Source organism: Vombatus ursinus, unplaced genomic scaffold, assembly GCF_900497805.2.
Source record: "Vombatus ursinus unplaced genomic scaffold, bare-nosed wombat genome assembly UNPS02009573.1, whole genome shotgun sequence".
Classification (NCBI taxonomy): Eukaryota; Metazoa; Chordata; class Mammalia; order Diprotodontia; family Vombatidae; genus Vombatus; species Vombatus ursinus.
In genome coordinates this window covers 18,913,280-18,983,899 of record NW_020949351.1, presented here as the reverse complement: position 1 = coordinate 18,983,899, position 70,620 = coordinate 18,913,280, and the positions used below count along the sequence as shown (strand labels likewise).

General features: G+C 39.8%; 1 protein-coding gene and 1 pseudogene across 1 annotated transcript; both read left to right on the top strand.

Moving 5' to 3' along the window:
* Positions 1-22,392: 22,392 nt before the first annotated feature.
* On the top strand, positions 22,393-27,411 carry LOC114036007 (annotated as a pseudogene).
* A 1,036-nt stretch (positions 27,412-28,447) lies between these two features.
* DIPK1C (divergent protein kinase domain 1C) lies at positions 28,448-55,318 on the top strand. The gene is made up of 4 exons (XM_027852319.1): positions 28,448-28,630; positions 42,076-42,759; positions 50,111-50,275; positions 55,097-55,318. Exons 1-4 carry the CDS (start codon positions 28,448-28,450, stop codon positions 55,316-55,318), a joined length of 1,254 nt encoding a protein of 417 aa, XP_027708120.1.
* Positions 55,319-70,620: the final 15,302 nt, after the last annotated feature.

Here is a 70,620-nt window from a genome sequence, read left to right as displayed (position 1 = left end):
TTTCTTTCTTTCTTTCTTTCTTTCTTTCTTTCTTTCTTTCTTTCTCTTTCTTTCTTTCTCTTTCTTTCTTTCTTTCTTTCTTTCTTTCTTTCTTTCTTTCTTTCTTTCTTTCTTTCTTTCTTTTTCTTCCTTCCTTCCTTCCTTCCTTCCTTCCTTCCTTCCTCTCTCTCTCTCTCTGTTTCTCTCTTCTCTTGAGTGGGACACCAGCAATAACTTTTAGGTTGATTCTCGGCCCTAGGTGAAAAAGATCTTTAGAATACAGGTCAGTATCCTCCCCCTTAATGCCTTCTAATTATTTGTCTTCCTTCAGAAATTAGTCTTTTCTTTGGATTACTAGTTTTGTTCCTGTGCTTGAGGTCCTCTGCCACAGACCACTTCCTGCCTTATGGTGAATCCAAATTCGATATCTTAAGGCTAGACTATAAGTCAGGTGCTGGTTACTTACCCAATAAATACCAAACAGCTCTGGAGTTCAGGATATCCCAGTTTGCAGACACTAAATTCTTTTGTCCTATATAGATAGATAGAAAGAAGGCCTGGAGACAATGGAAAGACTGAAGACAAAGTCATTTCTCCTCTTCCTGCTCAGCTACCTTGCTCACTCTTTCATATGCAGATGCAGTCAGCTCCAAAAGCTCAAAAGAAGCACTTAGAAATGTAGGCAAAAAAACAGATGATACAGACTGTTAATTATTTAAGCCCACGTAATGTGTGAAAGACAGCCCTGGGATATAGCTGTAAACTGAAGTTTCCTCTGAGAGGAACGTGTGGATTTCATCCTAAAAGCCTTCGCTATCTATCCCCTTTGTGGTGTAAACTGTCATTCCTTTCTTATCTGACTTTTCATGGTAGTCAGTTTTTTCAAAAATCAAACTTAGGAGCAGCTGTTTTTAACTTGTGAACTCCAATTTATTTATTCTAAGAAAGAAACAAACAAAATTGGGTGTGTGTGTCCACGGTTTAATTTCTCTCAAGCTGGTTTGACATGAATTGCATGGGAGTTCAGTACAAAACTGGGATCCTCTAAGGGGACCAGTTCAGAACTGCCTTGAAAGGGATTTTGGGGTACAGCGTTATATATCCTTTCAACAAGAGCTCATCTCAACCTGCCCTCATTCCACCAGACCACTCCCAGCCTCCATCTATCTGGGCAGTAGTATCAGTCTCCACTCAAGACTGAGTAGGATAGGGGCAGCTAGGTGGTGCACCAGCCCTGAAGTCAGGAGGACCTGAGTTCAAATCCTACCCCAGACCAAACACTTGACACTTACTAGCTGTGTGACCCTGGGCAAGTCACTTAACCCCAATTGCCTCACAAAAAAAAAAAAAAAAGACTGGGTAGGACAAAATCAATTCCAGTTTTGGTTGGGTTTGACCAGGATAAGAAGATTCAATGCAATCTCATTATCAGTGATGTCCTTCTGAAGAGCTTTGAAGCAGAAAACTGGGGGGGAGGGGGGAGGGGGGGGGGGGGGGGTGAAGCTCTGAGTCTCCAAGACACAGATTACCAAGAGAAATCATTTTTCACAGCCTACAGTATGATTTTTAGCTCTTTCATTTGAGTTTTTTAGTTAATGTTCGAGGACATTAGCTGGGTCTGGTTTAAGTTTTTGATTTACTAGGTGTGGTGGAGAAATTAAGAATGCATGTTGGGAAGAAGAGAAAAGGGTTTTTTATCTCTTCAGGTAGAGGTGAATGACCAAGGACCTAGCTAAAGTGAAACAATAAACCAATCAAACATTTAATATGCACCTATTATGTGCCAGGCACTGGGCTAGGCCCTAATGAGATGAAGACAAAAATAAAACAGTCTCTGCCCTCAAGAAGCTTACATTTTTGGGGGGAGACAACATGAATAAATATATTAGAATATACAAAATAAATACAAGGCAAATTTCTAGGCAACTAGATGGTGCTGTGGATAGAGTGCCAGGCCTGGAGTCAGGAAGATCTGAACTTAAATCCTGCCTCAGACACTGTGTGACCCTGGGCAAGTCACTTAACCCTATTTGCCTCAGTTTCCTCATCTGTAAAATGAGCTGGAAAAGGAAATGACAAACCATTCTAGTATCTTTGCCAAGAAAACCCCGAAAGAGGTCAGGAAGAGTGGGATATGACTGAACAATAAAAGTTTTTTTGGTGGGGAAGTGGGACAGGGACTACCATCAGCTAAAAGGTTCAGGAAAAGCCTTATGGGAAATTGAGTCTTGAAGGAAACCAGGGATTCCATGAGGCATCTGTGAGGAAGGAGTCCATATGTCCTAGGCACTGGGGTGATTTGTACACAAGCATGGATATGAAGATTGAATGTCACGTGTGAGAAGCTGCAAGAAGACCCATTTAATTGTACCGCAGACTGAATAATTAAAGAGAATAAAATATTGTGAGCCTGGAATTGTTTGGAACCAGTTTGTAAAATGCTTCAAATGTCAAATAGAGGAATTTTAATTTAATCTTAGAGGTAATAGAGATTTAAAATTTGCTCTTATAGGTAATAGGGAGCTATTCGAGATGGTTGAGCAGAAAAAGCAGCTAGCCACCAATAGGCTATCAGTGGTAGAGAGCAGTAGCAACACTTGTTCACTGGAGTTTTTGTATTGTTTGTCTGTATAGCTTACATTTCCATGAGAGCGGTAAGACGATTTGGTCCTCTAAATAACCAGAATTGATGAACTTCAGTGGTGAGATTGCTAAATTGAATCGCTGAATTGAGTGGTGAGATTGGTGAGGTGCTGAATCATTCTGCTGCTCCCCTCAAAAAAAACAATAAATAAGTATAATTCGTTAAATCTTTAGCACCTTTTTTTTCCATTTATTTTTGGGGTTGACAAACAGAAATTAGAGGCCTGAGAAAAATGGCCAGGTAAACTTGGGGAAACAAGGAAGGGGGAATTTTCAGAACTTTGGGCTCTGCCTATAGAAGAAAAAGCACTGATTGGGGCCTATCAGTTCTGGGGGCCTTTGGTGGCAAGTGGGCATCATGTGGGCATTGGAGAACTAGATACTTGGGGAGTGGCTATCAAAAAAGGGAAAAAGGACCGATTATAGCAAAAGTTGTTAACTGGGGGTTCAGTGACCCCCAAGGGGTCTGTGGATAAAGTTTCAGGAGATCTGTGAAGTTGGATGGGGAATGTGTGTGTGTGTGTGTGTGTGTGTCAGTGTGTGTGTGTGTATACGTATATATTTACTTTCACTAACCCCTAACTAAAATTTAGTATTTCCTTCAATTATGAATGTAGGCAGCAAACCGGTATTCTGAGAAGGGTCCATAGGTTTTGTCAGATGGCCGAAGAGTTCATAATTGGCTTAAAGGATCATGGAAAATACTTAAAAAAAGAAAAAAAAAGGTCTACTTCACAGTAGTGTCTGGAATTATTTCTATTGGCAGGAAATAGCATAAAGATGCTGGAGTTAGATTCTTGTCCTAAGGGATATAGAAATATAGTGAGTGGAGGCGAGACACCACATGGGAAGACCCTTTCAGCTTTCTAGACGAGCATTTACCTTTTAGTCTGGATATTGAAGAAAAGTCTCGTCACGACAATGGAAGACAACTGTTTCCACAATATGGTGGAATCAAAGATTTTGTCAGGCAGATGTGGTTAAGTTACTAAGAATGATCCTGGAAACCATACACAGTTTTATTTTTCTACTAGACATTTGTTTCCCATCGTGTTAGGCCGGATGAATTCAGAGTTGAAATCTGTTCCTGGATTACTGGGCTGTGTTTCATACTCCACGTACAGTTGCGGCTTTAGTTTGTTTCCTTATTTGTTGCTGTTCCAAGAAAAGTCATTGGAACTTGGTTTTATGGATGTAAGGAACTCATCTTTAAATTGGTCCACATTGAGATTTCAGCATAATGCTGAAAGTGTTCCAGTTTTCCCTTTGAGTCTGCATGATATTTATTGGGATGACAAAATCCTATTTGCATTTTGCACCTGCATATACAGAATGTCATAGCTGCATATTATGTTCTGTGAAAACAGAGTGTCAGGAGAATACAAATTCCTTCAGTCAAATAAGCAATGTGTTATTTCAGACCTACTCATGCGAATGAATAAAATCAGAGAAGGTCTTGGAAAGAAAGACACAGAAGTTCACAGAAAATCTGTTTTGCAATTTCCAAAAGAACCACGTGGAGGTCTCTTGTTCCTATGCTGGCAAGGTTTTGCTCCAAGAACAAATCATTTGTTTCTTTTTTGCATGGCTCATATTAACACAAAATATTTGAGCTTCAAAAGAAACAAATTTTCTCTGGAAAGTTTCCTACAGAGCAATTATCACAGCAAGATAAGGCTTTTCCTTCTCCTTATATTATTCCATTACTCTTTATGTTATTCCAAGCTAGTCACACGATATCTGTGTCTACACATGCCAAGTGAGGTGGAAAATTCAAGCAGTTTTCCAGATAAAGAGTAAATTTAAGTGGATGCTCTCTGTGGCCTCTGGAATTTTTCAACAAAAGATGGACAACAGAGTTTCCTGAACAGACATTTAAAGCAAATAGATAACGAAACAAATGGAGCAATTAAAATACTTGTATTATGCAAATGCATAGGGGTTAGTCCATTTGATAGGGATAGCCGATGAAAATAGAAGCATATACATTACATGATAGAATGGAAGGAGTTGAAACTGGATTGAGAGAGTATCCCATAGAAAGGAAGTGGTTCAAAAGAAAAAAAAGGTTACAGCAAGATGATGAGATGGAATTGAATAAATATGCTTGGGATTTACCTTAGGCTAAAGCTCAGCTTATTGTTTGGGCCAAATAATTGCCAAGCTGAAGGCTTGCTCTAGTTGGTGTTTATGAGATTTCCTTCTTGAATAATCCCCTCTCTTGGCAACCAAATAAAATAGGACGTTCACAGCATTCCTGGGATCTCACAAGTTCTTAATACTCAGTAGTTGCAAACCAAAACAGCTTCTAGAAGCGATATATCACTAATCGGAGAGAGTCCCCATCAATATGTATTTTTTGTATCCAATCTCAAGGCAGAGCCCCAAACAGAGAATCTTTGACAGATCTTAGATGTACATACTAATCAAAGGACAAATATCACCCATAAACAAGTTCCATCTTCACATTATTTGTCATTGTTGATAGTAATAGCTCCCCAAAATAAGGACAACTTTGTGACACTGAGTCTAATTCTTTATAGCTCACACAAGGAAGAGATGTCATCTTCATTCCCCTTAGTTTCTGCTTTCTAGACAAAATCACTGCCTCCAATAGGGAAGATACTGGAGGGAAGGATCACTAGGCTGGCAATCAGGAAACCCAAGTTCCAGCCCAGCTTTGATGTTAACTGTGCCCTTTAAGGTAAGTCACTAAACCAGCCTATTTGCTTTAAATGTGTTGTCTCTAAAGGGCTGGATGACTAAGACAATCCTCAAAGTGATTTCCATCTCCAAAATTCTGTGATTCTAAGTCAATGATGTAGGATCAAACCTCCAAAATGGAGGTTGGAAACTTCCAATCTATGGAAAAGATCCTTTCATATGACCATCAAAGTAACGGGTGATATCCCTGCCTTTTTGCTCATGGTTGGAAAAATACCGTGCCTTCTAAAAATCTTTAGCCACAATATCTTTAAGGCTGGAAGATAAGGATGTTACTTCACTAAAGTAGCTGGTCTGTGTTTGTCAGTTTTGTGCCTTAATGTGCCTTGGTCTCTGAGGTGGTGTAGTGGATAGAGTGCCGTACTTGGAGTCAGAAATAATAATAATAATGATAATAGTTAGCACTTACTACAGGCCAGGCACTGTATTAAGTGCCATACAATTATTATCTCACCTGATCCTTACAACAACCCTACAATATAGGTGCTGTTATAATTTCCATTTTATAGATGAGGAAACTGAGGCAACCAGGTTAAATGACTTGCCCAAGGTCACATAGCAGATAAGTGTCTGAGGCTGGATTTGAAGTTAGGTCTTTCAGACTCTAGGTCCCATAATCTATGCCACCTAGCTGCCCAAAGAAAGAAGACTTAAGTTCAAATCCTTCCTAATTAGCTGTGTGACCCAGGTCAAGTCACTTAATCTCTCTTAGCTTCAGTGGGAATAATACTAGCACCTACCTCCTAGGTAGGTGAGAGTGAGATAATAGCAAAGCACTTTTCAAACCATAAAGCACTAAATAATGCTAGTATGACAAAAGGAAACCCTGGAAAGTCGGAGTTTCTGGGTAATTAGTAATCAAGTAATTATTAATTAGACCAGATGGTAATCAACAAATTAGTGATTTCTCTCTTGGTAACCAAAAATGCCGAGGGAGACCCTGGAACACGTTAAATCTCTTCTGAAAGAGAACTCCCCTGACAAGTGAAAATAAATCCTGATTGGTGGACATTTAATGAAAAGGTGGACTAAAAGTCTTTGGCTTGATCGTGACACTCAGCAACCTCAAGGTATCTGCTTAGGCCAGGAAGACATTTCCATCCTGACCTCTCTGGCTAGTTTTCTCTCTCATGAGCTGAGTTGCTCTAAACTCTAATGGAGGGCATCAGGGACTTGGGCTTCTTTTCCCGGGCAAAGGCTTTCCCAGACTGGATTCTATTTAAACTTTAAAGAGAAATTAGGTCCCCCATTTGGGTGGCGTTCTGCCCAACCTAGTTAACGGCAAGTGCCTGGAGGGCTAGGAGCAATGACTCAGCCATGCCCTTCAGAGATTGACTGACCTTTTCAGGAGTTGGTTTTTAACAGAAATAGGATGACAAGGGTAGATCACAAATTAATAATTAGTTATTAATATAATAGGATAATATTAATTTCTCTAACTAGCTATCACTGTTATTCTCTTAACTTTCCCTTCTTTAAAAAAAAGTTTTTTATTATGAATTTGTTAAATGATGGGGCACTAATGATGGACCCTCTGAAATTTCCCACAAATTTCCGGAACCCAGCCCCTGAACCCATATCCCTGGCCTTCACCCTCACCATCTCCATCAATAATCCTTTTAACTCCTCTTCTATTGTGTCTCTCTGGCCACTTAACTCCCTCCTTTGTCTGCACCTGGTCCACCCCAGGCTACTTGCCACTTCTTAATCCCAGCCAGATCTTCCCACAGTCTTTCTGTATAAAATATCAATCTTGCCCCCATTAAATTGTGCAGATTCTTAAAATCTGGCCTGCTTGTATTGGTGTCACAAATAGCTTAGACTCACTGGGAGTCTGGCCCACTTCTACTGGTGTCATTACTTGGACTGAAAGAAGTCTTGAGTGGTCCAATTCTTTTGAGGCAGACTCTCACCCTGTACCCTTGTTTTTCAGAGTTTCCAGCACCCCAAACCACATTGTAAACAGCAACAAATAAAATAAATAACAAAGAATAGAAAAGGAAAATTGTAAATGAAACTATGAATCTGTTAGAGACAGCTTGTTGTTGTTTTTTAATATTCTTAAATTTAACACAATAGTATCAGAAATGTCCTGCTGGTCTTTGCCCTCTTCTGAATTTTCTTTGCCTGTCTCCTGTGTATTTTTATAGTGTTTCACTGACACAAATTTTTTCTTACTATCTTGTATCACTATCACTATTTCCCTACTCCTCCACTCTCCTCTCCACAAGTAAAATTCCTTCCTTATAATAAATAAATATAAAGTAAAAAAAAAAATGTCACACATCGTCCTGTAAAAATTTGTGTCTCATGCTACATCTTTTGTCAATCTTCCAAGATGTAGAAGGCAAGCTTCATTATCAGTTTTCAGGGGTCATGGTAGGTCATTCCATTGATCAGAGTTCTTAAGTCTTTCAAAGTTGCTTTTCTTTACATTACTGGCATAATTGTATAAACTGGTGTTCTGGTTCTGTTCACTGCCCTGGTAAATCAGTTCCTACAAGTGTTCCCAGGTTTCTTGAATTTATTCCCAAGAAATCTGAATATAATACTATAGGGAAAAACTAGTCATTTAATGAAATAACTTAACAAGCATTCCTGATAAAGGACCAGAACTACATAGAAACTCCGAAGCATGAACGAAGAAGTTAAGAGAAATATAAAAAGGTAAACATGAATGAACGATAATAAGGAAGGCAGAGGCAGGTAGATGTAACAGCGGATAGAGCACTGGGCCTGGAGTCAGGAGTTCAAATCTGACCTCAGACCCTTACTAGCTGTGTGACCCTGGGCAAGTCACTTAACCCTGTTAGCCTAACTTTCCTCATCTGTAAAATGAGCTGGAGAAGGAAATGGCAAACCACTCCATTATCTTTGCCTAGAAAATCCCAAATGGGGTCACAGAGAGTTGGACATGACTGAAATGACTTAGCAACAACAAAGAAGTAAACAAAGATAAACTCTTTAAATCCTAATACGGAATGATGATATATCTGTCACCTTTGAACCCAATTATCATTAGAGGTTATAGGAGAAGTATAATTAGACAGAAAGCCTGGGGGTGGTTCTGATGAGCCTTTGATCTTAAAAAAAGAAGGGAAAAGTAGGGGAAGAACAATATACTAGGTGGAAGAAAGGGAGAGGAAGGTTAGGGAAAATTATCTCAGGTAACCAAGTTGTACAAATAAAAATGTATACAATGTGGAAGGGGTAGGGCAAAGTGACTGACACTTGAACCTCATTCTCATCTGAACTGGTCAAAGGAGAAAAGAATAAACACTCACACATATGCAGGTGGGTACAGAAATCCATTTCACTCAATGGATAAATAGGAGGGAAAGGGGAGAAAGAAGGATATTAGAGGGAGATTAGATTCCCAAGGAAAAGAGGATCTGGCAGCTTCCACTAAAAATCAGGAGACATCTTGGAATAAAATGATCTAAAAGACAAAAGATAAAGATTTACATCCATAACTTACTCTGCAAAGTTGAGTATAAAAATACAAAAGAATAATGTATCTTAAATCAAACACAGTATTTTCAAACATTCCTGATGAAAAGGCCAGAGCAATGTCAGAACTTTGGGATAGAAACACAAGCTAAAAGAACCTAGAAAGGTAAATTCATTTGAGCCTATGGAAAGATCTGTAGGATAACCCAATTTTTAAGAAGGGAGAACAAATAAAATGTCCCTTCAGAATTTTAAAGTCTTCAAAGGGCATTGAGGTCTCTTCCAGATTGGTGATAGATGTAAAATGTTGAATGAGATATACATTTTTTTAACATGGCCAATGTGTGATTTTATTTTGCCGGCCTAGGCATATTTATCTATCTGTCCATTCATCCGATTTATTTGTTTGTTTTTTTTCCGAGGAGGAGCAGGAGAGAGGGATAAATACTTATAAAATGAATGAATAATAATTTTTTAAAAAACCATAGTGTGTTTCTCAGTACAAAGTACAACACTCTATAAATAGTAGCTAATTAATAAATAGTGGTTTAATTTGGGAGAATTGAATTAAATGTCTCATTACCCCTATACTAGAATGTAGAGTTCTATGAGACAAGGACAAAGTCTTATTGTTCCTTACATAGTAGGTGCTCATAGATGAGGAATGCATAACACTTGCCCTTTTCCCCAAATGAAATTGGGTGTCTGCTTCTTGAGGGGGGAGACAGTGAGATTCAAATAGGCTGGTCACTGAGAACCCCATCATCTCTCTAAGTACCACTTAAAGCCACTTTAGTAGATAATGAGATTCAAGTAGGCTAGTCAATACGGTAACTAACTGGGACCCCTCCACAAATGGGCTGAACAGTGGAATAATGATGTGCCTAGATATGTGCAGAACTCTGAACTAACTCTGCCCCCTTGCCTATGTGTCCCTGGTTACCTCACCTTTCTGTCTCTGATTACCTCATTTCCCAGACCACAGCAGATTTTCCTCTATAAGAATCCCTAGCTTCTCCTGGATAGTGGGCATCTCCCTTAAGGAGCTGTCCCCCCCTTAAGCTGGGGGTCTCTCTTAAACTGCAGCATCCCTTAAGGGGCAGCAACCTCCCTTAAGGAGGAGCCAGCTTGGTGTGGTATTTGGAATAAATGTCTTTACTTGATTTGGAGACAACCGGAGCGAATTCTTTCCAGATGACCACACCACCACACTTTCACCTCATTATTTTGGGGTAACCCTGAACCTCAACACTCACTAAATAAATTTGTTGTTTAAAAATAAAAACAACAAAGGATATTGAGGGAGTTAAATAATAAAATAAGTGGTCCTAGGGATGTATTGGTTCTGTTCTAAGCATTTCAAGAAGGGCAAGAGAAGGGAGGGTGAAAGAGGGATATACTGGTGTAGAAAGGAAGAAGAAGGGGATAGAGCATGTTATTTCTCGTAATTGGGATACAGAGAAAAAATATAGAAAGATGGAGGAAGAGATGGAGGAGGTGACATCAGATGAACCTCATTTTTAATGTGAAACAAACAAGAGGATTGAACACACACACAGTTTGGTTTTGAAATACATCAAACTTTACAAGGAAATAATGGGGATTTGGGTTTTGTTAAGAGTGAAGATTTTAGCAGGGAAGGCATAATCATAAGAAAAACAAAAGGGGAGGAAAAAGAAAAAAAGAAAAGCACTATAATCTAAGGGAGTGTCTTAAATTGCCTCTGAGACAACAACTGGGGTTTGTTTGAACACATTTGAGTATACTGAATTCAGTAGAATGTTATTGCACTGTAGGGTATGAAGAAATAGATGGTTTCAAGGGTAGTAAGAATTGATGCAGAGTGAAATGAGCAGAACCAAGAAAACAATTTATGCAAAGACAACAAACATTGTAAAGAAAGACAGCTTTGAATAGCTTTGAAAGACTTAAGAACTCTGACCAACCATGTCTTTAGAGGACCCATGTTTAGACATGTTACTATCTCCTGACAGAGAGGTGATGGACACAAGGTACAGAGAAATAGATTTTTAGATATGGTCCCTGTGTGGACTTGCTCTGCCTGACTGTGCTTATATTTGTTACAAGTTTTGTTTTGTTTTTTCTTTGTTATAAGCTTTTTCTTTTCTTTTCTCTTGGTTAATGGGGGAAGGTGTGGTCAGAGAAAGAGGAATTAACAATAGTAATGTCAAAAAAGTAAAAAAAAAAGGTCACTGAAACATTTTGAAAAATGGAAGAGAACAGAAGGACAAAAGAAACGTCAGAGAAGGATAGTTTTGAAAGTAATGTGCAGAATTTATTTTGTGTTTTTTGTTTTAAGTAAACAGTATGAAATGTAGATTCATGCTTTAATATAGCATTCTCATTTTAAGTTCTGCTATTTATATGGAAATGCTTGGGTTTTTTTTTTTTTACCTTTGGTATTTAAGATAAGAATTTTTAAAAAATGAAAAACCCTCCAATTAATAGAGAAAGAATAACATTTATATGGTGCCTACCAGTGCCAGGTATTACACTAAGTAATTTTACAAATATTATCTCATTGGATCCTTATGACAACCCTGCCAAGTAGATGCTATTATTATTCTCCTTTTACATTTGAAGAAACTGAGGCAAACAGAAGGTGACCTGCCCAGGGTCACACAACTAGTAGTGTCTGAAACCACATTTGAACTCAGGTCTTCCTGACTCCAGGCTCAGTGTTCCATCCACTTCACTACCAACTTTCTCTTGCCTTTAGGCTCAAAGAAAAGCTTCTCTGTTTTTAGCCTGTAAAGTCCTTTACAACCTGGCTCCAACTTACCTTTCCAATGTTATTACATTATTTTCCTTTCTTTCCATCCTCTATAGTTCAGTCAAACTGGCCTTGATGTTCCTCATACATGATAACCCATCTCCTGGCCTTATTGGGTTTTCTCCCATACCTAGAACACATTTCCTTCTCAGTTCTATCTCTTAGAATCCCTTGTTTTCTTCAAAAGTCCATTCAGAGGAAGCCTTCTACATGGAGTTTCCTTTCCTGAGCCCTTTTTGCAGCTGCTAGTTTTCTCCCCCTAAATGATTTACCTAGTATTTATTTTATGTGAGCCATAGCCTCATTTTCTTTCCTCAAAGTTCAAGGTTACCCTGAGGGGGCTGGGGTTGCTTTTCTCTACTGCATCTCAAACTTGTAAAGTTTGAACTTCTCCATTTGTCAGGTAGCAAGTGACTAGCATTTCCAGCTCCATTTAACTGCATAACATTAGGTTAACTTTTACAAGAGAATATTTACTTCAAAGATATAAGAACAATCACATGAACATTTACCACAACACTTCTGAGTCATAATCCTCAGAGAGGGGGAGGAATTGGAAATTCAGCTTGAACTTTAGCTCACTTCCTACATAGCATTGGTCCTACCAAGTTGATGTCCAAATGTGGTACTACTGCTAGATAAGACTATCTTAGCCACTTGGGACTCATAGGCTGGAGCCCTGCAAGTCACCCCATAGGTCTCTTATTGCTTCTTGGAGCACTGATGCTTTAACAGCTGAGAAACATGACCTGAACCCTAACTCCCAGATTTCTGTGGCTTGCTTATCCTATTTTTTGAAATTTTTAAAGTCAACATAGTCTCTCACCAAATTACCCTAAACTAAGTAGTCACTAAAATCTCTCAGAAATGAATGAGACAAAGGGACCATAGTTTAAGCCAATGTCTTTTTGAAAGCCACTGGAGTCAATCAAAAAGTCTCCTCTTCAACTCATGGTAAGCTGACTAGGGCCAGTAATGAAATGTCTATACTTGCTCCACAGTCTTCCTCTCCAAGGCCTATCCTAACATTTTGTCACACCCTCCTCCATGGTAGAGGAGCTACTTCTAGCATGTTGGCAAGCAATAGGTTCTGCACATATACCAGATCTCCATTTTATGTTTCTGTGTGTATATATGTATCTATACTTATTATTGAAGCATATAAAAACCTTTTTTTTAAGTTCAACTGAAAATATTTAGAAATATATATATATATATATCTTTCTCCTGTCTAAAGTCCTTTCCTTTGCAGACTAACCAGAAGGAAGGAAACTTTGTCAGTACTTAATCAAGCTTCTCAGAAAACAATGCCCTCCATTAAAATCCTTTTCCTGCTTTCTGCTCTAAAAGGTCAAGAATGAAAGCTAAATCCCCGACTCTTCCCTCTTCCCTTTACCTCCCCAACTCACTACTAGTTAAGATCATTGCCTTTCTTTTCCCCTGAAGGGATTAGAATAATGATCCAGCTAAGAGCAATACCTTCTTTCCCCATTTCCTGAAGTTATTAGGGCATTGATCAGAGGGAGGAGGTCCCTTTAATTACTTCAGGTCTCCCAAGACCAGCTTGGGGAAAAGCCTTGTTCTTTCTATTAAGTAAAATGTTAATCCTGAGCTGTGCAACTATATTTGATGTTTGTGAATAATTTCCTATATTCAAGAATCCTATACATGTTCAAAATGTCTTGTGTTAGAGAGATGCCCGAGTGTATGAGGGGACTATGCAAGTCCGTAATTTTTCTTTCTCTTAAGATAGAAATGCTTGGATTTAAATTAATGTTACCTTAAAATTGTTTCTAACAATTCTGCCTAAAATGCAGAGTTCAGCATTAATATTTTTTCTTTGATATTATGTAATGGGTGAGGGAGGAGGAATCCTTCCTAGATCAGGAAACCTAGAATATAATCACAGAAAGTAAAAGACAAATAAGGAAAGGTTAAGCTAACTGTAAAATGCATCTCTCTCTATGTCTCCTTACAAAAGATGTGAAAAAGTTTCTCCTTGATTGAACTGGAAAAGGGAACACCACTGGCTAGACCATGACTGGCCATGCCCCTGATGCCTTGTAAAAGGCTGAACTCACCAGCCTCTCAGCTAGTCTAAATAGGAGTTGGTAATTGAACAAGAATCCAGTCCTTAGAAAATCAGTTTTCTCCTCTTATATAAGTAAGAAGGGATTTCTCTCTTCTCCTCTTCCCTTTCCTTCACAGTGCTTTCAAGTGGTGATGCTCTACTGATAGAAAACTTCAACCACATTCATCAGGGAGCAATGAAGCACACTCCCTGGACAGATACAGGCACAGAGAGGCAGTGACCAAAATCAAGAAGTCTTCCTTACGTGGGTGCCTCCCTGCCATTTCCCACAGACACTTCTGGGTATTTGTGGGAGAGTTCATTGGGAGGTTGATGGACAGAATATTTTGACTTTGAACTTAATTTGACCATTACACGTGTTTCCTACAACACCAGATGAACTGGAGTACGGGAGAAGCTGCCAAACTCTCCGTTGTTCTCAGAGAGCCACTACCCCATTCCCTACACTTGTGTGTATATTAACTGTTCTTCTGGTTCATTTTGAGTATGATTGTTGTTGTTGTTCAGTTGTTTTTAGTTGTGTCTGATTCTTCATGACCCCATTTGGAGTTTTCTTGGCAAAGATATTGAGTGGTTTTGATGTGGTTTGGGATACTAGGAACCCTGACATGTAAGGGAACAGTAGAGCCTGCCTGGAAAGAATTCAAGCAGTCAAGCCTTTTTTCAGTCAAATTAGCAAGGTTTATTTGTAAAGCCAATGGAGCTGGAGCCAAGATTCCTGGTGAATCTGAACCTTGATGGGGATGAGATTGATACTTATACACCAAAAGACAGTGAGAAGATTTGGATGGGATTAAGGAGTGGTAAATAGCCTGGGGTGGCCCAAGTGTCCAGTGAAAAGAGTTAAAGTAGTTTGGGGTGGGTTGAGAGCCATAGTGGAAGGACTATCAAGTAGTCTGGGGTGGGTCCAGTGGACTGTGAAAGGAATATTAAGTGGTCTGTGGGTGGATGAAGAGCCACTGTGAAAGGACTGTTGAATATCTAGGTGGGCTGGGCTGGGCCAGATGCCTCCTTTGCCAGTGATCTGGGCTGCTGAAATATGTAGGAAAATTCAGGGTCCAGGTCCCATTACCCCATCAGTTTGACATTTCCTTCTCCAGCTCATTTTACAGATGAGGAAACTGAGGCAAAGAGGGTTAAATGACTTGCCTGGGGTCATAGCTAGTAAGTGTCTGAGGCCAGATTTGAACTCAGGAAAATGAGTCTTCCTGACTCCAGGCTCAGCACTCTATTTACTATGCTACCTAGTTGCCCCTGAGTATGATTACTACTGATCTATTCAACTAGAGTCTTAGCCCTAGCTTCCACCCACCAGGATATTGCCTTTTTTTCTTAGTCCTATGTCTCAACACATCATAATCACATTATAGCATTCCCCTCCAAGGCTATTTCCTCAATTTGCATTTGCATTACACTCAGAAGGCAGAGGATACTAACTAGTTATCATTAGTTATCAAAATAACTAACCCTGAGGGACTGGAGTTTCTAGTACTGTTACTTATGAGCTCCTGCTGGTGCTCCCTGTTAACCAATAGACAGTAGACATTAATTAGCTTTTTTTTTTTTTCAGTGAGGCAATTGGGGTTAAGTGACTTGCCCAGGGTCACACAGCTAGTACCTGTCAAGTGTCTGGCTGAGACTAGATTTGAACTCCGTCCTCCTGACTCCAGTGCTCTAGCCACTGCACCACCTAGCTGCTCCATCAATTACCTTTTAGGACAGGGATTTGCTGAAAAGATATGGTGAGAACATTTGATAAAAAAAATTCCCTCCAGACTTAGACTGCATACTCCCCTGGCACACGTAAGGTCCTTGGGACAGTGACCTCAGATTTAAAGAACTATAGGGTATTAAGGTACACATGTAAAGAACATGTAAGGCAAAAGGGTGGTACTTCCTGACTGCTAGTCTTTGAGGTTCTTTTATCCCTTTGTGGAATCTTTATGAAGTTTGCTGTGTATCTTGGCAGCAGTGATAAATGAGAGCTAGCTTCTCACAGGGTATGGGATCCCTGCTGGACAGGTAGATCTGCTGCTGGATTGTTCCAGTCTGCATGGCTGCCACCCTGACATCTTCCTTGACCTTGCAATGCCTTTGCTACTAAGGCACATTCATCTCAAAGTTGCTGCTCAGTCACCTCCTGATTCCTGTGGTTACTTCTATCAGCTCCAGTGAATTCTGGTTGTTGATGTGACGTCTGATGGAAGGTCCAGATATCCTAAATTCACAGGGTTGCCTGGTAGGAGAAGGAGAAAAAAAGAAACTCTCTTCTCCCTCCCAAAGCAATTTCCTTTCAGGGGCTTAACTGCAGCTTCTCTACCACTTGATTAGGGGTTAGCAACCTACAATGAAAATTTATTTTAAAATGTAAAAAACAATTTTTACATAATAACTAAAATTTATGTGGTACTATTCACTAGGCACTATGCTAAGTGCTTTACAATTATCATCTCATTTAATCCTCAAACAACCCTGGGAGATAGATGTTATTATTATCCTCATTTTACAGATCAGGAAATTGAGGCAAATGGAGATTAAGTCACTTGTCCAGGTTTGTTCAGTAGTTTTTGAACTCAGGTCTTCCTGACTCTGGGCAGCTAGGTGTCACAATGGCTGGAATGCTGGGCCTGGAGTCAAGAAGTCTCATCTTCCTGAGTTCAAATTTGACCTCAGACACTTACTAGCTGTGTGACCCTGGGCAAGTCACTTAACCCTGTTTGCCTCAGTTTCCTCATCTGTCAAAATGAACTGGAGAAGGAAATGTCAAACTACTTTAGTATCTTTGCCAAGAAAACCCATAAAAAGGGGTCATGAAGAGTCAGATATAATTGAAAAATAACCGAACAACAAAACTTCCTGACTTGAGGCCTTCTGTTCTATCCACTGCACAACTTAGCTGTAAAAAAAATCTTGGCCAAATTTTCATATATTGAATGCTGACAGTAGACTGGTCTGCATGACTTCAAACTGGCTTGCTGTTTTATATCTAGATCCAGAGGTCTGTGATTTTTTTTCAGCCAATCACAAGATATTTCCTGTGTGAACACATATCTTTATCTAATGATCCAAGTACCTTAATGATTTATTCAGGCATGCTGTCTGGACCTTCTAGGATTACATTAATTAGGGTGGGTAGGTAAATCCTCATGTGAGGGACTGTCTGATGTTGGCAGCTACCAGGTTGCGTGCTGTGGCAAGAGTAGGGTAAGATCTGGGTATTTTGGAAGTTGAGGCAGGGGCTGTGGTAGGCAGAGTCCTGTGTACTGGGATGGGCTGGATACGGAGAAGCCCTGAGGCAATTGGGCAGTGCTATGAGATAAGCTGGGTGCAAGGAAGTAGCCGAGCTTGAGCTCCTGAGGCAAGGGGCGGTGCCACGTGGGAGTGGGATGGCAGAGGACTGAGTTCCCTCTGCTTAGTCCCCTCCCTATATGCAATGTCATCCCCAGATGCCTCTTGTGACCTTCCTGATTTCCTGGGTCCCTTTGTGCAGCACTGACCCAGACCCCTCCTCCCAGTGTCTGAGCCTGACTTCCTAGGTCACGTACTCTTGTCTATGCATCAATCCCAGATGCCTCCTTCCTGTATCCAATCCTAGCCTCCTACGTCACTCCCTCCCCCTTGGTGTGCTAAACTCAGACAGCCCCTTCCGGTATCTGACCCTACAATCATTGGCTAGTAGCGGGCTGGGGAGGAGGGGCTAGGTAGGTACTTAGGAACAAGCGTGGTCAGATCACACGTGCGCTCTCCCCTGGCTCCTGCCCTGTTGCTCTGGCCTTGCTGCTTGGGCTTGCTATGATGGTTTGCTGTGTTGGCCTCTGAATAAAGCTCTGGTGTTGGTGCCTCCCGATGGCTCGTCTCTGTGTGGTGATCCGGCTCAGAACCGAAGACCCAGGTGTGGGTAAGACTCTGGTAACGTACTTCTTTTAAGAGAAGTAGGTACTGGCGCACGACTGGCAGAAGGTTGGCGTGCGGCCAGTATATCCTCACTTTTACAACATGAATATAACAAAATGTGTATCCCCGTGACCTGTATGCTGTGCTGTATGTGGTTGATATGATTCTTGATTGGGAGAGTAACAACACTGTGTATCATGTGTTAGGAGAATGGCCTTCTTTAAGTTGTGGGAAGACTTCAAGAGAGGTAGTCAAGAGAGATAAGCTCAGACAAGGTTACAAGGAGCCCTCAGGGATGAAGACATATGGAGAATTGGCTTCAACCATGTCCCATGACTTCCTGTGCTTGCTACCCTACTGCTAAAAGCAGGTTCCCCAAGTTCTGATCCTTCACTCTCTCCTTGGTTGAGTTGAAGTGTTTTATCTCCCAGCCAAAAGGCTCTTTACTCTTGTGTATTCTTTTTTCTGTGCTGCTCAGTGCAATTTCCCCAATTTCTGCTTTCTGCTTATTTTGAGGCTTACTGGGTATTTGTGATGGTCTATCATGAAGCTAAGGTGTCATTAACAAGCTAAATATTTCCCACACTCCACCCCCACTTAGAAAGGAGTTGGGGAAGGTGAAAGGTAATGTGTCCTGGACCCACAAATATTGTTTTTTAGAACTCCCATATTTAAAGTATTTTAGATAGGTAGAATTTTAGCCCACCATTCTTTTTGGAGAGGGATGATAAAGTGAGCAAGTGCCCAACTACAGCCCACCTCCTGCTCCCCAACAAAGACCACAGGCTACCTTGGACAGGTAAGGACTAGATCTCAGATAGCATATCTATTGATTCCATAGACAAGTGAGCTATCTTTATCTTTAGACAGGTACCATACACATATATTTTACACACAGAAACAGCAAAAGGAATAAAACTAAATATATATATATATATTTTTAAAATTATTGTGTAGGTTTATGTCTTGTTCAGTTGTGTCTGACTCTTTGTGACCCATTAGAATTTTCTTGGCAAAGATACTAGAGCAGTTTGCCATTTTCTCCTCCAGCCCCTTTTACAGATGAGGAAACTGAGGCAAACAGGGTTATATGACTTGTCCAGAATCACACAGCTAATAAATGTCTGAGGCCAAATTTAAACTCAAGGAGATGAGTCTTCTTGATTCTGGGTACTTTATCCACTGTGCCATCGCTTCACATGTATAACTCCTTCCAGACCTAGGGCAGTCCTAGGTAGTCTATAGGTATATCTGAAACCTAGAACTTAAGAAAAGATAGACATCAGATGTCTAGACCCACATCTCCCATCTCTGATTCCCAGGAGGAGCAGTCTTCTCTCCCCCCCCCCCGCCATGTGATTTTACTCACCTAGAGGGTAGTAGTATGGATTTCCATTTTGAAGGAGGACTTGGGAGCCAGGGTCAATTCTGGATGCCACAACTTGCTCACTCACAGTTCTATTGCAGATACCAACCTCTGTTTCTGCCCTCCAACTGCTTCCTAAAGTGACTCTGTAGGACTGTGATTTCTCTTTATAGTTGGTTCTTAACTGGTAGAGCAGTAGAGTATAATCAAGGAAAGCTCAGGTATAGAGAGAAACCTTTCCATCTGCCAGGTGCAGCCTAGGTGGCATGCTTGATAGAGCACTGGGCCTAGCGTTCTGAAGACCTGAGTTCCTATCTAGCCTCAGACACTTACTAGCTCTGTGACCTTGGGCAAATCACTTTAACCTCTGTGTGTCTCAGTTTCCTCAACTGTAAAATGAGGATAACAACAGCAGGGTTGTTATTAGGATCAAATGACATAATATTTCTACATGATGATATTATACCAATATAACACTAATTATGAATAGAATGATCAATAATTCATATAAGTATGATCAATATGATAACAATATATTTATACAATAATATAACATATCATATTAATATAATAATATATCACAATATCAATATAACAATGCCTGGCACATAGTAGGCAACATATAAATGCTCATTCCTTTTCCCTTTTGCTTCTTTTTTTCCTTGAAAACCCAAAACCTGTATTCTTTGTTGCCACATTTCTGTCACTCCTGCCCAATTTGGGCACTAGATCTCTTGTTCTGCTTATATGCACGGGCATGACTGTTTACTCAGGCTTTGGGGAGGAAGGGCAGCAGAAAAGGAGAACTACAACACATGCAAAGATCAGTAAATGTGAAATAAATTGAGGAGGGAGAGAGCATCCATAATTAGAGGTATGAAGACAGACTTTGCTACTAGGTTAATCGAAGCCCTTTAGGATTGAAAGAGACAGAGGTAAGAAGGGAGTATGTTCTAGGCCTATGCAATAGGCAGGACAAAGACATCAAGACAGAAAATGGAGTGGTATGTGTGAGGAACAGAGAGAAGCTCAGTTTGTCTGGACCATAGAGTTCGAGAAAGGGAGTTATATATAATGAACCTGGAAAGAAAAAATGGGGACAGTGGGTTTTAAAAACTAAACAGAAGAGTTTCTATTTTATTTTAGGAACAATAAGAAAGCACTGGGGCTTATTGGATGGGGCAGAGACATGGCCAAAAGGCAGCTGTGTAGAAGGTGGATAGGAGAGACACAAGGCAAGGAGACCAATCAGGAGGCTATAGTCTAAGTGAGTGTTGATGAGACCTCAAACTAAGGTGGTAGCTGCCTGAGTAATGGAGAAGTCAGATGTGAGAGATGTTACATAGAAAGAGCAAATTTTCCTTCCTGATTGGCTATGTGGGGTGAGAGGGAATGAAAAATTGAAGATAATGCTGAAGTTCCAAAGCTGGGAAACTGGAAGAATGGTGGTGCCTTTGAAGGACATAAAGAAAACAATCAGATATCATGCATTTATGAAGTACCTACTGTGTGCTAGGCACTGTACTAAGAAAGGCAAAAATAGTCCCTGCTCTTAAGGAACTCACAGTCTAGTGGAAAAGACAAAATGCAAACAACTGTGTACAAACAAGCCATATAAAAAGTAAATTGAAGATGATCACAAATGGAAGGTACCAGCATTAAAGAAGATGAGGAAAGGCTTTTTGCAGAAGGTGCAGTTGTAGCTGGGAGATGGAGATGATAAGGGAAAGAGTTATAGGCATGGGAGACAGCCAAGAAAATGCCTAGAGTTGAGAGATAAAGTGTCCTGTGTGAGGTGCAGCAAGGAGGCACTTCAGATCACTGGGTTGGGAGTAAGGTCTAAGAAAACTGAAAAGGTAGAAAGGGGCCAAGTTATGAAGGACTTTGAATGCCAAACAGAAGATTTCAAATTTGATCTTGGAGACAATAGAAGTCACTGGAATTTTTTTTTTTTTTTTAGGCATTGGGGTTAAGTGACTTGCTCAGGGTCACACAGCTAGTAAGTGTCAAGTGTTTGGTCTGAAGCCAGATTTGAACTCAGGTCCTCCTGACTTCAGGGCCGGTGCTCTTTCCACTGTGCCACCTAGCTGCCCCCTGGAATTTTTTAATAGGGGTGTGACATGGTCAGACCTGCACTTTTGGCTAAATGGAGGATGAATTGGAATGGGGAGAGACTTGAAGCAGGCTGACCCACTAGAAGGCTATTGCAGTAATATAAGAAGGAACCCATGACGGCCTATACTTAAGTAGTGGCAGTGTCAGAGGAGAGAAGGAAGCCTGCATGAGAGGTTTACAAAGGTAAAATCTACAGGTCTTGGAAACAGATCAGTTATAGGGGGTGAGAGATAGTGAATAGTAGAGACATTTAGAGACAATAGTAGACATTTGGGTTTTGAGCTGAAACTGGGAGGATAGTGGTGCCCCTGACAGTAACAGGAAAGGTACAAAGAAGGGAGGGTTTGGGAGGAAAGATGAGTTCAGTTCTGGATAGGTTGAGTTGAAGATGTTTGAGATGACCAGTAATCAGTTGTGAATGCAAGTCTAGAGGTTACTTACAGAGAAGTTAGAACTAGATAAGTAGGTCTGCGCAGAGATGATAATTGATTCAGGGGGACTGATGAGATCACTAAGTGAAATAGTATAGAGGAAGAAGAAGACCCAGGATAGACTTTTGGGGGATACCCACAGTTACTGGGTGTAACCAGGAAGCAGCAAAGGAGATTGAAAAGGAGTTATCAGACAGGTAAGAGATAAGACAATGATGAACAGTGTCAAAAGTTGTAGAGAGGTCAAATTCAGAATAGGGGAGAGTTCAGGAGAGATTCATTATTTTTCTATCTTAGAGATGTTGAGTTTGAGATGTCTCCTGGTCATACAGTTTGAAAGGTATAATAGGCAGTTGGCCTTGTGGAAATGAAACTCAGAGGAGAGACTGTAAGTCATCTGCAAAGAGATGATAATGAAACCTATGGAAACTGATGAGACCACTAAGTGAAAGAGTACATTGAAAGCAGAGAATTGGGCCCAGGACAGAGCCTTGGGGAACACTCACTGTTAGGGGTGTGTGATATGGATGATATTCCTAGACTAGGGATCATGATAGACTGTAGGTCATTGTCAGTCCCTGATTAAACAGAATCATTTTCTCAACCAACTTGATAGGATTATAGGGCATTAAAGGGCATCAACTATTGGATGAAGCAACTCATTGTACTTCTAATTTTTGGCTGAGAAAATAAGCCTTTCCCACCTACTGCCCAACCTGTCTAGATAAAAAGCCAGCTGGGCTCAATATCTCTGACAGTTAAGAGAGACCAAACTCTTAAGAATACCCTTCTTTGAGGGTAGGTCACCCATTACCCTGCAAACATAAGAAAAGTTTGCAGGTTTTGGGTTTCCCAGATCTGCAGTCTTCTAGGAAAGATCATGGCAAGAATTCCTGTTACATTCATGGCAACTTACAGGTTGGTGAACAAGTGGCTTCAGACCTTGGATGATATCAAATAGGAGATAAGGACTATGCTGCAGAGTGCCTTGAATGTGATCCAGGAGCTATCCGAGGAGAAGGCAAACGAACCTCTGCTGGACCTGAAGGCTGCATCCTTCATCTCTGTGCAACATGTTGCCACTGAACTCTCAGCCTAGATCTAATACCTGACTCAGCAAGCAACTGGCCAGCCTCAGGAGGTGACTATCTACTCATCTAGAAAGGACTGGCAGATGGCACTGGAACAGGTAGATGATGCTCGATTGAAACTGAGTGAGCTGGCACAAACCTGTGAGCAGATGCAGGAGATCCAAGGCAGGGTAACAGATCCTTCCTTTCTCCTCTTCCATACTTGTTGTCTTGGACAAAGCAAGGGAAGGCCATGTACTAAATAAGAAGAGGAGGAACTGGTGTCCATCAGACTTCACAATTAAGAAAATTTGTGGGAAAGACAAGAGATAAGGCTTGCTTCATCCAAGAACTCTTTACCCAGGAAATGGAGATCCTAATATGCAACTGCTTTCTTCCACCCTACATTTCTATTTTCCCATGATACTTTGGATTCTCCTTACTGCCTTTACCCAGCTCTAATACACAATGGAAGATCTGACTATTTTAATAAACATGGTAAGGCTTAAAAAAGGAAAAAACTACTCTTCTTTTCTTTCTCTTCCCACCTCTGACAATGGCATCTGTCAGTAGAAGTTATAGAAGATGCATATTTACCCACAATCTGAGAAGCTGAGGAATCAAAGGGCATTGATTCCTTAATGTCAACATTCTGAGTTGATAGAGGGATTTGAAGAGATAGAGCTTGACCCTTGTAGCAGAGATTCTTTTGCTTTGGAGATGACAGGCCTTAAAGCAGAATTAGTCCAGGGGAGAAAAATGAAGGAGGTCCTCTGGAAAGGATTCTAATTCTTTCTCAAAGTCTAAAAGTATCCTACTCAAGGATTTTATCTGTAGGGATAGGGGATGAAAACTAGACAAGGTACTAATAGGGTGTTAAACTAACTTGTAAAAATTGTGAAACCTTTATGAATCAAGATGGGAACCATCTGGTTGGCTGAGCAAACATTGATCATTTTTGGAAGCTTTTGAGTAGTTAAACTTTGAATTTCAGTACTTTTGAGAGTTAAAAGATGTTACAAACTGAGTACTGAGAGAAATTATTACTAATAACCAATTATTAATATCAGGATCTGTGGTTTTTTTCTCTTTTTACTTCCTCATTCAAAGCTCAGTCATTTTAGGTCTGCGCTATGAGATAGGTCTAATTCTCTGGGAACATTCTCAATCTTGGGAGGGACCCCACCCAACTAAGAGAGCCTATTTCTGATTAAAGTGTAAAGAGAATCTAATCTAGGTGAATCAAGTACTATAAACTAAGGCACTGGAGAGAAGGGGGCATCTCAGATCGTGAAGAAGAACCCAGGTCCACTTCATTAGAGGGGCCCATGGACCCCTTAATAAAGTGCCATTGGCTCAGAGCTCTGCCTTGGTTTCTTTTATTATAGGTTGAGCAATTATGGACCCCACACATAGGTGGAATGTTTTAGAATTACTTTTCTTGCTATGCCATTTAAGTAAATGAAAATTGAATCTATTGGTTGATTGTTAATGAGAAATAGAGCAATAGAGTTCATGAGCTAGAATAGTAGTAAGAGGAGTACGACTCTGCAGAATTAGTACTAGAACCCCAAAGGTGTGTTAAAGTTATAAGGAACTCCTAGATGAGGGAACTCCTTTTGCCACGTCAGCACACTCTTTTCACTAATAGCTTTTGGAGAGTTGATTGAGACCCTGAGACCAGGGTCATGTAGCCAGTATGTATAAGAGTCTTCCAGACTTCCAGAACAATGCTCTAGCTATACTACTCCACACTGACTCTCATTTCTTCATCTTTCAAGAAGGGTTAATGGCATTTGTCCAACCTCCCTCACTAGGTTCTGAAAGCAATTCAAAAAGTATAAACCTTATTTGAATATAAGCTATTGTTATTACTGAAATACTTTTAAGATGAATTGTGCTTTGTCAGAATATTATTCTAAGAAAAGAACAGAGCTGGACAGAGCATTCGATTAAGAACACTTTTCAAATATTATAGCAGCTAGAAAAACTACAGAATTATATTTCCCTCCTGTAACATCACATAAGCAAGATAATTCAGTTTCTTAGTGATGAGTTTAGAACTCCAAAGATATGTTCAAACATATTCCGAATCTTATGATGTGTCTCAATTGCTCAACTTTGCCTCAAGAAATCACGAAGATATATTTATGTGTTAAATGTAGTTTCTAAAGCTAAATTCCTGAGGGTGCTGAAAGTTTCCTTGTTTTTCCATAGAAAAACCGACATTCATGTTCCTTTGTGGGTGTTCAGTTATTTCGTTTAAAAAACAAAAACAAAACGCCGCAACAGTGTGCTTGATTGTCCTCTATTTTGGAAGATGTAAGCTCAACTGCATGTAATAAGTCATTGGAAACTAGAACGTAGTAGTGACTTGCAACTCTTCTGCTCCATGAAAAATAGAGCTGAATTTACATTTTCTCCAAAAGAGCAGGTCTTAAAATTTGTATGAATGAAATTGGATATTATGGATGTAAAGATCAAAGTATTCAGCCTCACTTAATCATATGTCTTCAATTTTCATTAGTTTCAGGTAAGAGAATAAGAGAAAGTGGTTCTCAAGTTTTAATTTCTGAAGAAATTATTCCTGAATGGAAAGCTAATAGTATTAACTCCATCTAAGGGCAGGCAGTGGGCCAAACTCCTTCCTGCATCTCTGCCAATACACTTAATTCTGACCTGGAGCAGCTTTCTTTGCCAGGGCCAAAGAAAGACTGCCAATCACTCTGAATTATGCCAAACCATGCACTGGTTTGATATGCAAAGAGCAGAGATTAACTGAAGATATGACCAAATTCATTTTCCATGATTATTTAAGCCAGAAATTCAAATGTATGTATTTTTAAATTTCAAAGAGAGATTAGGTGTTAATTTTATCCTAGGAATTTGGAGTTTTTATGTTGTAGTTTGTAAAGTATTCTGACATATTCTAAAACAATACTGAAAGAATTGTGATTTTAAAGTGTAAAGAACTTTACAAGAATATAATTTATCATAAGTATGTGAAAGAATGTTAATTGTCAAACTCTGTTATTTATGTAAGAGTATCAAAACCTGTGCCTGAAAGCTCTTATTTTTAAAGAACATTGTCTAGTCAGGCTGAATCTTCTACTGCTTCATTTTTTCTTGGTTAGAAGGCACTGTGGGAAGTCAAATAAATCAATGCATGCAGGAATTTTTAAACTAGTGTGCCATGAAACAGTGTACTGTGATGGTCTCCCTGGCTGCATGGCAAACATTTTGGAACAATGAAATCGGGAATAATGAAAGTTCTTCAGTCGCCTATTTTAACTTATCACCTAAATCACATTAGAAAAAAAAATTCACAGAAGATTAATGTGTGGGAGTGAGGAGAAGAGAGTTAATCACTGGGCATGAAATTTTCCAGTTGGCTGATCTTCAGATTTTCAACCCTGTTCATTTGTACAAGTAGCCATGCTCCACTATTAGGAGGAGAATTAGTAATAGATACGTTGCATGTTTCTTTTGCTTTTATTTAATGGTATCCCCCTAAAGGCCCGCACTTTGTTTAGAAATTACTCATTTTAATCCAATAAATACATTTTTGAAGACTGTTCCAGCTGTGACATAAAGATGAAATAAAATTACACCAGTGATTCTGGTAGACAAAGAAAATATAGACAAGCCCTAAACTGTAAGGAGTGCCTTGGCAGTGAAAGTTACATCTCAATCATTTGAAATTTACAGTTGTCATATTGCTTATCCTAAAGGAGTGTCTATACAAAGATCCTTGATTACAGTGTAGGCACTCTCTTAAGTCAATAAAGACCTTAAACCCTCCAGCAGCTGGTTTTCATGGTACTAAACAGTTGATTTTCTTGACTTGGGACAAATTCATTGCTTGGTATTCCAACCTCTGGTGTTTTGTCTCTAGAAACTTAGCAGAGGCTGGCCCTTAGGAAGGCACACCAGGTATTCTAAGATTTTCTGGCTTCACAGGTAGAACCCTCCAATATTTGTATTTCTTCAGCATAGTTTTGAGATCTCCAGACCAAGGTGAGGCTCTTCAGGCATTATGGAAATATTTCCAAATATCATTATTCCATTATTATTCTAAATATTTCCACAGAAGAAATATTTCAAGGTTGGGTTTTCTCAATTCGGCAGAATACCTAAAGCACTTTGCCTTGTCTGGATAATTTTACAGTTCTACCGAAGCTGATGGTGCTGGCAGACCTTTGTGGACCAAAAGGCTAAGTTTGGTACAGTATACTCGGTCTGGTGATGAATAGTCATACTTTAGCTATGAGACCCCTTTTGAAGGAAACTATTTGTTTTCTTCAACTCCCTAGCTCCAGGCTTTTTTCTGTAACCTTTTCCGTCTTTCCATTATTATTCACTAGCACCACCCAGGCGGATTGCCCCTTTAAACCCAATCACGTTTCTTTAGGAAGAATAGTTAAGGGAGAGGGAGGGGCACGTTTGGGTGGGAGGATTAAGGAGAGTCTAGGTCTTTCCTAGTACTGGGTACTGTGCGTTGCTTTGGGTCAATTCTTCGTCACTGAGGCGCGTGCCTTAGAACTGTTGGGATTTTAAAGGAAAAGCACTAGTTTCTAGAACAGAGGTGAATATAATTTTAAAGAAATGCTACCCTGCCTGTCGCCCGGTAGGCTAAGTGTAATAAATATTACAGCACATACAGCTTTTTAGCTCCAGAAAATAACATACAGTGATGCTAGCGTGAGAATGACTACAATATTCTTTTCCAACAGCCCTGGTCCTTCTCCCCACGAAGCTTGCCATCACTGCTCAAAGCGGGTAAATCATTCCATTTCCAGGACCTAGAGGCTCGGGAAACCTGGGGCCACATTTCTCCACACTACCCAGGGTAGCTACCTTCCGAGAGATACAGCAAGTTTAAAGCAGAGGGATGAGCGCAGGATCCGGGAGTTCCTGCTTCTCCTTTTCTCCTGTTCTCCAATAGTGAAAAGGCATGGCAGGAAGGAGAGGTAGAGGGCATAGGGATGGCGGAGGGTGCGCAGGAGACTAAGAAAAGAAAAACTTGTCTAGTAACAATTGTAGAAGAGGTCGATACTGAAAGCTGTAGTCGAAAGGAGATTGCGGTCTTTCGGAGAATTGGGGTGGGGGGAATGAAAGGAGGAGAGGGAAAGCGTGTATATTGGGAGGAAGGAAGGAAAAAAGAGAAGAAAAAGGAAAAAGAGAAAGGAAAGAGAGGGAAGGAGAGAGAGATGGAGTAGAGGAGGAAAGGAAAGAGGTAGGAGGGATGAGGAGAGTTTAAAAGAGGGAGGAAAAAAGAGACGGAGAAGGAAAGGAAGGAAAAGAGGGAAAGAGGAAGAGAGAAATGGAAGAAGAGAGTGAGGGAGGGAGAGTGGAGGGGGGGAGAGGGGGAGGGAGAAAGAGAGAGAAAGAGAGAGAGAGAGAGAGAGAGAGAGAGAGAGAGAGAGAGAGAGAGAGAGAGAGAGAGAGAGAGAAAGAGAGAGAGAGAGAGAGAGAAAGAGAGAGAAACAATCCTTGTACAAGGGCGGGAGAGTTGGCTGGGAAGTGCGAAGGCAGCAGGACTCTCCTATACCCTGGAGACTCCAATGAAGAGCAGCATCCAGCTCCAGCCTGCGGAGATGCTGCTGCTGCCGCAGCCGGGTCTCCAAATACACCGTGGGTACCCCCAGTCACTTCCTACAGACCAGGCCAATCAGGCAGCTCAGGAGCTAGCATTTTGGCAGATGCACCCCATTCTCGCTCCCCCCCTGCTGAGCCCGGTGGCTGGAGCGGGGAAGCCGCTGCGCGGGGTCTAGTATCCCCCGCTCCTAATGGCTCTCTCGGAATCTCTGGCCCCAGGGGCACGGTGCCTGCAGACCTACTAAAGTGGGAAGGAGTGAAAGAGAAGAGGGCAGGCCCCGAGGGTGCATAATGAAGGTCCCTATGGTCATCCGGAGGCTGAGGTGGAAGCTCGGTAAGCGCTGCACCCTCCTCTTCGTTCTCTTTTGGACCGTTTGCTGGGTGCTAGTGGCCACACTTTTTCTCCAAGTCCACAGGAGCGTCTTTTCTGAGCGCTGCACAGACGAAAAGAGCCGGAGGATCCTGGCTGGGCTGGTATGTCCTGTCCTGACCCCGTCTTGTCCCCATCCTCCATCTCTCTTCCCCTCTGCGCCCATCCACTTTGCCCACTGCCTTGCCACCCTCTCTTGGGAGCGCGAGCGCTTCGGGATGGGATGGCTGGGAGAGATGGATAGCCACCAGGTGGGGATCTACTGAGCGAGAGACCCCCGGAATGAGTGCTTTGAATTTTTTACTTTGGACTCAGTTCCATCTCTTTTATCCCCAGGAGCGCCTATGGTTCACATAACTCTGTCCCATCAAGGGGGAGAAAATAGAATGCCACGCTCCTCAAACAGGGCTCTTGTTTCTCGTTTCACAGAGTATGTAAGTGACACACATCCCATCCACACATATACATATTGGAAAGCACGTGTGAACGTAATTGTCTTTATTTGAACACAGAAGTAATATGTGCCTTTGTGTGTGTGTGTGTGTGTGACAAATGGAGGTTACAAATTCCTCTTTTTCTTTAAGCTTGCTTTCTGCCATCATTGTAAACCTGGATCTGATACGCCTATTCAAGAGATTTGGCAATATCTAGCAATGGGCAGTTCCCCCTAATAATTACAACTCATATTTCAATAATGCTTTAAAGTTTGCCTAATGCTTTCCTCAAAAAATCTTGAGAGTTAGCACCCATTTTATAGATAAGGAAACTGAGGTGCATTGACTTGGCCAGTCACTCATCTAGTAAATGCTAAAGCAAGGATTTGTGCCCAGGTCTCATGAAAACTTCATTTGTATGCAGGCCAAAATAAGGTGGAGTGCCTAGCCACTTAGAACAGTACAGAACAGAAGTAAAGAAGTTCATAACTTGGAAGTGGTATATTTGTAATGAATCCTTTTCTTTCTTTTTCCTTTCTTTTTTTTAAAAAGAAATTCAACAGTATTTAACCTCCATTCACCATTTGTCCTCTCTTTCAACTATTATTTTTCTCCTACAATCCATTAAATTTGACTTTCAGATGATTCCTCCAGTCAAGTACAGGGCACACGAAGTACTTGAGGTTAAACATCAGGATTGGAGTCTGTGTGAGTCTCAGAGCACGAGGGGCTAAGAGTCTGATTGCTTTGTAACAAGGGAAAAAAAGCAAAAGAGTAGGATAAAGGGAATGGTCCTGGAAAGCTCTTCCTTCCCAAACTCCTTTTGTTTCCTTTTCTCTTCCTGTACAGCATACTGTCAATTAAGTAAGATTGAGAGCTTAAGTGCTTAGACTAAACAATTAAAGCATCTTCTAATGGATTAAAAAGATATAGTAGCAAAGGTGAGACAATTAGTTAAAACTGGCATCTGCTGGCAGCACAGAAATCTGCAGTTGCCATAAAACAAGATTTCATCTTTGGCTGTTCCAAAATGTTAGTAATTTCTTACTCGTTCCATTTTATTCAGAATATTAAGCAAATAAAAGGACAATGATAATGATGGAATAGACCCTTTAAAAGAAAGATAGAGGAGGATAGTGACAACTATTGTCTAAGCATTTGTTGAGTGAATATTGGCTTCAGAAAAGTGAATGTATAAGCATTGGCCTTAAGAACTATCACTTTTTCTTTTTTCCATAAACCTTTAAGTAAGTGAAATTTCAGCCCTTGGGTGCAACCATGTTTTCTTCTTCACTAAAACAGGAAAACAATGCTGTGGGGATAAAATATTCATAAGAATGTATACATACACACAACTAATTGGAAAAAAATGAAGGAAACAAATTGTGTATGAAAATGCTCAGAATTAACAAATAACATTCCCGAATTGAATTAGACCTGATGAATAAGCCATATGTTGGTGAAGTGCTCATTATCGTTTACATAGTTCCTCCCTTTTGATATGTTAATTCATTTGTACAATGCATGATCTCTGCTCTTGAGCTCCTAAGAGTTTCCCCAAACTTTATAGTACTCATTTTCTTATTCTATTCACACTTCTCTCCTCACTTTTACAGACTCACTCCTTCCTTATCCTTCCTCCCCAGTCGATTTCTTTACACCACTAAACAAAAACTAAGGATCTGTCTGAAGCTGCTTTTGAAAAATAATAGTTTAAGATTTTTTTCAGTGTGTAGATTAAATGGAAACCTAGCTTAAGTAAAGTGGAATGAAGCCTAATGGAAACTAAATAATCCATTATGAAAGCAAGTAATTGATAATCATTAATTTTCCAGAGTTCCATGTAATAAATGAAGACTAATTATGCTCAGGAGCTTTATCAATTTATCTTAAATGGCAACCCTATTGGATTTTTTTTGTTGTTGTTGTGGTCTGACATAGAGCTGAAAAGGTCAGTTCTCTGCCTGCTTAGGTGCTAAATATTCCCCACTGCCAATAGGGCAATTATAAAATCTGAGTGTTACCTTCCCCAGAATGTATTTGATACAGATTCAAAGATGACAGACAGACTTACTCTCCCCTGAACTGACTTCTAAGCTCAAGATAGTTGGGCAGTACTGTCTGTGTCAGTTGGTCCTTAGAAATCATCATTTATTCCTACTACAACCTATTCCTTTCTCTCACTGCATTAACTCATGGGAATACAGCACGTGTCTTAGCCAAGATACACACAGATTAGATTTTCTTTTAAATGGTTTTAAGTTACTCTAAGAGGCGATGTCCTCCCCTCCGATCATTCAAAAGCCCAGAAGAACTAGGTAGTTGTAGCTTCTGTGGAGCCTGACTAGATTGAATCTCTCAGTTCCTTGGCTCCCCAAGCAGTTTTCAATTCAGCTCGGCTTAGCTCTTACACTTCATAATAAAAGTGGTTGTTATTTTTCTGACTTGCCTCCAGATTCTCATTAGCTTTCCCTCTGAATACAATAGCGCATAAGCAACAGCCCTACTGGCTGAACCAAAAAGAAACCTCTTTCTGGCTGAGCCCAAAAGAATTATGATAAAAGTCTCTCAGTGGGAAGCCCCTCCTTGTATTCTGACTATAACAAGCGCTGCAGGTGGTATTTCTTAGAAGAGCTTGTGGAGGAGAGGGTGATGGTAGGATTACAAAGCATGGTAGTAGGATAAACAGAGGTCTGTAGGTGTGCATTAATAGGCAAAGAACAAAATTAGAAAATTAAATGAAATGGACTAAAGAAGCTCCTTCCTACCCACCATTCAATTCTATTCAGCAAATATTAATTAGCTAGTATGGACAAGGCACATAGGAAGTCAGCCAGGTAGAGTGGAGAGATTACTGGATTTGGGGTCAAAGGTCTAGGTTTTGAGTTCAACTCTGACCCTGTTTGTGGGACCATGATAAGCAAGTCACCTAATCTCTTGCAGCCTTCATTTCCTCATCTGTTAAATAGGAATAATAATGCTTATAGGGCAGCCAGGCACAGTGGATAGAGTGCCTGGCGCTGGAGTCAGGAAGACTCATCCTCCTGAATTCAAATCTGTCTTCAGACACTTCCTAGCTGTGTGACTCTGGGCAAGTTATTTCATCCTGTTTGCCTCAGTTTCCTCATCTATAAAATGAACTGGACAAGGAAATGACAAACCACTCTAGTATCTTTGCCAAGAAAACTCCAAATGGGGTCATGAAAAGTCAGACACGATTGAACAACACCACCTTTGCTTGGGTTAAATGAGATAACACATGTAACAGGCTATATATGATGTGAGTTATGATTAATGGGACATGAAGATGATTAAGAAACATGATTTAAAAAAATAGTTGACATTAATAGAGCACCTTTGGATTTAAAATGAGTTCTAAATACATGATCTGATTTGATCTTCACAACAGTTCTGTGAAGTAGAAAATTTTTGTTTGGAGTTTTAGTCTTATACAGGACGTATTGCCGCTTAAGTGGCATAATACTTCGATGCCAGGGCTGAACAAATCCTAAAGAACAGAGTAACAGTTACAAGCACTCAGTTTACAGTCAAGAATCTGGCTTCAAATCCTGGTTCTACCACTTATTATTTGCATGACCTTGGGTGAGTCTCTGGACCCGTTTCTTTGTCTGTAAAATGAAGGGATTGGACTAGATGAGTTCTTTTGTCCCTCCCTGCTGAAAATTCAGTGGAATGTAAGTTCTTAGAGGACAGTGACCATTTCATTTTGTCTTTGTATCTCCACAGAGTGCTTTGTACTTTGCTGGTTTTTTTTGGGGAAAGATACTGGGGTAGTTTGCCATTTCCTTCTCCAGCTCATTTTACAGATGAGGAAACTGAGGCATACAAGGTGAAGTGACTTGCCCAGGGTTACAAAGCTAGGTAGTGTCTGAGGCCAGATTTGATCTTGGGCCTTCCTGACTCCCTAGTCATTGTGCCACTTAGCTGCTGGTACTTAATCAGTGCTTGTTTTATTTTTATAAATCTGGAGCCCTATGACTTAGTCCTAGCTCTGCTACAAATTCTCTAATGTAACTTGGGATAAATCCCTCAACCTCCCTGAGCTTCAGTTTTCTCATCTGTAAAATGGGTGAGTTTTGCCTAGGGGAGTTCTAAGGTTTCTTCCAGCTCTCAGATTCTAGGCTGTGATATTTAGGAAGAAGTGGAATTGTTCCTAATAGGGTAGCCCTCTTTCTTTTTTTTCCAAGTTACAGTACATCACTCTTTTCTGCTCTCCTTTTCAGTCTATAATAGCAGGAAATACATTAGACTCTCCTCCCTCCACCTACAAGGTTTCCAGGACCCCGCTTTTTCAGTCAACTGTGGCTGGAGGCAATAGCAGGTTAACAAATGTTATGCCATGGTTGATAATTTATAACGCTGGCAGATTGCTGGGCCATGTTAATAAGCAAAGCTTAAGATGAAAAAAGAAAGAAAAAAAACCCCAGGAAGAATGGCTTTTGCTACTGTATTTCTGGTCTCTCCAATAACAAAAAACCACAGCTAATAATGGAGAATATTTCATCATGCCATTTCATCTGGCATTTTAAAAAGTACTTTTTAAAAAATGCTTTCTTTTATACTATCTACAGAATTAGGAAGTCCTAACTTCCCTTTTGCATGTCTGGGTTTTTCTTCAGTCCAGTGTAGTCATCTATGTGAGGAATTAATTTTTAATAATATAATCTAAACCAATGCTCGCTTTTCCTGGGTTCTACTTGCTGGAACAAAGGCTGTTAAAAATCCACCATACTAACAACCATCAAATCACATACCAGAATGTGAGAATGACTCAATTTCCCTGAAAGTTTGATCAGGACTGTAGTTATACAGAGTAGACCCAAAATCTTAGTGAAGTCTTCAGCTTTAAGAACTGCACTAAGACTTTAGGGACCCCCAGCCATTAAGCTGTGTGGGGGACAGAGGAGAAAAGAGTTGCATATTATAGCAATTTAATGTTATGAGATACCACAAAATACAGTATAGCTACTGTGAGAAGCCACAATCAGCTATGATGAGATGCAGGCCTTGTCAATCCAAGTAGCAATACAATGGCACTTAAAAACTCCAACAACCCTGTTGGACCCTGACAATATGGCTTTCCTTGGCCTAACCTTGTCAACAGTTTCCCAGAGTCAGGTGGACAGGAATTGTTTCTCCTTTAAAGCCAGCTGAGGAAATAAGAAATCAACCTATAGGGAACCTATAAGAACTGGGACATGGTCCTGATGCATGTGTAAATCATCTATACCATACATAAAGGGACAGCTGCAGAGTCAATTGTGGATTAAAGCCATGTAATGATTGAATATAAAGGTACTTTCTAGGTAAAAATTCCCACTAATGTTTTCATTAACTTATTCATTCATTCATTTATTTATTTTTAAATTTCTAGTTTTTAATTCAATTGGTTGACAGCTGTTAAACAGCTCCTGTGTGCTGGGGTGGGGAACCTTTGGCCTGGAGGCCACATGTGGCCTTTTAGGTCCTTGGGTGTGGCCTTTTGACTGAATCCAAGTTTTACAGAACAAATCCTAGGAATTTGTTCTGTGCAGTTTGGATTCAGTCAAGGGCCAAGGCACTATGTTGGGCATTTGTCGGTACAAAATTAAAAGGGAAAAATAAAAGAACTTCTCCAGGAGCTCATTTTTTGCTTCAGGGACATAGCATGTTCTTGGATCAGTAAATATGTAAAATAAATATTAAATGATTGAGGAAGAGGGGTACTAACACTGAGGTAGTAAGGAAAGGGCCTCTTAAGGGGGCGGTATTTCAGCTGAGCTCTAGAAAGAATTAGGGGTTCCAAGAGGTAGAAGTGAGGAAGAAGAGCATTTCAAATATAGGAGACAGTCAAGGCAATTCTACAAGCATTTATTAAGTACCTACTATGTGCCAAGCATAGTGCCTTAGCCACAGTGCTGAGTGCTAGGATAAGGAAAGACAAGAACAGTCTTTTCCTTTAAGGAGTTAAAATCTAATAGTTTACAAACTAAGGGATATTTTGCTCAAATATGTGGAAGCAGGAAATTGAATACATGTCTGGTGTGAGGAAAAAAAAATAGAGTAACTTGGCTAAAGTATATAGCGTACAAGGGGAAGAAATATGCAGCTTACTAAAAAAAAAACCCAGGCTAGAGGCAGGTTGTGACGGGCCTTGAATGCCAAAGAGAAGAGTTTGTATTTGGTCCGAGAGAAAATTGGGAGACATTGATGCTTCATGAGCAGAAGAATGACATTGGATACAGGATACAGGAATATTAATAGGAACCTATGGAAACAGTGAAGGAAAGAGGTGGCAAGGGCCCAAACTAGGGTGGTTTCCATGTAAGTAGAGAAAAGGTACAGATGAAAATTGGTTTTATTGACAAATAAACTGATGAACGAACTGACTCATACTCAAGATTGAGACATGAGACCTCTTTATGTGTAAAGAAAACTTGATCCAGGGCTTTAGGGAGCAATGAAACTAATCTAAAAATTATCGAGTTAAACAGTGTTTAGCTAAGAATAAAATTAATAAAAGTCTCACTTGCTTTTAATGTGATGAAAATGCCTTAAATTAATTTCATTTCTAGAATTCAAAAAGTATTTTGTAAATTGTTTTAAAATTTTAAAAACCTTTCTTCATATTCAGATCTTAACAGGTACAAAAATTGTGAAACATCACCATAATATTCTTCCCTGTAAGTGGATGGTGGTGTTACCTGAAATCCCATTCAAAGCAGTTTCATAGCTGAAGTACCCCGCTTTCCCCTCCACCTGCACCCCGATTCGTCAAATTGATTCAAAGTCACAGACACTGATAATAATTCAGTTCAATAAATATTTATTGAGTATTTACTATATACAAGACACCCTGTGAGGCACTGGGGGAAAAAAAGACACTAATAAAGTAGTCCCTGCCCTCAATGGGCTTACATTCTACACAACGTAGTGGGGGTTTTTTCGAGGCAATTGGGGTTAAGTGACTTGCTGAGGGTCACACAGCTAGTAAGTGTGAAGTGTCTGAGGCTGTATTTGGACTCAGGTCCTCCTGACTCCAGGGCCAGTGTGCTATCTTTTGGGCCACCTAGCTGAGCCCATAATGTGGTGTTTCTGAAACTCCTTCCTAACAGCTGTGCTATGAAGTAAATAGTGAAAGGATTATTATCTCCATTTCACAGAAGAGGGAATTGAGAGAGAGAGGGAAAGAGAAAGAGAGAGAGAGAGAGAGAGAGAGAGAGAGAGAGAGAGAGAGAGAGAGAGAGAGAGAGAGAGTAAAGTAAGTTGCCCAGGTTATGTGTCTGATAAGAAAAAGAACTTGGATTCATATCCAAGTTCTTTATTCCTAGCTTATGTGTGTGTATGCATAAGCAAATCTGAATTTAGGTCTTCTTGCCTTCAGGTCCTGTACTCTACCCATTGCACCACCTCACATCTTTCACAGAGTTCAAATTCTACCTCAGACACTTGATTCTAGGCAAGTCATTTAACCTCTGTTTGTCTCAGTTTGTCTTATATGTAAAATGGTGAAAATAATAGCACATCCCTCTCAGGGTTATTGTGAGTACCAAGTGGGATAATATTTGAAAGTGCAGTTAGCACTATGTGCCTGACACGTGGTATGTAGGTGCTAAAGAAATACTAGTTATTATTATTGTTATTATATCTTCATCCATGATGGCTTTTAAATGAGCAGAGTATCTTAGATCGCTGAAGAAAGGAAAAGAAACAGAATAACCATATCCAAAACATTGCAATCTGAGCCTTTGGGATTGGACTAGCGTAAAATCCAGTAATGCTATGATTAATCTATATTAAGGACTACAAGTACAGCGGAAATGCTCTAGCCCTGTTTGTGGTCATTTGCATATGCAAGTGAATAGCTGTGCCTCTTATGCCCTGTAGGTAATTTATTTTTGCTAAGGAAAAACCAAAGTTACATTTGCAAATAAGAAAATAATCAGGGTCTCTGGAAGTCAGATCTACACAAAGTTCGCTCCTTGCTCCCCTGACGATAATTCAATATGGTGAAATGTAGCACTTGCCCGCAGAGTTTCTGTGCAGGTGTGGAACTAATCGGCCCAGCCTCTGGTCAGTGTCATTTCTTGACTCAGCCTTCTCAGTATGTAACAACAGATAAGCTATTTCTTTCCTTGTTGCTGGGCACTAGCTCCCAAAGACTGAAGTCACAAGGACGCTTTTGTCAGCTAGGCTCTATTGGAAACCACAGTCTAAAGTCTGGTGACTAATGCTGCTTTTGTTCATATATGTCCTGTTCATTTTAATTTCATTCTGCATTCCAGATAAAGACTAGCTTTTATCGGCTTTAAACTGTGTATTTTCCAACATAACAGGGAGCCCATTTTAATAATTATCAGGCCTTTTAGTTCATATTTCAATTAAAGAAAAGTTTTTACTGTATTTTCACATCAGGCTTTCTATAGGAAGATAATCACATTGAATATATAACAGAAGAAGTGGAGAAAAAAGTAACAAGGAAAATGGATATTACCAAGTCATTTCCTGCATCCCTATCTGTCCCATCTCCTTAATCACTGGTCACGTTCACTTACTCTGCAGATGTCACTCCATCTGCAAGGATCAACTTGTAGCTGCACTTCTGGATGCTCAGAATGATCCCATAGCAATCTGAAGCAGCAGCAGCAATTCTTTAGAAAGTAGAGGCATGGAAACAATTATAGGCTGAGAGGGTGATTGACAAAGAGAGTACTGTTTCCTGTAGATGGTATGTTTGATGACCCCCAAACCTTGAGATGGTGTGCCAGGGGTAATTATAGAAGGATGGAAGTTTACCAAAGCCATATTAAATTTCAAGGCATACACAGAATTTATATAGTTTAAAAAACACACTAATGCACTTTTCTCCAATAAAAATATTTGAGGTAGTTTTGGGGAGCCAGCACAAAATGGAGTGCAGATTTGCACTGCTTAGCATATGATAGCAGTTGCAAGATCAGTGTCATGATTTTATACCCACTTCCTTATCTAGGTAGGCATTTATCAAGCAGGTTACTCCTAACTACCTTATTTTACAGGCGAGGAGACTAAAGTTGGAGGTTAAAGAATTTTTTTGGTGGGGGAGTGGGGAGGAAGGAGTGTTACTCAGAAAAAATCAAAGGAGTCAGGTCAAATCTTTCAGCTCTAGGATTTCTTGCCTCTTGCTGGGTCATTGGACTGTGCTCTCTGAGATGGATCTGCAAACCCGGGCTCTTTCTTGAGAACTGGGACTCAGGAATTGTTTTCAAGATGTGATTTTACAATTCTTGGTAAGATGTGCAACTGAATGTCTTGGGGTGGTTGTTTTGCAATCAATCAATAGCATTTACTGAGGGCTAATATCCAACAGCAATTCAATGAGCATTAAGACCCTACTATGTGCAGGGCAGCTAGGTGGCACAGTGGATAGAGCACGGGCCCTGGAGTCAGCAGGACCTGAGTTCAAATCCAGGCTCAGACACATTACTGGCTGAGTGACCCTGGGCAAGTCACTTAGCCCCATTGCCTAGTCTCCCCCCCCCAAAAGAACCTACTATGTGCAAGACATTGTACTATCTGCTGGGGATATTCAAAGAAAAAAAATTAAAATTAATCCATTTCCTCAAGGAGGTTAAACCCTCTTGGGCAGGTACAGCATATACAGATAAGCAAATACAAGGTAATTTTAGGAGGAGGAGACACTAACAATTGGGGAAATAGGAAAGAGCTTCATGTAGGGAAATGGTAACTGAGCTGAGTCTTGAAGGAAGCTAAGGATTCTAAAGAAGAGGAGATGAGGAGGTGCAAGAAGTGCCAGGCAATGCCTTTCAGGCATGGGGATTTTGCCTGGCATGGAAATGGAATGCTAAAATCAGGATAGAGCTACTAGTCCAGATTGAATGGAACTGAAAATGAGTGACAGCGAGTAATATAAAACAAGCCTAGAAAGGGCTATGGGAGCCAGCTCATGGAAGACTTTAGATACCAGACTGAGGAGTCTGTAATTTGTTCTGGAGGCAATATCATGGCACTGAGGCTTTTTGAACAGGGAAATGACATGGCTATCCCTATTTTAGGAATATCAATTTGGCAGCTGTGTGTTAGACTGATTGGAGAGGGGAAAGACTAGTCTGTTACCATAGTTTAGGGAGTACATAGTAATCTCTAGAACTAGAGTAGTGGCCACATGAGTTGGAAGAAGGGGATGAACAGGAGAAATGCAAGAGTTGTTGATAAGACCTGGCAACTACTTGGATAAGTAAGGTGAAAGAGAAGTAAAAGTCAGGATGCACACTGGATGGAGTGCTGGGCCTGGATTCGGGAAGACCTGAATTCAAATGTGGCTTCAGATACTTAACTGTGTGAACCTGGGCAAGCCACTTAACCTGATTGCTTTAATTTCTTCAACTATAAAATGAGAATCATAATATTACCTGCCCTCCAGGGTTGTTGTGAGGATCATATGGAATAGGACTTGTAAAGTATTTAGCCTAGTGCCTGGCATATAGTAGGTGCTACATAAATGCTAACTATTATTATTACTGTGTTATCTGAAGTTGGATGAAAACTGAGGAAAGGACACTTGATTTAAGAGGTTGCTCATAACTTTGGAGAAAGCAGTTTCCATAGAGAATGAATTGAAAAGTCAAATTGTAAGGAATTAAGAGGTGAGCAGGCATTCAGGGAATGGAGGCAATGAGTGCAGATAACTTTTTTTTTTAGGAGAATGGCTATGAAAATAGAAGAGATATAGGATCATAGTCTTAGGGAGAAAACATAGAGTTGAATTTGAGTTGTTAGGCTCCTGAAGATCCAGACACTCAAATGGTTATTGACCTAGAAGCCCAAGCAGATGTCTCTTCTTCCCTGATTTGTGAGGAAAAAACTGACAGCCAGCTACATCATCACATGACTTGGAAAAGTCCTAGACAGATGGTGTTTCCCCATCCTATGGTTAATAAACTACCACCTTTTCCTGTCCTTATTCCTGTCGTCTAGTCACTGTCAAGGTGAAAATTCCCTTCTTCTGCTACCATTCCTTGCTCTGATGATGTCTTGTCTCCATTCACCTCAACACCACTTCTATATTCTCTTTATACTGACTTCTCTGCACACTGGAATCCTATTCTATTATTACCAACCCCCCCTTTGCCTTATACCTCTTTTGCCCCCACTATTCCACTCTCCATGATCATTTATCCAAACCTTTTCATACCTCCTCAAACCTGTCATAGCTCTCACTCCTTTCCCATCCTCTCAGCTGAAAACCTTAACTCATATTTCATTTTTAAAATTGAGGCAATTCACTCAGAGCTCTCTCTTCTCCCTTCTCTTTGTTCAACATCACGCAGAAGCATTCTGCCACTACTTCCCTGTCTCACATGAAGAAGGAACCCTTCTTGCCAAGAAAAGCTCTTCTATGTGTCCATGGTGGGGAAACCCAGGGTTCACTCTTGGCCCCTCTTCTCCTTCTATATTATTTGCTTGGTGATCTCAACAGCTCCTATGGATTCAATTATCATCTCTATGCAAATAATTCTCAGGGCTATTTGTCCAGCCCTAACCTCTCTCTTGACCTCTAGTCTTATATCTCTAACTGCCTATTGGACATCTTGATCTGGATAGCTTGTAGACATCTCAAGCTCAGCATGTCCAAAACTGAACTCACTGTCTTTTCCCCCAACTCTTTACCCACCTTTTCAAACTTCCCTATTACTTGTCTGGGGCACCACCATTTTCCCAATTCTCCAGACTCACAGGCTAGGTGTGATACTTGACTTCTCATTTTCTCTCTTGATGCTTCTCTCCCCATATTCAATCTGTTGCTAAGTCCTATTGATTTTACCCTTGTAACATCTTGTATGCATTTCCTTTTCTCCTGTAACACTGCCACTACCATGGTTCAGACCTTCATCACATCATGACTGGACCTGACGGTTGGTCTCCCTGACTCGTCTTTCCCCACTCTGGTCTATCCACCACTCAGCTGTTAATTTTATCTTCCTGACCATCTTACCCCTTTCAGATCCCTGGTTGGATCTGGATCTCATTGGATCTCATTAACTCCTTGACATCAGATGCTCCTTGAGGGCAGGGACTATTATCTTTTGCCTCTTTTTGTATCTCCAACACTTGGCACAGTGTCTGACACATAGTCAGTGCTTATGTTTATTGATTGACTGAATAGGATAGCCCCTCAGACCAGTGACTGTTTGGGGATGATCACTATCACTTCTTTCCATTGCTAACTCCCCAAAGGTACCTGAAGTTTTGAAGAAATGCCTGATCTCTAGAATCCTCAGTTTAATATTTGTGCCATGAACATACAGTGTTCTACCTTTTATTGTTCCTCTGGCCCCTTCCCACATTTCTCCCCATCCTTCTTCTTACACTCTTCTTTCTTCCAACCAAATCTTTCCCTGTCTTTGAGACAGCTTAAAAAAGCCCCTCTCTATGAGTAAACCAGTTCACATTGCTGCTTTTCTTGTCTGAACTCCTACAGTCTTCTTATAGGTTATGCTACACAGTTCAGAACTTAGGACTATAGAGTCATAGAATCTAAAAGCTAGACGATACCTTAGTCTTTAAAGTCTATAAAGACCTCATCTGTGAGACTTTAGAACTAAATGGGACCTAGCAACTCCCCTTATTTTATAAACAAAGAAATTGAGGGCCAGAGAATTTAAGTGATTTATTTATGTTTACACAACTAGCTAATTTTAAAGCCTCACCTAGAATTCCAGTTTTTTTCATTCCCATAGATGTGGTTCTAGTCTTTATTAAAGAACAAGATAAATATAAAAAGGTAAGTCCTCCCTTCACCTCATTGCATGGATTATATATATTGTCCATATTGCCTGTTGTTGTCTTACATGTGTGAGCTTTCTTACCTTCACTAGATGGGGAGTTCCTCAAAGAACTTATGTCCCTTGAGGACAGGGACCGTCTGTTATTCTCCTTCAATATCTCCCAAAGCCACTAGCATAGTGATGAGCACATAGTAAATGTTCAGTAGGTTAGAAGATTAACGCATTTTTAAAAATATGTAGGGGAGAATAGGTAATTGAAGTCCAAAGTAGAGCAGGTTTTCCAGAATCATCTGTATTGTGACTGAGTCTCCCATTCCTTCACTTCAGTGTCATGACTACCAAGTGGGCATGCTGATGGGAGACCTTTGTGAAGATCTGTGTGTAGCTGGCAAGCTGGTGTACCAGAGTTGCCTCTACTATGAGAGGGGCAAGAAGGTTCTTCAGGCCACTTGGCATGGCCAGCCTATTGTCCTAAAATCCAAGAAAGAGGCCTTCTCCAGCTTCCAACCCCTTGACTTGTTGGATGAGGAGGTGGAGGGTAGCAAGGACTTCCCTGAGGAAGAGCTCCTCCTCATAGTAGCCATAGAGGTCAAGAATGCCCTGGGTCTGGAGATCTCCAACAGCACGCTGGGGCCCCTGTGGTCAGGGAGAAGGGGGCCTCGCTGGAAGGTCCAGGTGGCCAGCATGTGGTCATTACTTCAGCAGGAGGAATATATCTACTTCAGCCTTCTACAAGACTTCAGCCGCCACGTCCTGCAGGTGCTGGGCTCCTGTGGCCACTTCTATGCAGTAGAATACCTTGCTGCTGGACATCCCCGACACAGAACACTTTTTCCCCTGGAGGAGGCTGCTGGCATCCGCCTAATGAGTGACCAGGGCCAGGCAAAGGCCATTAATAACATTGCCCTCAGTTTCCTGGACATGGTAAACCATTTTGATAATGACTTCTCCCATCGCCTTCACCTCTGTGATATCAAGCCAGAAAACTTTGCCATAAGGAGTGACTTTACAGTAAGTGCTTCCAGGGAGGGATGACTAAGTATAGCAGAAGAGACCACGGGCTCTAATGACTGATTGTTTGGGTTCTAGAGGTCTGGGTTCCATTTAGTAAAAGTCCCATGAGCACCTCCCTCCCCCTGATCTGGTGAGAGTTCCACCTCTGATTCTCCTCTAGAGTCATAACTATCACCTTCCCCCCACCACCTCACACACACACACACACACACACATGAGTTTGCTACTCTCCAGGCTGAACAATTTCCTATGGCCTCATATGACATGATCTCAAGACCTTCCATCATCCTGGTTGTCCTCTGGACATTCTCCATCTATACAGAATCACAGAGGAAAAGACTCAGGTGGGGTGTGTGTGTGTGTGTGTGTGTGTGTATGTGTGTGTGTGTGTGAAAACTGTGTTCTAGTCATTTAAGCGCTGTTTTGTGGAAGAAGGATTAGATTTGCTATGTTTGGACCCAGGTGACAAAACCAGGAGCTATGGGTAGAAGTTGCAGAGAGCCAGATTTAGGCTTTCTGTCAGGAAAAACATCCCAACAATTAGAACTTTGCCAAAATGGAATGAACTGCCTCAGAAGGCAGTGGAGGGAGGACCACATGTTGGAAGCATGAGATTCTTCTTCAGGTATGTGTTGGACTGCATGGTTGCTGAGGTCTCTTCTAAATCTGAATTTCTGTGTTTCTGAGTCCACTGAACCACTTCAGCTGTAGGCAGTAACACTCTAGGAGTGATTCCATCTCATCCATTACCCAGATGTTTGGGTATCGCTGGTGGTGGTTGTCTTTCATTCCTGAAGAGGACCAAAATGGCATCACTGTGTTAGAGTCAAGTTACAGTGTGTCTGACTGTGGCTGATCAGACCAATACGAGCTCAGAATGCTCTACCACAGGTCAGGCACAGGTCCATGTGAACACTTGGGGTGGATTCTCTAAGTCTGTGCATCCCACGTTTCCTTTGAGCTAAGATTATGGGTAGAAAAGGGCTTTCAAACAGGGGAACAGAGAGCCCCAGACATCAACAAGGTCTATATTTCCTAATGGCTAATAAGATTCATTTCTCAAAAAGAGTGAAGGCATTTCTACCATTAATTTAAAAGCAGCAATCACCTTGGGGAGGGGGAGAGTATCTATTTAATTTTTGACCTGAGGCAACTATCTTCAGGAGATGGGGTATTACCAAGGGGATAAGGGTAGAAGGACTGAGAGATGAGGGGTATCTTATATGTGTTCTTGCCTGGGGATCCTGCTTCCCTTTCCTCCTCCACATTTATTTAAATCTGCTTCTCCCTGCGGTTTCATTCAGGAGCTGTTTTGGTTAGCTTTCCTGCTGTGTTCATGACTGCCGGGGAGACAAGCAGTATTTTAGTGTTTGTAGCAAGTGAAAAGCATGCCTTGGGTGAGAATGACTGCCACTGAGACCTACTTTGATAGAAAACAGATAAATGTGTATTCCCTACCCTGCTGCAACCTGGCCTTAAAGGAGGAGGAGGTTATTGAAAAAAGAGACAGCAGCCAAAAATGGGTTAGGTATCTTATTATGAGATGGACCTTTTTATTCCCTACCCGTGCTGAGGACAGGGGGCTGTGGAATTAATTCAGTAATTGTGAGTCCCAAATTCAGATTTCAAGCCCCAAAGGAAGCCTGGATCATCCTGATTCCAAGGCTGGCTCTTTATCTGCTATATTACATTGCTTCTTACTACATTAAAGAGTTATACAACAAAACAAATTGCTTTATGAGATCCAGGGTCCTGGATCATCACCTATGGTCACAATGCCTTTGGCCAGTCAAGGACTAGATGCAGTGTGTGGTGGGGGGAGTCTCATGCCTGAATTTTTTCCTCTCCTGTCTCACAGATCATCTGCCCTATTGAAGTCTCTTAACTAGTGAATTAAAAAAATCTGGCCTAACACCTCCAACATCTAGAGCTTTGTGAGAATCTGTTAAGTTTTGAATAATAACTATATTAACAACAATTATAAATACAAGCTATGAAAAGGATGGTGATGCTACTGATACCTTTTGGTTAATTATAAAAGTGGGGAACAGGGACCCATTTATTGATGCAACAAATATTTATGAAGTGCCTTCTGAATACGGAGAACTCTACTGGTACTAAGGGAGATACAAAGTTTAGTTAAGTTGTGATCCTTGCTTTCAGGGAGCTTGTAGTATGGGGACAAAATACCAACACAGATGTCTATAATACAGAATATTACATGAGTACCTTTTTTGACTGCGTCTGTGATTTCATTGACGTAAGGGACTTTTGTTTTCCCTCTTCCACAGCAGATCAACAACTGCCTTCCAACCTTTGGTCTTTGAAAACTGTCTAGGAGCACTAAGAGGTTGGGACTTGTCCAGGGTCACAGAGACAGTACATATGATAGGTGGAACTTGGGATCCGAAAGTCATAGATTTAGAGCAGGGACGGACCTCAGTCTAACTCTCTCATTGTACAGATCAGGAAACTGAGGTCCAGAGGTCTTTGGGACTTGCCCAGGGTCACCCAGTAGTGGGATTCAAGCCCATGTTCCCTGACTTCAAATTCAGTGCTCTTTCCATTGGATCATGTTGCCTCTTGCCCAGATTGTCCTGACTCCAAGGCTGGCTGTCTACCCATCATGCTAGGTTGTCTCTTACTGCATTAGAGAGTTAAAAACAAACTGCTATCTGAGATCCAATGAGGAAACACATTCTAAACTGAGCGGGGAGGGGGGTGGGAATCATAGAAGGCTTCATGGAATCCTGGGACTTTTAAAAAGGTTTTTCCTTTAGTTTTCTGATTTTAATTTTTATCTGTGTTGAGCTTTAAAGGACGATAGAAATTCAACAGAAGAGGAGGGCGGTCATTCTAGGTAAATGGCACAGTATGAACAAAAGCATGGAGGCAGGTAAGTGCAGGGTATATTACTAAGAGTTCATGGAGGGGAATAAGAACGAGATAAGGTTGGAAACAACCAAATCTATGCAGAAGAAATATAATTCTGGCAGAGTCATAAAGGACGGGTAGGGGGAGGGCAGGAGTGGAAGCTGGAAGACCTGAAAGGAAGTTATTCCAACTGTAAGTTGATAAAGTGTTGGGAAATCAATAGAACTGGGTAGAAGAGGTAAAGGAGAAAGAAGAATAAAAAATAACCTTAGGATTACATGGGAGACCAGGTGAATGCTGGTGTCACAACAGAAAAAATAAAAGAGAGCACAGAACAGAACTTTAGGGAAAACCTACTTTAAGAGGATGAGCAACAACCTGCAGAAAAAGAGGAGAGGTCATGTGAAGAGAACCAGGAAAATGTAGATGTAGATGTAGCTAAGAGATGTGAAAGTACATAGTAGTGGGGCAGATTATCAGCGTCAAGAGATTCAGAGAAGTCAAGGAAGGGAAGGACGCAAAAGGCTATTGGATTTGAAGTAGGAGTTACTGGCAACCTCTGAGAAGCAGTTTCAGTAGAATGATGTCGGAATTCTGAGGGCAAGGGATAAGGTGGAGAGGAAATCAAGGCATAGACCATGGATAACTTTTTCAGAAAATTTAGCAGTGAAGGAGAAGGTAGAGTGAGGATAATAGCTGGATAAGATAAAAGGACTAAGGGCCTTTTGGAGATTGCCTATATGTTTGTGGACAGATATGCAGGAGCCAATAGAGATGGTCAGATTGAAGATATATGAAAGAGCAGGGATGACTGATAGATCAAGCTCTTGTAGAAGGAAGGAGGGAGTATGGTCAAGGGCCCAGGGAGAAGAATTAGCCTTAGTCAGAAATAGAGATTACTCTTCTGAGACCAAATGGAAAGAGAATAAAATAGGTAATGATGCTGAGAAGTTTTGGGAAATGGAGGAGAGTCACTGGGGAAACTCATGTCCAGGGCCCTCATCTTTTCACTGGTTGCCTGCTGAAAGTATGCAAGAGGGAGCTAAGGGTGACAGGAGAGAAGGAAAAAAATTTATAATTACTGTGAGAAATGATATGGGGAATGGTCTGGATAGTTTAAATCACCTGAAAAATTCAGGGAAGATAGGAGAGAATGGTAGGGCAATGGCAGGTTTGTGAGGGCAATATTTTGGGGACACGCGGCAACCTTCATATTAGATTGTATAATTTATGCTAGTCCTGGGTCACAGTAGAACCAACAGAGTGGTAGTGTATTTGACTGTATGCCTTAAAGTACACAGATAGGGGTAGGGAGAAGAGAAGGTGGGGGTGTCAGAACCATAAGAACTTTTTAATTTACACTGCCACACCATGGTCACCACAGTTTAGGGAGTAGGGAAAGATGGGAAGGGAGGAAAGGTGAAGAAGAAAAAAAGAGAATAAAATAGAAAGGAGAAGAGAGGTATGGGAGGAGAGGAGAGCATAGGAGAAGAGAGAAGGGAAGAAGAAGGAGAGGAAAGGATCAGAAGAAAAGAGGCTAATGGTGAGGAGAAGAAAGGGGAAGGGAAAGGAGAAGAAAAGGAAGGGGGCAGCTAGGTGGTGCAGTGGATAGAGAACCGGCCCTGGAGTCAGGAGGGCCTGAGTTCAAATCTGGCCTCAGACACTTGACACTTACTAGCTGTGTGACCCTGGGCAAGTCACTTAACCCCATTGCCTAGCAAAAAAACAAAAACAAACAAAAAAAAAAGAAAGGAGAAGAAAAAGAAGAGGAGTATGGGGAGGAGAGAAGAAAAGAGAGAAGGGTGAAAACAATTTAAGAGAAGGGTAAGAAGATAACTAGAGGAGAAACAACCAAAGGAGAAGAACCCCATAACCCTTTGTTCCCTGACCCAGACTATTCTGAGGAAATGAGAGGAATGATCCAGCAAGTGGTGTTCCCTCTGAGCCAGCTCTCAAGCAGTGACCCGATTTAAGGCAGAGGGCTGGTCTTCTAGGTGAAACAAGGACTGGGTTCTGACAATTACCAGTTATCCAATGTCCCACAAGCCTGCAGCAGCAGCAGCCTTCTAGCCAGGAACCAGTTCAGAAATTTGTAATACTTTCCAATATTGAGTCAGTGGCTTGAAATCACACTTAGAAACTTTTTCATCACTTTCTGGTCCAAACTGCTATTCAATGAATGCCAATGGTCACTTTCAAACAGATAGTACATTTTTATGCTCTGAAGGCATATGAGACCATATTTTGGGGAAGAGTAAAATATCATCAGATGTCTTTCTGTTCTGATGCCAGGACATTATGGTTTGTAGAAAATTATGTGGGTTGGGTAATTTTATGCATAAAAGAATTTGTGATCATTTCAAGAATTAAGAAATACTGGGTATATAAATATTTTTGTTTTCACTTCATAAGTATCAAGTTATGTTTGCCATATATGTGAGCTATTCTCTGTCATTACATTACAAGAGGGAAAGAAGAAAAAAAATTCTTTATCTCTTGGTTAAAGCAGAAATACACAGTTACTAGTAGATGAAAGAATCATATACAACAGAAAAGGTAAAAATAGGTACATAGAGGAAGCTCTGGTTTCATGTAGGAGCCTGGAAAGGCTGCCAGAAACCCTGGAAAGAAGAGAAGGGGCACTGGGCCACAATGAAAATGTTCTCTACAGAGAACAGCTTTCATCAGTGTAGCCTCAATCATGTTCACTTTTAATGTACCACTAGGGTAAATTGTAAAATTACATATTTGGCCTGGCTTCACAATGAGATAGAAAAGATTTATTTAAATGCCAGGCTGGCTCTGTTTGTTATGACTGGATGTATAATTAAGCAAAGCCTTGACATGCCTGAAAAAATTTTCCTATGTTTTTCATTTTCATTATTCCCCACATGCCTCTAAGCAAATCGTGCTGTGCTGGACAATCTCAGGAAAATTGACCTGATTGCTGACACCCACTCCTTTCCCCCCTCACTCCACTTCCCACCCTCTATTCCCTTCAAAAAGAAGAAAAGAGGTTAGCATCTGAATTTATGTCACAGGATCAGAATGTATTTAAGACAGGATGGGAGTGGGTGGAATGAACACTTTTTCAAACATTTTTTGAGGCATTAATAGGGGGATGGAGAAAGGCAAATATTTCTGATATGGGCCTGCAAAGTCTTGTGGATTGCTCTGGGCTGCATCAGATTCATCAGGCTTTCTAATAACTTTCTAAAACCTTGGACTTATAAGCTGCTGTACTTGGGTTGACTCCAGGATTTCCCAGGTTTGAGCTCATCTTCTGTTATTTAATCCAGGTGGTGGGAGAAAAATCTGCATAATTTAGAAGCTGTGCTTTTCTGTTTTTGAAGTCCTTTTGATTTGTAGCCAGAAACATAAATCTGAAATTCCAGGGGGTCATCAAGCTGTCACTCAAACAATGGATTTTGCCTTTGTTACCGTGGGAGCCTGTTAGTTCCTAACCGTCCCACCCACAACAATTCTGGCCCAAGTAATTTTTGCTTTGGCCCTTTCCCTAACATTTCTATTTGTGCCAGTTTTGACCACTCATTCAAACATTCCAAGGTAGTCTACTCTTAGCAATATTGTGACTACTCATCCTTCCTTTGCACTATTATGCTCACATTCCTGCCCAATGAGATGCCTTTGTATCTGACGTCCCCACCTACAAGGATAAACTACTGGTAATTTGTCCCAATTTAAAATTCTAGACTGTGAAGAGCAGAGGCCCAGAACTCGGATGCACCACTTGATCAAATAGAGCCTTTTTTTTCAAATGGAGGGAAAATTATTTGTAAGACATTTCAGTGTCTGCACTTTCAAAATTAAGTTCTTTGTTTTTTTTTCCACCAGCATAAAAATTGATATCTACAGCAATGCTTCCAAAACCTAACCATGAAAAACTTTCCTTTGCAAAAGGTTTTTTATTTTTACTTTTTAAATGACAGGGGATCTGAAACTTTATCTATGATACAATATTAAGAATGAAAAATAAAACTCAAAACTTTGTTCTCTCTCCTTTCCTCTTCTCTCCTCTCCTTTCCTTCTCCCTTTACCAGTCTCTTTCCCTCTCCCTCCCTCCCTCTCTCCTTCCCTCCCTCCCCCTCTCCCCAATCTATTTTTGGACCAATTTATGCCTTAGTGAATAAAAGGAAGTATTTTCTTTAGACTCTTAGTTTTCTGATTTGGAGTTAGAGGACCTATGTTGAAGTTCTACCTCTGTCACTTAACATTCTTCATGACCGTAGTCAAGTCACCCAAATTCTCCAGGCCTTAGTTTTCTTATTTGTAAAATAGGTGGGATTAGACCAGATGACTTCTGAATTCACTTCTAGCTCTAAATCTATGCTCCTAGGAACAGTGGGGCTTATAGGCAGGCAGTAATAAGAGAATAACTTCAGTGGTTTTGCTCTCTATTGGCTACATGCATGTTATTTTTTTGGGGGGGCGGGATATCTTGTTTTGATTATAGGTGGTGGCTATTGACGTGGACATGGCCTTTTTTGAACCTAAGATGAGGGATATCCTTGAACAAAACTGCACAGGAGATGAAGATTGCAACTTTTTTGACTGTTTTTCAAAGTGTGATCTCAGAATCAATAAATGTGGGGCCCAGCGAGTCAATAACAACCTGCAGGTAAGTAGCCAGCAACCCTTACATGGATGATATATGGTCCATTGGCCTGTGCACTGCTCTGGGAATTGAGAAATCAGGATTTTTCCTGGAGGCTTCTGCCTCTTATTTACCATTTCCAGCTATACAAGTTCAAATCACGTTGAAGGTAATTCCTTTCACTCGTCTTGATCTCCATACTAAATAAAAATAGAAACAATGGTAGACATGGGCGATCCACTATCCTTTGTCACCTGTCTTAGAGTGTTGAAGCTCAGTGTGATGTGGTGAATAGAATATTGGATAGTGAGCTAGAACTGAATTCTCATTGTAGCTCACCCAATGACTATTCATCTAGATGCCATGAGTAAGTCAGATTACTTTTCTGTGTCTCATTTTCTCCACCTGCTAAATGATGGACAGATAGTAAAATGAATGTATGCCATATAAATGACAGTAGCCATCTTGGTATGATGACAATGATTACTGCTACCATTGCTGTTACTAGCTCACATTTTTGTAGCATTTTACTATTTGCAAAGGGCTTGCCATATAGCAGCCCTGAGAGAGATAGTGCAATATCATTGTCCTCATTTTGTGGATGAGAAAATTGAAGGTTGTTATACTAGTAGGTCAGGGGAATATACTGTTAATTTTTAAAAAGCTATTAGCAAAGCATCAGACAATCTCTTACTGTTATTGCGGAAGAGATGGAGGGATGTGGGCTTGACAGTTAGTTTCAGAACTTATTGAAACCTAGAGTACACATGTGTGACTTGATGTCAACTTGGAAGGCACTCAAGTGAAAGGCCATGGGGATCTGTGCTTAGCTCTGTACTATTAAATATTTCTATGACTAACTTAGATGAAAGCATAGATGGTACCCTTATAAACTGGCAGAAGACATAGATCTGGGAAGCATAGCTAACACAATGGTATTGGAGTTAGAATCCAAAAAGATCTTAGCAGGCTAGACATTTGGGCCAAATCTAATAAGATGAAACACAATAGGAATAAAAATAAAATCTTACACTTGGATTAAAAACAGTCAATTTCACAGATACCATATGGGGTGGTGTGGGGAAGAGATGGCTAGATACCAGTTCATCTGAGAAAGATCTGAGGGTTTTAGTGAACTTTAAGCTCAACATGAGTTGGCAGTGTTATGTGACACCCAACAATACTAATCTAGTCTTATGCCACATTAAGAGAGGACTTGGAAGGTCCTGCCATCCCCCTTCCCCCCAAAGCAGACCATATCTGGAGTAGTCTGTACAATTCTGGGTACCACATTTTAGGAAAGATGTTGCAAAGTTGAAGAGTATCCAGAAGAGGATGAAGGGCCTCATGATCATGCCATATGAATATCAGGTAAAGGAACCAGAGATGTTTAGATGTTTAAATTACATTGGAGAAGAGAAAATCTGGAGAGAGGGCATGATAGCTGTCCTTGAGAGTATTTGGAGTAATAGGAAGAAGCGGCAAAATGGAAAATTTAATAAGAGGAAAAGCTTATTAAAGTAAAATTGCATGCATTAGAAGATAGTGTGTTCTTCATTGGAGGGCTTCAAGGAAAGGCTGGATAACCTCATAGGGAGGTTGGGTGTGCTAGATAATCTCTTTGGTCCCTTCTTCCTCACAGATTCTGTGATTCTCTGAGACTCAGAATGGTTAAGTCATTTACTCAGGGCCACAGAGTTAGTGCTATTTTCTTTGGAACTGATCCAATTGATCCAAATCCAACGATCCTTCCCCTACCCTGTTTTCTTAGGTGGCAATAGGACAAAGCAGGCCAGGAGACCTATGACCTGATATTTAGCTAACCCATAGAATTCTAATGAATATTATAGGTCTTGGCAGGTAAAGAGGTAAGGCCATACAGTCAGTTAATATGGAAAGAACAAGAGAATAACCGAGACATATGTAAGAAGGTAGAGTTTATAGTTTAGCAAAGGAAAAGAGGACTATGCTGAAATGAGAAAGAAGGAAGAAATAGGTCAACAGCAGTAGCACTAATGAGCAAAGGTTGTGACTTCTAATCCCAAAGGAGACACTTTTTTGCTTTTTGACCCATTTTTGTTCTTCTTACATAAGGCGGTCTCTGGAAGTTCTGGGTGTTGATTGTGGTCAGAAAGACGTTGAAGGCCTTCAGGTACATCCTATTCTTGGATAAATAAAAAACCTGGAGAAGTATTATACAATAACAATACTTGTGATGACAAAATAACTTTAAAAAACTTGAGAATTCTGATCAGTACAACGTCCAAACATGATTCCAGGGCACTAATGATGCCACGCTCCTCATCTCCTGAGATAGGTGATGGCCTCAAACGCAGAATGAGCCAGACGTTTTTGACATGGCCAATGTGCAAATTTGTTTTGCTTGACTATACATATTCATTATAAGGATTTTATCTCTCTCTCTCTCTCTCTCTCTCTCTCTCTTTGTGATGAAGGGAGGGGTGGGAGAGAGAGTGGAGGGGAAGGGAGAGAGAATAATATTTGTTAATTGTAAAGGGGAAAAGAAAGGTAAGGTTTAGCTCACAATGCTAGAGCAAATGGCACTGCTATTATCTACTCCTTTCAACCCTTCCTTGCTCCAAACCTTCCATCCATCCTTTAGAAGCTAATGTTACTCAGACTCAGACCTGGTGATAGAGGTGATAGAGGATGGAGGATCAGCTTGACCCTGAAGGATCCCCAGTCTGGAGCTATCCTAGAGCTTTCTTGTTAGAATAAGATCTTTGAGGGCAGATATCATTATTTTTTAAAAATCTTTGTATCTCCAGTGTCTAACACAATGCCTTGCAAATAGTATATGCTTAACAAATATTTGCTGAACCTGAACTGAATCTGACCACTCTGTGGGGTGATGCGGACCTTGGGAGGGGACCTTGTGGCTCTGAACTAGAAGACACTCCCGAGCCTACCCTAGAATGTACACAAGCTTCTGGCTTGGCCCCAGGAACCCAGAAGGTGGTTTCCCACTTAAGGGGAACCTTAAATGGCTGACTTTGGATCTCCTGAAGATACTATGAGCTGACCTCCTTAGTCTAGAGCCAAACAGTGCTGGAACAGAATTTGGGGACTAAGATGATGCTTCCCCTGGGCATCTGTCAACTTGTAATTTTATTCTGGAACAAATGAGACAACAGAAGTGAAAGTTCTTTGTGTTCTATGTAGTAAAGATGACCTACAAATCTAAGGCATTACTATCACATAGTGTAATACCCCTTGTAAAATGCTTGGCAAACCTTGAAAGAGCAGTGATCTGTGAATAGAAAGAAAACCTACTCATTTATTAGGTTTTATAATTCCTTGTCTAGTTTTCCCAAAAAAGGAAGAATTAAGAAAAGCATAATCCAACATGGAGCCAGACACATACAAATATAAGCGTTTGATGAACCTATGGAAAACTAAAGGATTCATTATTTAATAAATATATTTGGAAAAGCTGGCCAACAATATGGTGGGAAACAAATTTAAACCCACGTCTCATACAACAATTAATTCCATGTGGGTCATAGTTAAACTTTCAAAAATCAATGATAAAAAGATGGAAGAAAGTAGAACAATATAGTTATCTCAATTGTGGAGAAAAGGTGACTTTTTATCTGTTAAAGAAATTGTCTAGGACAAGAGAAATGTGTTTGCATAAAAATAAAAGAATCTATTAAAAATGTTCAACCTTAATAATGGAAGATATTAAAAGAACTTTCAAATTTTCAAAAATATTAAAAAGCAATGAAATTTAATGCTGGTGAGATTGTAGGGAAATAGTTACACCTATTCATTGCTGGTGAAATTACAAATTGATCGAGTCTTTTTGGAAAGCAATCTGATAGCACAAGCAAACATTACATAAAGGATCATATTCTTTGATCCAAAAATTTTACCATTGGGAACATACTGTGCGAAAACTATTTAAAAATTCTGTTTTTCAAAAAGAAATATTTTTCATAGATCTATTTTAACATTATTTGTAATTACAAAAAATTGGAAATAACCTAAGTGTCTAACAACAGAGGAATGGTTAAATAAATTGTGGTGCATTAATACAATGAAATTTCATCTTGCAATAAAGACTAATAAACATGAAGGATATGGAATATGAAAGAAGCGTATGAAATTTGCGAAAATCAAGTAGGTAGGACCTTAAAGAACAAAACATACACTATGATTAGACAAAAGAAAAAGTGAATAAGATTGAATGGAAAGAAGAAGCTGATGGAAACTCAGAAAGAGGAACAGACATTTTGTTATGGATGAGCTCTGTGTTGAAATTCATTTGTTCAATAGCAAATTGTCATAAAGAAAGTTCAGTTGATTTTACTGGTATTTAATATTAAGTTTGTAATAAATCATAAAAAGAAAAGCATGGGCCATTTTTCTAACTATGCTGTCAGTGAAGACTGCCCACTGTGTGGTACTGTCATCAATTACATTTTTGGCTGTTCCAACAACCTTTCTTTAGACCAGGGCTCCCCTAAATGCCTTTCCCACCTGGTCCTACCTTCTTTCGTGGGCTCTCTAAGCTGTTTGGACAATAGCTATACCTATGTTCCTTTGTTCTTTTCTCTTTGTTCCTTTCTCTCCTTTATGAAATGCCAATTTCCATTTGCTCATCCATAAGGACGGGGGAATCTGAATTTCCTACTTTACATATATGGAGCTATCTCTGAGGCATAGCTTATTATATTGTGTGTACAGTTCTTTGAGTTCCAAACAGGAAGATCCTCATTAAGATCTCAGGATTCTTATAAATATATACATTAGAAAGGTGCTGCAAAAATCAGATATTATTTTCAGCCCATAGAGTTAACTCCCTCTCCTCTCTTTCCTTAGGTGATCTGTGACAAAATATTCCGACACTGGTTTCCATCCAATTTCAGAAGTTCTGCCATCACTTTACAGCTCCAGGAGCAGTTACAGAAAGCTGTGCATGAATGTGCAGATCCTGGAATCCCAGAAACGCCTCACCACCAGCGAGTGTCTCCAAACTCTTTCTCTGAACTATACCGATTGCTTCAAGCTACTCAAAGGGAACTTCAGAAATCAGATGATTAGCTTTTTCCAAAGACTCTGTACTATTTCCACGGTATTTGTTTGTTGCAAGTTGTATAGTAGTATGTTTTATTTTTTATTTTTGTTTTTTACTATGCAAATGAAACATCCGTGAAGATGCTATGGATATTATCATGGCTCTTTGAAGTGTGAAATTGCCTTATGTTATTCTAGTCCCAGCTCTGGCCTTTTTGATTTGTACTTCCCTTCATTCTGTCTCTTGCCTGGTTTGATTTACCTAAGCTGTTTGAAGGACAGGGTGATACATATAAACACTGGCTCTGGGGTCAGAAAGGAAGTGTGGAAGAGTGGGCACAAAGATAATTGAGGGGGGCACTCAGTTGGTAAACAGCCAAAAATCTGTCTCTGAAGAGAATGGTAGACACCCTTTGGTTTTCTCTGATACCACACAAAGAGGAACTTTAACTCTGTGTGGTCATTTATAGTAAAAAGCAATAACACTAAAAAAAAAAGGTGTTGGCTATATTGGTAGGGTTTGCCAACCTTACTTAGTGCTCATTGTTAAGTGATCAACTGAGCCAGCAAAGGGGAATAAATTTGTGCTGGAATGAAAAATTTTACCTAAACTTGGAAAAAAAATGTGGTACCTTCAAGGAATTGAGATCGTTTTGGAGAAGAAATAATCTATCATATCACTCTACAGTGTCTTTCGTTTTGTGAATGAATCTACCATGAGTGAATGAATGAAAAGGCATTTATTAAGTGCTTATTGTCTCTTTGCTAATCTTGAATTTCTACTCCTTGATAACCATTTTTTTGTTCTATCCTTCCCAGTTCAGAAGTCATACTTTTTGGAAGAAGAAAGAAAAGCAAAAGGAATTTAATAATTCGGCCATCACTCTAATGCTTTCGTCCATTATCATCATCATCTCATTCAAGCCCTGTGCTTTCCTTGATCTTTCTCTTGCTTCCAACACTTTTTTTTTTTTGGTAAACCTTATTGTTATCATTAGCCTTCATCACTAGTTTTGGCTCACTTGGGGTTTTAATCATTCCTGACACTATTCCTTTGGAACCATATTACTCTTTATATCCATCCAAGGGCAGTTACTTTCCTTTGCTTCTATTTTCATCTATCCGTCTAACAACATTCAAGATCCATTCAACAAACACTTAAGTGCTCACCATAAGTCAGATGCTATGCAAGGTGCTGGGGATATTTAAAACATGAGATAGCTCCTGACCTTAAGGAGCATACCTTTAAAAAAATCAGAAATTAAAATTTGTTTAAATCTAAATTTGTTTAATTAAATTAAATTTTAAAAATTAAATTAAAGTAATTAAATTTAAATTTAAAAATTTTTAAATGCCATCACCTCAGCCTTGCCTCTTATACTCCTCATCAAATCCATTTCTTCTGGTATCTTCAGAATTTTTTTCAGGAGAACTTCCTCTTGGGCAAATTTCCCCTGTAAAATATTAGGCCATTGGATCCTAACAATGTTTTCTCTGAACTTTATGAAATCTGCTATTTCCAAGCCCAGGGCACAGGCTTTTCTCTCCTTTTTCAAACACTCTATAATGGAATGTACACTTGCTCCTACATTTCCTATTGTTTCTATTTCCACAACCTGTATCTCTATGTTGATCAGAATTGGGTTCAAAATAGCCTTTCCTCCTGTTCCTTCCTCAGCCTTTTGAAGGATGAAATTATCATTAAAGTAAATCACAAACATATCAGCTGCTTTGCTTTTGGCATAAGAGGCAGTGTGGCACAGTGGATAAAGAAGTGGCCTCAAAGTCAAGAAAACCTGGGTTCATGGGCTACCATTAACACATACTAGCTATATAACACTGGGGAGTTCACTTCTATCACTGAGCTAAACAAATTTCTAAGACTATAAGTTGCAGAGAAGGGGCCAACTTGCGTGAGCAGAGACAGCAGAGACAGTTACCTTTCACAGATCTAGTACCTAGTCTATCAGTTTTTGGCAGAGAAAGAGTTCCAGCAGAAATCTAGAAATCTTTCATCCCAATAATACTATGCTTTGATGCCAACTCCTTATGTAATTCTTCCTTCTATCCTAATTGTCTATAGTAGATTCCCATGACAGTATTTCTTCTGCTTCTTTCTGCATTACTCAAATGATTTATGTAATTTTTCCCCTGTGGTTCCCAGATTTATTCACCTATATATGTCTTTTTAATGTGTGACATGATACCAACATTCTTTTTATTTACACTGCTCTTTTTGAGTAAGATATACCCTTCTCTTTTCCTCAAGTTTCAGTGATAATTATGAGGTCAAATATGACTTTTTGTATTAAAATCTTAGTTCACACTATTTATTACCGTACATCATTCATTTGTACAAATTTGATTGCTCACTCTCTTCTTGGACATTATTTCTTACAAATTACTGATCCTCTCTTCTATTATTCTTCTATGTTCTATGTTATACTTTATGTGGCAAGAGGCTTGGATGAACAATTTAGGCTATTTTCTTCTCCTCTTTCCAGTCCAAATACCGTGCGTGTGTGTGTGTGTGTGTGTGTGTGTGTGTGTGTGTGTGTGAATTTTAACCCTTAAACCCTTAGCCATCCCTGGCCAAGAGACTATTATTCTTAAATTTTAAGTGGTCATCCTGAAATCCAAATTCTATCCTCAAATAATATCTTTTTAGCCAAGATGTTCATTTCCAAAATCCATCATTGTCCTTTGAATTTTTTACTTTCAAGCAGTAATAGTGTGAAAAGTAGTAAATGTGTGCCAGAAGTCTTCAAGGTGTTTTCCTTTTTTTTTAAACCTGTGACTTTTAATACTTTTTAGGTTCCTTCTGGCTGTATCACTTGACTCCACATCAGTCACCAGAAATTGGTAGTAATCATTCATAATTTGGATAGCTCTTATCCACTACATCCTGGCCACATGCCTGTGGAAGACAATAGACCTGTCTGTTATTTATATTAGGTTGACAGATAGCTATTTCAGAACCTCTCAGCAGGGAGTTACCAACCACCACTACTTGTCTCTTTTTTTCTCTGAGCCGGATTATAAGATACTTGATAGGAACTATGAAGCTATATCTTCATTTATGAGAGAGACAGAGTGTGTGTGTGTGTGTGTGTGTGTGTGTGTGTGTGTGTGTGTGTGTGTGCGTGTGAGAGAGAGACAAAGCTGTTTTTTCCAAAAATGGTTCAGTTTCCTACTAAAGGAAGACCCTCATTTCTACTATTTAATTACAAATGGTCAACAGCCTATGTTGTTTCCTTCCTTGTGCATGACCTATTTTTCCACTTGAGCATTCCCCTTTGCATCTTCATATTCTTTCTCTTCTTTATTTCCTCCTTGAAATACTTCTTCCTTTCTGTTAAGGAGTACTTCATTTGCCTGGCTAATCTGGAGAGGAGAAATCTGTCCTACTAGATTACTAAAGGGCTGTCCTTCTAGACCTTTAATTTCCTCCTAAAGGACAGAAACTAATACGTACTTTCAACGTACACATGCTACTTGGTATTGGCGGAAACACAAACATAGCATATTCTCTGCAAGTCACTGCAAAGTTCTCTGCCTATATATTTGAAAGCAACATCCACAGCTTTTTGTTTTCTTCTTGGTGCCTCCTTTGGTCAATCCTCTTTGCCATTTGCTGGGGCTAATTGCTATTTGAGATGACTGTTTATTGTTCTCAGGGTTTAGGGGATGAGAACTCCTAAATAAGCCTGAATTTAAGACAGGATTCTTGGCTTTTTTTTTTTTTTTCAATTGGACAATTCAGTCTTCTCAGCTATCTTTAACTGGTAGTTAACACATTCTGGCCATGCCCTAATGCAAACAAAAGCCAAATGTCTGATTAGATCAATTTATCTTGTTCCACCTTGCCTCTGATTTCTAGATAGCTCTTTGTACAGTTTCTCTGTCCCTGTGTGTGCTTGTCAGGGTGAGGAGAAGAGCAATAAAACTAAATTTATTTAGTATACAGCAAATACAAACACTACACACAAGCATATAAAAGCACTTAAAAGCCATTTTCTAAGAATCTAGTTTTCTAATTAGAGCTGTCTACATCTTTCCACCTTGCTATTGATCTGCAGATATCTCCCTGAGTAAGTGCTATTTTCTAGGGCCACAGGATTTTTCTTAAGTTGGAAAGAGGAGATAATCATTCTCTTCTGTTTTTGTTATTTGCTACATTTTTTGGCAAATACATTTCTAAACAAATATTTTTTATGGTAAATGCACACCCACATTACTAAAATGAAAACTAGAGACAGAATGTTGTGCATCTAAATAGGACTTATTAAAGGATATTTTAAATACTTGCTTAAGGCCTTAGGAGGGCTGGAAATTGGAGTTGCTGCACGTTTTCAAGGCATATAGCGACAAAGATGACTTTCCAGATTTCCCTAATTTATTTTTAGTTTTCAACAATTGCTTCCATAAGCTTTTAAGTTTAAAATTTTTCTTCTCCTCCCTCCTCACCTCCCTCCCCAAGATGCCATGTATTCTGATATAGGCTCTACATATACATTTCTATTAAACATATTTTCACATTAGTCATGTTGTAAGGAAGAATTAGAACTAATAGGAGGAACCAAAAGAAAGAGGAAACAACAGAAAGGAAAAAAAGAGCAAATAGTATGCTTTGATCTGCATTCAAAGTCCATAATTCTTTTTTTGGATGTGGATAGCATTTTCCATCATGAGACTTTTGGAGAAGTCTTAGATCTTTGCATTGTTGAGAAGAGCTAACTCTGTCAAAGTTAGTCATCTCACAATATGGCTGTTACTGTGTACAACTTTCTCCTTGTTCTGCTCACCTCACTCAGCATCAGTCCATACAAGTCTTTCCAGGTTTTTCTGAAGTCCTGTTGCTTATCATTTATTACAGTACAATAGTATTCCATTACATTCATATACCACAACTTGTTCAGCCATTCCCCAACTGATGGGCATCTCCTCAATTTCTAATTCTTTGCCACCACAGAAAGAGCTGCTATAAATACTTTTGTACATGTGGGTCATATTTCCCTTTTTATGTGGAAAAAGTCCCAACTCTGACTTACATCAGTGATGCTTCACCGGTTTCCCCCACTTCTCTAGGATTCTAGAGCAGTTATTAGTGGGGAAGCAAGATGTTATCTCTGTTCCCAGAGCTACGCTTTGTGTATTTTAGCACTATAATTGGCAAATGAAGAGAGGAATATCCAAATTAATAAAATGATAGATCAATTTGAGTCAAGTCTAGCACTTGAACTGAAAGAAACAAATAGACAGTACATGATCGAAAAGCATGGCTATTTCTAGTTCAAGTATTTCTAGTTTCAAGGGGAGAGAGCTTAGCTCACTCCATGGATAACTGTAAATTTTTTGGAAGTTTTCTCATAGAGATAGGAGCTTGCTCTCATGGCCTTGGCTGGACACTGTGAAATATTAATCTGTAAATTTCCCAGGGCCCAGAGGGTCATGCCTCTGCACAGGTAGTCATTAGCTCATAAGGGGCCTCATGGTAAAATAAAGAACAATGGTGCCATTAATTTTGTTCATGATTTGAATTTCAGATTTAACATTAAGCTGTTCTGAACCAATCTCTAGACTCTAAAGAAGGGGGCTCTTAACTTTTCTTGGATTATGGGCCCATAGCAATCTGCTGAAGCCTACAGATCCCTTCTTAGAATAATGTTTATAAATGCACCAAGTAAAAAACAGGATTATAAAGGAAACAAATTATGCTGAAAGATAATTATCATTTTTTTTAAAGTTCACAAACATCAGGTTAAGAACCTTTGCTCTAAAGCAAGTTACAGGTGCAGAAAACAGGTTAGCATTCACTCAGGGCCCTTTGTCCAATACTTTATATGGATGTGTGTTTGTCTGTATGTGTATATGTGTGTGTGTATCTATCTATCTATCTATCTATCTATCTATCTATCTATCTATCTATCTATCTATCTATATATGTGTGTGTGTGTATATGTATATATACACACATACATGTATGTGCATATATATGTATGTACACATACATATACATACATATATGTATGTGTGTATATACATATACACACACACACACATATATATACACACACATATACTTTTGTAAGTCTCTTGCTTATGTGAGATGAACCAACAGGTAACCACAAACATGTATGTATCTATGTGTTTTCTAGCTAGCCATGTCACTTCAATATATTCACAGAGGAAATCTAGCACTTAGAGTTTAAAAAATCCTAAATAGCAGATATATCCTCATATTTCTTATTATAGCTTCAAACCACACATAGAATCAACTGAAATAGTCATAATTTAGCTGATCCTACCACGTTCTCTCTACTCCCCTGTCTGTCATCTTCTCTGATTAATCCTCATACCATTGTATTGAATCTTCTCACCATTCTGGTCAATTTGCTCCAGAAATGTTTCAGCTTGTCAATGCCCTTCCTTAAAATGTATATAGAACTGGACACAATACTTCAGGTGTATTCCAACCAGAGCAATGGGAAAACACTTTACTGAAGATGAAAGAGGTCCCTGGATCAAAATCAGGTGCTTCATTTAAGTCCAGAAGAGGAAGCATAGGCATGATCAGAAGAGCACTGGATTTGGAGAGCATTTGGGCTCAGACCCTAATTCTGCTGAGGACCCCTTGTGGGTTGGTCATTCACTTCTCTGGCCTCAATTTCTTGAACTTCTAAAATGAAGGAACTGAACAAGAGGATCTCTTAGAGCTCTTCTACCTATAAATCAATGATCCTGTGACTTTCACCTCCCTCATTCCAGACATGATATTTCTATTAATGCAGCTCAAGATCACAAGAGATCTTTTGGTTGCTGTATCACACTGATAATTCATACCGAGTCTACAATCCAATAAAATCCCTAGATAGTCTTCTCAAAAACTAGAAAGGTCACCTCACAACTGTGTACTTGAGTTTTTAATCACAAGTGCTCTATATTTCACTCAAATAGATCTATAATCTGACCAATTTGGTGTTCTTTCTAACAATGCAGATCATAGCCCGTCTAAGCCCTAACAGCTTAATGATTCGTGAACATTTTCTCTCATATATTAGAGTTTTTAGCTCCTCAAGGTCAGGGACTTTGTTTTTATTTATTTATGTGTTTATTTCCAGTATTTAGCACAGTGCCTGGAATGTAGAAGGTATTAATAAATGTTTATTGACTCACTGACTGACATTCGCCACCTATGGTTCACCCAAGGTGCCAGAGGCCTTCCTTACCTCCTCCTGACATTGGGAAGACACCAGTGGGACGCTGAAGCTATCCGTCTCCCACACCTGCTACGTGACCAACTCGTCTTTTTCTATCTTACATTTCACACTTGACCTTCTTCGAAATTCCTCCTTTGTCATGCAGCCTGCTCACATCCACTGTACATCTCTCCATTGTCCTCTGGGTCATGTTGATTGTCAGTTCTTTAAAGATTGTTACATTTCATGTACTATAGCTCTATCACAACACTTAAAGAATATTGACATTAAAAGGATGGGTCTTTGTTTCTGGGAGTAGTTTGAGGTCATTAAAAGAGCTTCACAACTTCCTAAAGGCAATTCACTCCTCTCTCTACATCTTGTTTAATTTTGTGCCCAACTAGTTGTCTGTTTGTTCTGTCTACCATATATGGATAACATATACATGTATATTACTATGTATATGTAGGTGCCCATACATATACACACACTGATATATATTTATATTTGTATATATAGAAAGAGAGATACATACATACATACATACATACACATTGATAGATAAGTTCTATGGGTTACTCATCTAACTACTTGTCATGATCTAGGCAATCATCCACTAAGTTTTTTCTGTGTGAATGGTCAGTTAAACCTGCTCCGAATAAGTAAAAATCTCTTCTAGGATGTCATGCATTATTTCAGGGCTTGACTAAACCAGCACAATGTCCTCTGAAGACAGGTCCATTTGGACAACTTCACCATGCAAAGAGAAGGCCTTTACAACTTAGACTCTGTACTGGATCTCCTCCAAAAGGGATGAACATCTTTTTGAACAATGTCTCCATGTTTTATGTCTCACATGATGTTTGTGATCGGAATATCATTGAACAAGCATATTTGTCACATATTTCAGGGAATACTGAATGGTTTTAATGTATTGATGGGAGACACCTTATTAGGAGAAAGCCTTTAAGGTTAGGGTTTGTTACATTGAATTGAAAACTTTTTTATAATCAACAAGCAATAAGCATAATAGATCTAATATTTTCCATATCTTCCAGCCAACCATAAATGGTAAATAGTAAAGCTGTAGTCCACTGTACAATATCCTTGATGAAAACCTGCCTTTTCCCTGTTAATACCTCAAAAAGGATGCCTCAGATGTATGTGGAGATGATTCTGATAAAACTTTTATATAGTTGGGAAAATAGGTCAGCCTTTGTCAATATTCTCTCAGTTACCATTTTGAGAGTATTAATACAGTCTGAAATTTTTTTCCATACCTTTGGTATCTTCCTTTCCCTCAAAGTTTTTGCAAATCAGTTACTCAGTTTTGCAAATCACCTTCTGTACAGATCTCCTCTACACAAACACACACACACACACACACACACACACACACACACACACAATCTACCTGCCTTTCTTGTCTTTTTTTTAAATGTATTTCTATCTTCTCTACAAGTTCATCTGAAACTGGGCTATTAGAGTTCAAGTGTGATAGCCTTAACTGTCCTTGATGGTAAAAATAATTTGGTATAAAAATTTATTGTCAACTTTAGTCAGTCAGTCAACAAGTATTTATTAATTATCAACATGTGCCAGTCACTATGCTAAACACTGGGGATACAAAGAAAGGAAAAAGGATAGTCCCTGATCTCAAGGAGCTCATAGTCTAATGGGGGAGACAACAATGGAAATAACTACATCTAAGCAAGATATATACAGGATAAATTGAAGATAATCAGCAATCTGGGAAGGAAGTCAGGGAATCTAGGAGATGCAGTTGAGAAAGGAGAGAGTTCCAATCATGGGGGGTAGCAACTGAAAATGCACAGAGCCTGGAAATGGAGTGTCTTGTGCAAGGAGGTTGGTGTCACTGGATCACAGAGCATGTGGGGAAAGTGAGGTGTAAAAAGACTGGAAAGGTAGGAAGGGGATGGGTTATGAAAGACTTTGAATATGAAACAGAGGAATTTATATTTGATCATGGAAATGATAGGGAGCCACTGGAGTTTACTGAATGAGAGGAGGATAATATGGTAAGAAGTGAACTTTTGGAAGATTAATTTGACAGCTGAATGAAGGATGGAGTGGAGTGGGGAAAAATTAAGCAAGGAGACCAATCAAAAAGCTATTGTAATAATCTAGCCATGGGATAAGGGCCTGAACCAGGTGGTAGCAGTGTCAGAGGAGAGAAGAGGGGCATAGAAGAGAAATATTATGAAGGTAAAATCAATAGGACTTGGCAACAGATTGAATAGGGGGTGAGAGAAAGAGGAGTTGAAGATGACACTTTGGTTGTAGGCTTAGGGGACTGGAAAATGATGGTGCTCTTGATAAAAGGGAAATTTGGAAGGGAGGGAGGGGAGATTGAGGGGAAGATAATGAGTTTTGGACAAGCTGAATTTAAGGTATCTACAAAACATCCAGCTCAAGATGTCCAACAGGCAATTGGAGATGAAAGACTAGAGGTCAGGAGAGAGGTTAAGGCTGGACAAACTAACTCTGAGAATCTTCTGCATAGAGATGATAATTGAATCCATGGGGGCTAAAAAGATGACCAAGCTAAATAGTATAGAGGGTGAAGAGAAGAAGGCCCAAGAAAGAGCTTTGGGGGACCCCATCATTAGCGGGCATGACATAGATGAAAATCTATCAAAAGGGACAAGGAACATTCAGAAAAGTAGGAGGAGAATCAAGAGAGAGAAGTGTCTCAAAAACCTAGAGAGAAGAGAGTATCAAGGAGAAGAGGGTGATTGAAGTATCAAAGGTTGCAGAAATGTAAAGAGGATGAAGAGCTCTACAGGTTGAGCTAATTTGGCAATTGGAGGTCATTGGTAACTGTAGTGAGAGCAATGACAAGGTTGAAATACAGAATCTAGAAAATTAAGAAGAGAGTAAGAGGAAAGAAAATGGAGATACCCATTGTAGACAGCCTTCTCAAGGATTTCAGTCACTAAAGAGAAGGAAGATACAGGGCAATAGTTAGCAGGGATGGACAGATGAAATAAAAGTAGGGAAGCAACCAGTGGACAGGGAGAAATTGAAGATAAGTGATAGAGCAGGAATGGTATTAGGAGCAATCTGCTGGAGAAGACAGTATGGAATGAGATCCCTTGCATGTGTAGAGATATTTGCTTTTGGAGGGAGAAGGGCCACCTGTTTTTCTGAGACAGAGATTAAGGAGATTGTAGGGACAGGCAACTGAATGGTGGTGTGGGGAGAAAGGAAAAAGAGGGAGCTCTTAGTGAATGGCTTCAGTTTTCAGTCAGCATGGTTTCATGATTTTTCTCCAGCTTCATTCAGCAGCATGTAAGTAAGCGTGTAGGGAGTGGCTGGTGGGGGTAATCTCCGGCTGAGGTTTTACAAGGCAAGATTGGTGATAGGGCAAGGGGCAAAGGACTAAAAAGAAGAGAATGGTGTGAAGATGACCTGGTTCACCAAGAGGTCAAGATGGAGAAGGAAGGAGAGTGTAGCTGGTATAGGGGGTGATGACCTGCAAGAGAACCAAGGGGTGGAGGGATTGGATGTCACATTGAGGATGAAGAACAGGTTTGGAGTTGCAAGGCAAAAGTCGGGGTGGAATGGCAATAGATCATGATCAGATAAGGGAATTTCAGAATTTATTAACATGGAAGTGGTTCAATTCCAGGCCTCTTTTGCTCAGAACTTTTACATTTTTCTCCTGTTTGTGGTCCCTCCACTTTCATCCTTAAATGTCCTTGTGATGATTTTGTTTAGTTGGATCAATTGTCAAACTCTCTTTAAATTGTTTTTAACCTCCATCGTCTCTCTCTGCTTCATGTGGCAATACTGCTTATAATCTTCCATTCTCTTTTGCTGAAAGATTTTGCAAATTATTGTATGGACAAAATCAGTGTTGCCTTTGGATTCCTTCTCTCTATACTTGGCAAGCAAGTAAAATGGTTTCTGGCTAAAGCGCTTTTAAGGTTCTTTTTAAAGGTCTCTTTGATGTGGCAATAGATTTACATACATATATTTTTTATACAAAATTATTATAATTGGTGTTGGTATTATTTCTACCATCAGTTTCATTTTTCATTGTGAGTAGATTGTTTTAATAGGTTGGATTGTTTTAATAGGTTTAATTGTTTCAATTTGTATGTTATTTTTCTCATTTATTCTGAGAAGTAGCACTCCTTCTGGTTAATCTCTCCCTTTCCCCTTGTACTCAGACTTTTGGATTAGGTTTCCAGGGGGCCAGCTATCTTTTTGTGTTCAAGGGTATCTTGTGAACTTGCATTCTCAAAATTATAGCTCATGAACCCCCACCAGCACACTTACCTTTAAAAGTCAGTTACCAGACACAACTAACTCAAGCCAAAGGTATTAAGTAAGATAGTATAGGAGGGGTGGCACAGTGAATAGAGCACCGGCCCTGGATTCAGGAGGACCTAAGCTCAAATCCAGCCTCAGACACATAACATTTACTAGCTGGGTGAGCCTGGGCAAGTTGCTTAACCCCATTGCCTAGCCAAAAAAAAAAAAAAAAGATAGTATAGGAAGAATAGTAGCTACAAAACATTTCACCTATAAGCCTGGGATGTACTCTCCCAGAAATACTAATCATAATAATAGTAATAACATTTCCATAGGCCTTTAAAGTTTGCAAAGCACTTTACATATGTTATTTCATTTGAACCTCACAACAACCCTATGAAGTAGATGCTGTTATTATCTTCATTTTAGATGAGGAAATTGAGGCTGAGAGAGATTAAGTGGCTTGCCCAGGGTCATAAACTAGTAAATGAGGCAAGACTGAATTCAGATTTTCCTGCCATGAGGACAGCACTCCATAACTAGTTATTATACAGAATCAGTGAAAAAGAATGACAACAAACTTAAGAATACATCAGTAGCCAGGCAGTACACGGGAAACATGACCAAGACAACTTATGCCTCTGGTACTATACAAATCCTATGTTCTTTCTCTTCTGGTATCCTCTGCTTAAAGAAGGTAAGGGGCAGATAACAGAGACAATGAGGTTTAATGTCTTAATATGTTAAACAGAGCACAAAGGTATATCTACATTCTCATACTCCTTTACAACGTATGAAAAAAAATTTTCCCTGATGAAATTGGAAGGATCTTACCATTTGACTAGCTGTAGATTGGCCATGCCCCTGGTAACTTTTATAAAGCTAGCTTTCCAATTCCAGAGATAGTTGTGGTAGAAATTAGTTTCAAGGCCCCACTGGCCATAGCACATTTGTTTGCCAAGTCACTTGGCTAGGTACCCTGGGCTTGCTTCTTTTGGCTACTAGGGCTAATTCTCTCTTGAATCCATAGATGACTTTCTTCTCTGCTGCCAGGGGTAACTGCTCCTCTCAAGAGCTAGTTTCTTCTATAGCATAGTGCTTGGAACATATTAAACACTTAATAAATGCCTTATCAATCAGTTGAATGATATATAGGCATTTATCTTTTAAAATGCTGGGGGTCACATTCCTTGAAACTAATTTCTACCACAACTATCTCTAGAATTGGAAAGCTAGCTTCATAAAAGTTACCAGGGGCATGGCCAATCTACAGCTAGTCAAATGGTAAGATCCTTCCAATTTCATCAGGGAGAATTTTTTTTCATACTTTGTAAAGGAGTAACAGAATGTAAATATACCTTTGTGCTCTGTTTAATATATTAAGACATTAAACCTCATTGTCTCTGTTATCTGCCCCTTACCTTCTTTAATTACTTAGGATTATTGTTTTAGAGTTGGGTGGAGGGAGAAGTCAATTGATCAGGACTGTCCTGATCAACCAACCCTTCCTCCCCACACTTGAATTTTAAAAATTACAAACTAATTTTAAAAAATTAATAAGAATCTCCTTTCAACTCCCTCTCCAATTAAACAAAGAAAAATAAAAGCCTTAATACAAACATACATATGTCTTGTGGTTTGAAGTGCTGGGAACCCCAAAATATAAGAGTACATATGGGGGGGAGTCTGCCTGGAAAGAATTCAACCATTCAAGTCTTCTTTTAGTCAAAGTAGTGAGGTTTATTGTAACACCATTATGGCAGGCAGGGTTCCTAGTTAACCTGCAACTTAATGGGGGTGAAACTGATGCTTATATATACAAAAAAGATCTGGATGAGATTAAGGAGTGGTCTGAGGTGGGCCAGGTACAGACAATGAAAGTAGTTAAGTGGCCTGGGCTGGGTGAAAGGACAGTTAAAAGGATTATTGAGTATCTAGGTAGGCTGGGATGGGTCAGATGCCTCAGGGGAAATGCCAGTGTGGGAAAGTTCAGGGGCTGAGTTGCTTTCAGAGACATGGTCTTTTCCCTTTAGGGGTCCAGGTCCCATCACCCCATTAACACAAATATATGTATATAGTAAAGCAAAGCAGATTCCCTCATTGACCAGGCCCATGCCCCAAAATGTATGTCTCATTCTGTATTTTGAGTCTTCTACTTCTCTATCAAGAGGGAGTAGCATGTTTCATCTTTGGTCTTCTGTAGCTGTAGTTTGTGATTGCATTGATCAGAGTTATAAAGTTTTTCAGAATTGTTTTTCTTTATCGGTTTGTATCTACCATTTACATTTATGAAATTTATTTTTTCCTAGTTCTAGTAAGCTGTTACAGTCTGTTAAGAACTTTTTGATTCTGGCATTGTTCTCCAATATATTAGCTTGAAGACATTTCATCCACAAATTTGTTAAGCACACCCCTTATACTTTCATGAAAGTAATTGATAAAAATATTGTACAGGACAATCCTTCTGAAAGATAATCTATCCTTCAGGAGACCTACTTCCAGTAAGTTGTACTCTTTGCACCCAATCAAACCAGTTTCAAACCCAACCAACTTCCCTGCCTTTACTCCTAGCTAAATCCGTGGTATCTTGGACCAGCATTTTGGGTCCCATCAATATATTACAAATTGTAAAGTTTTCTTTGAATAAATTAATTTGAAAAATTCTGCTCTGAAATAATCAGCTTCATATACTTCTATAAAGCTGGATTAAATGGAGTAAGGCGGTGGGGAGGGGTATTGCCAGGAGGGAACATGAGAGTTTATTGATCCTTTATAAACTAGAGAAGAAGGATTACCTTGGATTTTTAAAGATCCTATTAGGAATAAAGCTGAATTCACTGAAAAATGTGATCACTTTGCTCAAGTATTGATCATAATATTGTCCCCTGTGCCTCTCAATGTGACCCCCAAAAGCTATGCCCACTCTAAGCATCTATTTAAATCTATAGCTCAGAAGCCTCCATCTGATGTATCTCTTTTGTAAGATCAAGCGGGAGGGCACTTGAGTTTAAAATTATTTAATTAAACAGAATAGTAGGGTAATAACAAGGAATGCAATCAAGCAACAAATGCTACCCAATATTTATACCTAGATGACTATCTCCCACATCTCAAGTGATATTGCAAACCAACTCCCTATTCCATTTCTAATGTGCTTCCAACACATCAGGACAGGAACACAATGAGAAGTTTAAACTCATGGTGCTCAAACATGGTGCTGTTATAATTACCTCCATTTCACTGTCATCTTATAGAGGGATGTACATGCTAAAGCCTCTGGTTGCAACCCACAGTTACTATCAGAGTCTAGACAAGATGTGAAAGTTCATTTATGCTCAAACAAGTGTGCAAATGCTTTATTTCTCTGTACATGCCCCCTCCCCTTCTATCTTTGCACTGTTCTAGTCCTTTAGTCATTCAACATCTTTTCATTTTTGCATACCAACCATAGTCTAGTTAAGCTACCATTACTGTGTCGCTTTTTTTTTGCTAGGCAATGGGGTTAAGTGACTTGCTCAGGGTCACACAGCTAGTAAATGTTATGTGTCTGAGGCCGGATTTGAACTCAGGTCCTCCTGACTCCAGGGCCAATGCTTTATCCACTGCGCCACCTAGCTGCCCCCATGTCACTCTTCTACCCAACAAACTATAGTGGCTCCTTATTTCTATCATCAAATACAAACTTTATTTGACAGTGAAAGCCTTTCACAACATGGCCCCAACTTACCTTTCTAACTTTATTGCTTATTACTTTACTTCATGCGCTATATGGTCCAAACAAACTGGCCTTCTTACTATATTTCATATGGAACACTCCATCTCCTATATCTGCGCTTTTTGTACTTACTG

Bases quoted from the DNA above. Each gene is read 5' to 3' on its own strand.
- DIPK1C (XM_027852319.1), top strand. From the start codon at position 28,448: ATGAAGGTCCCTATGGTCATCCGGAGGCTGAGGTGGAAGCTCGGTAAG. The intron at 28,631-42,075 runs GTATGTCCTGTC...CCTTCACTTCAG, and splicing joins GGAGGATCCTGGCTGGGCTG to TGTCATGACTACCAAGTGGG. The intron at 42,760-50,110 runs GTAAGTGCTTCC...TTTTGATTATAG, and splicing joins CCATAAGGAGTGACTTTACA to GTGGTGGCTATTGACGTGGA.